Genomic DNA, 62927 nt, shown 5'->3' with positions numbered 1-62927 from the left:
GTGGCCTAACAAAGTTATTCAAGCTTTCTTTTTCTTGCTGCTTGCGGTGACTTGAGAGGAGATGCTATCTTGGTGGGGGTGCCTGAGGTGAGTAGTCAAAACTATCGCTTAGTTCCAGCACACTGTTTTCTTTGATATATCCAATGGGGTTGCCAAACAGAGTAGAAGGATTCTCGTGACTCATTATCGGACGTGTTACAGAGAAGGCTTCGTATGTGTTGAGCGTGTTCAAGGAACTGATTGAGCTGTTGCTCAGTCACTAGTGCTCACTGATAACTTCACTCTTTCCTTCTCGTGCCTCCGTAATGGTTCTTTCGGCTTCCCGTACTCATTCCTGCACATGCAAAAACAAACACTAGAATTTTCGTTAGATGAGAAATTTATTCTCATAGTGTACTTCATTTATAAAGATCCTTGCGTGTGAGGATGAATCAAATCTTTTGATTTTCGGAGAGCAAGAATCTTTGCAGATCTGATTCTCTTAGCTTTATGTCATTTCAATCATTCCGAGTTCATGCCTTAAAGAAGAGAATCTTGCTTCACTTAAGGGTTTCGTGAGTATATCTGCAAGTTGATCATCAGTATTAACATACTCAAGAGATATGTCCTTTTTCTCGACATGATCACAGATGAAGTGATACTTGATGTCAATATGCTTGGTCCGAGAGTGCAGCACAAGATTATTCGTAATGCGATAGCACTCGTGTTATCGCATTTTATGCTCACTTCTCGTGCATTTATGCCATAATCTCTCAATTGGTGTCTCATCCATAAGATTTGAGCACAGCAGCTTCCAGCTGCTATGTATTCGGCTTCAGCCGTACTTGTGGCAATAGAGTTTTGCTTTTTACTAAACCAAGACACAATTCGTCCTCCTAAGAACTGACAGGTTCCTGAGGTACTTTTTCGATCAATCCGACATCCAGCGAAATCAGCGTCTGAGTATCCAACTAGATCAAATGATCCATCTTTTGGATACCAGAGACCGACACTTTGCGTTCCCTTAAGATATCTTAATATCTTTTTAGTTGCGCTTAGGTGACTTTCTTTCGGCTTAGCTTGAAATCGTGCACATACACCAACAGCAAACGAAATGTCAGGTCTGCTTGCTGTCAGGTATAGGAGAGAACCAATAATACCTCGAAAGTTTGTTTGATCAACATCCTTTCCTTCATTATCAATGTCCATTCTGAGGGATGTGCTCATTGGAATTTTAACCGAACTTTTTCCATCAATGCCAAATTTTCGGATTAAATCCTTGGTATATTTGGCTTGATTTATGAATATTCCATCTGGGCATTGTTTGACTTGCAAACCCAGAAAATAGTTCAGTTCACCCATCATACTCATCTCAAATTTGCCTTTCATAAGATTGGAGAACTTTCACACAAGATTGGATTCGTGCTTCCGAAGATAATGTCATCAACGTAGATTTGTACCAAAAGAATATGGTCATTATCTTTTATACGAAAGAGTGTTTTATCAACCACTCCTTTCGTGAAGCCGCAATTGATAAGAAAGTATGAGAGAGTATCATACCAGGCTCGTGGAGCTTGCTTTAAGCCATAAAGAGCCTTTTTGAGATGATATACTTTTTCAAGCTCATTATTGATTGCAAAGCCAGGTGGTTGTTCAACATACACCTCTTCTTCAAGAAGTCCATTTAGGAAAGCGCTCTTAACATCCATTTGATAGACTTTGAAGTTCTTATAGGCTGCAAAAGCTAGAAATATGCGAATGGCTTCCAATCTAGCTACTGGGGCGAAGGTTTCATCAAAATCAATACCTTCTTCCTGGCAATACCCCTTAGCAACAAGACGAGCTTTGTTCCTAACAATGAGCCCATCTTCACTCATTTTGTTTCTAAACACCCATTTAGTTCCAATGACATTCTGATGAGATGGTCTCGGGACAAGTTCCCACACCTTATTTCGTTCAAATTGATGGAGCTCTTCTTGCATGGCTATTACCCAGTCTGGGTCTTTTAGAGCTTCTTCTATGGTTTTTGGTTCCATTTGTGACATAAAACATGCCATCATACTTTCGTGCAAAGAGGCTCTTGTTCTTACACCTTCTTGAATATTTCCAATAACCTGATCTGATGGATGATCTTTTAACCATCGAAGGTCTGGTTCAAAAACATCTTGTTGATTTTGAGCGTCTATTTCAGGAATATAAAGTAGATCAATGTAAATCATTGGTTCAGATGTTGTGATAGATGAAGGATCATTCTGTTGAATTCCAACCTTTTCTTGAGACACAGGTTCGGGTTCATGAACCTTTAGTTGATATTTCGTGTAGGACGAGAGTATGTCTTCTTCGTCTGAGGTATTTTCGTCAACAGGTTGCTGAGGATTTTGATTTGATCCTGATGGGTTCATCTCAGATTGTTCATCAAACTTGACATGAATGGATTCCTCAATTACCATTGTTCGTTTGTTTAGAACTCTGAATGCTTTGCTTACAGAGGAGTATCCCATGAATAACCCTTCATCAGCTCTTTCGTCAAACGCTCTTAGATGATTCTTTCCGTTGTTATGTATGAAGCATCTGCAACCAAAGACATGAAAATAACCGATACTAGGTGTTTTACCTTTCCATAACTCATATGGTGTCTTGTTGTGAGATTTGTTGATCAAGGATCTATTTTGTGTATAGCATGCCGTGTTTATGGCTTCAGCCCAAAATCTCTTAGGTAGTCCTGAGTGAGAGATCATCGTTCGTGCAGCTTCTTTCAAGGTTCTGTTTCTTCTTTCGGCTACTCCGTTTTGCTGAGGAGTTCGTGCTGCCGAAAGTTGGTGGAAAATTCCGTTTTGCGCACAAAATTCCTTTATGACTTTGTTGACAAATTCCGTTCCCTGATCTGATCTTATTCGTATTATTTTGAGCTCCTTTTCTGTTTGAAGTTGTCTCAAAAGATTTGGAAGAGCTGTTTCTGTTTCATTCTTCTTTTTCAAGAAAAGCACCCATGAATATCTTGTGTAGTCATCTACTATAACAAGAGTATACTTTCTTCCACTCAAACTTGCTGGATCAACTGGTCCAAAGAGGTCCATATGTAGAAGGCTTAGAGATCGAGACTTTGCATCTACATCTTTTGACTTGAAGGATGACTTGAATTGTTTTCCTTTTTGACATGCCTCACATATTTTATCTTTCGTGTAAGATGCTTCGGGTAGCCCTCTTACGAGATTTCTCTTGGCAAGCTTGTTTATCGTCTTCAAGTTCAGATGACTTAGTTTGTTGTGCCATTCTTGATTGAGATCTGCATTACTTTTGGCTACAAGGCAAACGTTAGCATTAGAAGAATTTAAAGATAATACATACATATTCTTCTTTCGTTGTCCCGTTAAAGCTGTCTTGTTATCTTTCGTGTTCACGATTTTGCATTCGTCTTTGAGAAATTCTACTTTGTATCCTTTGTCACAAAATTGACTTGTGCTTAGAAGATTGAACTTCAGTCCTTCAACATAAGAGACATCTTGAATTGTTATTCCCTTGTTGATGATGTCCCCTTTTCCACGAGTTTTGCCGCTATTTTCACCTCCAAAGATAACTTTGGGTCCATCAAATTCCTTAAAGTTGCTCAACATTGTTTTGTCACCAGTCATATGTCTTGAGCATCCACTATCAATATACCATATGACCTGTTTTTCCTGCATCAAAGATTATGTGTTTTTAGGTACCCATTTAGTTTCGGGTCCTTGGGGGTTAGCAGTCAACTTTGGAACCCATATTAACCTAGAGTATCCACGACTCATCCTCGGTCCTCTATATCCATTGGAAGTGCGATAATCATAATGGATGCTGGCAAAGACTTTAGCATTATATTTCTTACGTTGATCTTCCTGAGGAAGATTTTCATAATGCTTGAGATGATTGGTTTGTTTACGCAGATGAATCATTTCAAATACTGCTCTTGGGAGAGGTTCTGGGTAATCAAACCAATCTTCTTCTGATGGCCCAGTCCATCCATTGCCATACCCAGATCTTTTGAAGGATCTTTCGGGTTGTCTGATTTGTCCGCTTCTTGAGATTCCTTGTGCAGGATTCTTTCGTGTGAATTTTGGACGATATTGCCTCTGGTTACCATTCGTCTTTTTGTTGGATTGAGTGTTCCAGTTAGGCTGACCCTTTTTATGGCGTGGATTCTGTTTATTGTTATTTGGTCCATTCCTTTTGACATAGATTTGTCTAGGATTGCCATTACTAGATTTCTTCTTTCCAGATTCCACAATTCGTTGTACAGCCATACCTTTCGGTTGGCTTGTTGATTGTGGTGTTTCGACATTGTTAACTACCATCATAGGCTAAGACACCTGGGTGGGTCCTTGAACAAATGCGGCCTCGAAGCTTTCGTGTGAATATGCATTCGTGGATTTGTTCAATTCGACTTGTGAAGAGGAGCTGGGGTTAAAACCAATTCCAGTTCTTTCCCCGGGCAGTCTGGATTCATTCATCATTCTATCCATTAGGTTGGATGAATTATTGAATTTATCCAAAACTTCAAGCAATTTTTGCTCTCTCTTCTCTTTTGCTGTGCACAGCTCCTTTAGAGCGAGAACATCTTTCTCAAGCTGCTCCTTAGCAATGACTAGCACATTGTTCTCAATACGAACTTGCTTTAGTTCATTATAGCTAAGCATGAGCCGAGAGTTCTCCTCCTTGAGTTTGGAGTAAGTGTTATTTATCACATTGAACCTCCTTATCATTTCGGTGACAGATTCATTGGAGGTAAGACTTCTCACAGAACTCGACTCAGCTGAATAACAAGAGGATGAATGACTATTTACCTCGTCTTCATCTGCCATGAGACATAGTTCGTCTGACTCTTGACTGAATAGGCACAGCAGTCCTTTCTCCTCATCAGTGCTTTCGTCTTCTGAACTAGAGCTTGAGGAGCTACTTTCGGTTGCGACTGTGTCAGAAGTTTCGTTTACTACCATTGCCTTCCTTCTTCCTTCCTTTCTGGAGTTTGATGATTCAGGTTTGTCGCTTCTTTTATATCTTTCTCCAGTCTCTTTTGAGGGACTTGTGGTAGCATTGTTATCTTGATGTTTGCTTACTATGGGATGCGGACAGTTCGCCTTGAAGTGTCCTGGCTTTCGGCAATTATAGCACAATAGCTGAGAGTCCATGGTTTCAGATTTTGAGGTTTGAGGGAAGTTCTCATGCTTCTTTCGGTGGCTCGAACGTTGTGGATCTTGAAAGTTGTTCTTTCTCATGAATCTTTTCATTTTCCTGACAAATAGTGCATATTGTTCATCAGATAAAAAATCACAAGAGTTAGGTTTCGACCTGTTGGATGTTGATGCTGATTGATTTGCCACGAGAGCAATGTTTCTTGTTTCTGAATCTTCGGCATCCTTTGGTTCATGTTCGAACTCATAAGCTTTGAGATCACTGAAAATTTTGGCAGTGCTTGTTGTTTTCATATCTCGACTGTCCCCCATTGCAATAACCTTCATTTCCCATGATTTAGGTAGACCACGAATGATCTTCAGATTCATTTCCTTCTCAGTGGGTTCTTTTCCAAGATCTGATAAATCGCCCATCAGTCTGGTGAATCTAAGTTCCATATCCATGATTGATTCATTTGTCAGCATTTTAAAATCTTCGAATTTTTTCATAGCCATTGTCAGCTTGTTGTCCTTTTCTTGCTCGTCTCCTTCTCCCAAATTCATTAGGACATTCCACACATCCATAGCATTCTTGCATTTTCGGACTCTGGGAAACAGGGAATCATCCAGAGAGTTGTAGAGAATATTTCTTGCTACATTGTCCAGATTCGCTCTTGTTCTTTCTTCTGAGGAGTACTGGTCTTTTGGTTTTAGTATCATTTGTGGAGCTCCTGCTCCCTGTGCGGCTGCTTGAGCATTCGCCATCATGATTGTGATTGGTCCGGTTGTTACGACGTCCCACATTTCATCATGAATGGAGCATAGGAGAGCCTGCATTCTTAACTTCCAGTCATCAAATTTAGCAAGACTAAATGCAAGTTGTTTGGAGCGATGAGCATGTTCCTTTTCCATTTAAAAAAAAAACGTGCAAAGAAAATATGCAAGATTTTCAAGAGATTTTTGAATAGGGATCTGCCAGGCAGTAAATGCAAAGCCTTTACCGATCAAGGTATTGGCTCTGATACCACTTGTTGGTCCCGATAGAATGAGATGAGAGTCTAGAGGGGGGGTGAATAAACTCTTTTCGTTAGAAGCCCTAAACGTCACCTTTCGGTGTCTTGGCGCAGCGGATAAGATAGATTTGTTTTAGATACTTTGCACGAGTTTGCGTAATTAGACAAACTTTCGGTAACGATAATAAAGGAATGATATGAGAGCAAAAAGGAAAAGCGTAAGTAAAGAGATAGAGAGGACACGAGATTTTATAGTGGTTCAGCCAATGTTGCCTACTCCACTCTTCTTCCACAACTGTTGGAAGGATTGCACTATCACTCTTAGTACAAATACACAAAGACTTCCTTGATCACTAAGCCGGACAGCCTTCGTAGGTTTTTCAACTCCTCGAGTTTACTCCGCCTCTATCAACTTCTTCTCCTGAGTTGAGGTTGGTAGAAAATGATTTATTGAATTCTCCAACGATGAGGTCTTGACTCTGAGATATGATTGCTTCAAACAAATGTCAAGACTTCCTTGAGGTGTAAGACAAATGATTCTTCAAGTAACTTAGCACCTCAAAACTGGTTCACAAAAGCTTTTAGTAAATTGTAGACTTTTCAAGAGCTTTTGTAAGTGAGTAAGTCGAGTGATAATCAACCAGCACCTTCTTAGTTGATGAAGGTGAGTTTATATAGGTGATGAAAATCCATCCGTTGGAGGGAGATGAAATTTTCGAACCTTTTAACCATTGGACAAGGACCGGGGAGCTTCATGCATTAAATGCTCCATTAATGAGGTTGTACCATGTAGCCGTTGAAGGTATGGAAAGCATTGGGGTTTTGTCCTTTAGCTCCAAGAGACGGTACATCTTCATTTAATGCTTCTTGAAAAGTGTGTCCCATAAGATGAAGTCCTTATTGTCCTAGGATGTTGTCAAATCAGACAGGTGAAACATTCTTCTCGTTGTTGAAGAGAAGTAATGCTTGATAAAGATCGTCTTTCACAAACACTGTCCTTTCGTGCTTGTTGACAACTCCTGCTTGACTTTCGTTGTTGTTCTTCATGTCTCGTGTCTTCTTTCGCCTTGGAGACCCTAACATCTAGTCATAACTCATTTTCGTGTGTTTGTCTAGCTTAACACGAATTACAGAGGAGTTATGGCAACTCTCGTCTAGGACGAAAGCAGCGATTAAAAAAGCTAATGGTTAGGGGTTTACTTTTCTACATTACATTGGTATCATCAAAATCCTAATACAATGTTCCTAACAATTATTATTATTATTATTATTATTATTATTATTATTATTATTATTATTATTATTATTGTTACAGGGTTCAAAATGAACATCGGGAAATAACCACCTTTATGGCTACTTTCTCTGCAGAACTAGGTTAGTTGATTTTATATATAAAGCTCCGTTGCCAAATATTTACGCATTTGAATTATTTATTGAAAATATTATACACACACATATTAAGACATTGTTTTTTCATATGAATATATGCAGCAAAAAAAAAGGAGGAGGAATCTTATGAAGCATTGTGAAATGCATTATATCACGGCTCTTCTGATAACTTACAAGTTTTCAAATTAATGTTTAATGTCAAAGATGATGAGGATATAATATTTAGATCTACTAGGTCGAGCGCGGTAATGTTTTGAATCTAAACAGCCATATATTTCGATCAATATAATTCCATACCAATACTACGGCAGTACTTCTGTTTTTTTTTTTTTTTTTAGAAAAAATTTATTGAACTAGATTTGTTTAATTAATTATATTATATTTGGATTTACTGAACTATTTCATCTAGCTATTATATGTATTATGCAATGTAAAATTTAAAACGTAGTACAATCATATAAAATATATGGCTGCGATTAGTTCTTAGGTCCTACCTAAATGAAGGTTCTTATATACTGTATGTTTTATTCCCAATGTGTATATATACTAGATATATTCTTCCTAATTTAAGCATTCAATTCATAAACTTTATTTTGCATGCCCTAATTATTGCTATTATGGTACGGTGTGTATACACAATTGGGTGGAGTTTTTGGCTAAGGGAAAATAATTGATTGGGTTAAGAATTATTAGGCTTAATTGCATTCCATTCTTATATTTCTGTTTATATGTTAGGCGGCATTATACAATTGGAGAACGAGATTAGTGATGCTGCTAATAACATCAGGTGTTGGCGTCCCAATAGAATGGATTCATTTTTTAAATTGGGTTTACTACAGATCAGGTGTTGGCTTCCCTGCTGTTATTTGGATCCCAATCACACAGGATGATGCATCATGGAGCACTGAGTATGAGCAACAATGTCATAAATTAAGCTTCTTTTGGTTGAATGATCCACAAAAAATGATGAGGCCACAATTCACAAGATTTGTTAAAGAAGAGTTGTTTCAAATGGGATTGGGAGAGGAACCCATAATTGTTTCACTTGACAGCGAAAAGGAGAAACTTTTGTGGCAACAACAAACTGCTTGGACTCTTCATCTCCTGGCACCACAATCTGGCTACTATTACAGAATTGTCAAACCAATAAATGATTGGGTAACCCCACATTCAAGTAACTTTGTGTTTTCATGTATATATATATATTTATTTATCAATTAGCTAATATGTTTTTCTTTAATTTTCAGATTCGTGAGGAAAAATATATTTTCTTATATGGAGGAAACAACATTAAATGGATTCGAGAATTCCTTAGTAAGTCACGTGAAGTTGCCTCCAAAACCCAAATGAACTTTGAGTTGGCCTACTTTGGGAAAAACAAAATGATAAGAGGATTCATATATAAAGAAAGTTTGAGTTATTGCCCATTGTATGATTCTAGTGCAGTATGGTGGTTTTGGGCCCGTCTTCGAAGTATGTTTTTGTCAAGAATTCAATATTTAGAGATGACTAATCACCTTGTCAAAGAAAACAACAATGATGAAATTTTGCAAGGATTCAAAAAATTATTATCCTATGAAAGCAAGAATGCAACAACTGAAGGATGGGTGTTATTAAGCAAAGGATCAGAAGTGGTTGTATGTAGACATGGAAGTAAAATGTTGCAAGCCATGAATGACTATGAGATTTGGAAGGAAAACATAGATGCCACCAAAAGTTTTGGCCAGGCACTCAAAGACCACCATGAGATGCTTTCCAAGGATAAGCATTCTTGTTGTACTCTTGAATATCTAATTACCTTGAGCAAAATTCCCAAAAATAAAAGATGCCCTGAATGCTCTCGTTGTATGCAGAAGTTTTTAACTTTCACTTGTTGCCATGGTGATGATTGATGTTGATTATGAGGGAGATGAGTAGCGCTAGATTCATGGTGCATTTGATTTGTGAAATTTTATTGACCTTAATGTTAATTTTCTTACTTTCAAAAAAAATGTTAATTTTCATTACCTTACATTTTTATTTCAACTTAACTTTTAGCCATTTTGGACTTTTAATTCTGACGTTATTTTAATAAAAAATCATTGAACTTTTTTTTACCTCCCAAAATGAAATTTTCAATTGATTGTTTTTTTAAAACAAATTTATATATTGTGTATTGTGTGTAAGAGATATGGGGTTAGTTTGAACAATAATGAAATAACAACGATAAAATAAAATACAAGGTTTCAAGTTTTTAACTCCTAGTGATCACAATGAGTAGTTATGTTGTGCATCCGTATGCACCATGCATGGTGCATACGGATGCAAAAACGACGTCGTTTTATTAAAAACGCGCGTCTCCCCTTAAAAAAAAAAATCAGGTTCGATTCCTAGCAACAGCATTATGTTGTTCATTCATTCTGGAATTTTAGTTCATAGATTATGGAATTTTAGTTCATTGATTCTGGAATTATAGTTCATCGATTCTGGAATTGTAGTTCATCGATTCTTAAATTTTAGTTCATAGATTCTGGAATTTTAGTTCATTCATTCTGAAATTTTTAGTTCATATATTAGATTCTGGAATTATAGTTCATCAATTATGGAATTATAGTTCATCGATTCTGAAATTTTAGTTCATATGTTGTTGCTGGGAATCGAACCTGAATTTTTTTTAAGGGGAGACGCGCGTTTTTAATAAAACGACGTCATTTTTGCATCCGTATGCACCATGCATGGTGCATACGGATGCACAACATAATTTGCCGATCAGAATGGTTTATTGGCTTTCTTGGCTTGAATTAGATAGTTATGGACAATCTAGGCTGATTTATTCTTTTATGGGCTTTTGCCAGCTAGGATCACGTACAAGGCAAGGTTTACACGGCAAACACCAGCAAGTAGTGGCTATGGCACTACAAGAAAAATCGCGATTCGCGACGGAATATTTCCGTCGCGAAATGGACAATATTCCGTCGCGAATCGCGATTCGCGACGGAATGGTGACGGAATTTATTCCGTCGTCTATCACGTTGTCGTATTTCGATAGACAACGGAATAATTCCGTCGCAACTTTTGGCGACGGACTTCGTGACGAAATACTTCCGTCGCCAAATGGCAACGGAAGTATTCTGTCGCTCATTTCGCAACGGAACTTTTCGCGTCGCAAATCCGTCGTTATTTCTGAACTGAATATTCCGTTGCCATATTATCTTTTCCGTCGCCCCTTTCGCAACGGAAATGTTTTCCGTCGTAATTCCGTCGCATCGTTTGCAACAAATATTTCGTCGCAAATCTTATATTCCGTCGCGGTTTTGAATTATTTTAAAATAAAATTATGATTTTAAATAGTAATGAATGTTTTTAAAATATTAATATAAAAAATACTATTAATTTTAAAATAAAAGATAACATAATTCTAAATTAAGTTCAAATAATAATACATTACTAATCCACATTTCGTACATAATATAATCGTCAATTCAACTCTAAACATCATAATAATACATTATCAATCCACACTTAATACATAATAATAGTCAATTCAAGTCTAAACAAAATTAACAAACAACCATTAAAATCAATTGATTTGAGATGAAGGTGATGATGAAGTACCCGCTCTCCCGCCATCAATAGCATCAAGTCGTTGTTGCATAAGGAGAATAGTGTCCTTCAAACTCTGAATTTCCTGTTGTACATTTGCAGAAGTAGAAGTAGCATTGTCGGGTGGTCGCGATGTTGGTGTCATATTGCCTGAAGTGTTATCATTAGTTGGACCATGAACAACAGAACAACCATATGAACCAAGTCCATAAACTCTTCTTTTCTTGTCGTGTCCACCAACCGCGTCATAGTATAATTGATTGTCATCCACCTGCTCCCCATTTTCTGCCAACATCTCCCGTTGTGATTCAACTTGTTCCTAAAATATGTAAGAAATTTAGTACAAAATTGATGGGGATATTGGAGGTGGGCCATGAACATAGTGGGCTTACATTATTGGGCCGAGAAAGGAGGACTGGGTGGCCAGGACTGGCCGCCGGCGCTGGTCAGCGCTGGCGGCCGGAAAGGGATGCCGGCCGGGGATGGTGGCCCCAGCGCGGCCGGAGCACGGCCCAGCGTGGGCCTAGCGCCCCGGCGCACTGGGGTGGTCATGGCCGGCCCCGGGCGTGGGGCCGGCACCGGTGGCACACTTAGCGCGGCCTAGGCGCTCCGGCGCGCCATGGTGTCGGACGGCACCCGCACGCATGGGGCGGGCGGGTGCGCCGAGCATGATGGACCGGGGGCGGCGTGTGCAGAGTGTTGGAGGCGCGGGAATCCCACGAGTATGGCGAACGTGTGGATTGGTGTACGGGAAAGGAGGGAGTGGGTCTGAGCGCATGGGACACGTGGATGTTTGGGAAGGGAGGAGGCAGGCTATAAATAGGGCCCCTAGATCTTTGGCTAAGGGCAACTCAGACACGACAGGCACTACGGTCTAGTGGTCTTGATCTCATACTCTCAATCCAGTCACCTAGGTTCGATTCCTATCAGTAGCATAGTCAGCTATAGCCCATCCTGTGGGCCTTGTTCTTTGTACTTGGGTTGCTGTTCTTGGGCCTGTACCTCGGGCTTCTATACGCATCGTGTTGGGCCTAGCGCCCTACCCCCGTTCTGTACTCTTGTACCCGGTTTATGGTGGATCCGGTCCCAATAAAACCATCAAAAATATATGTAAAGGCATATATATTTTAAAAACTTAAAATAAATTAAACTTACATGAATTTGTTTGGCTTTTTCAACTATGAATGTTAGTCCTTATTATCGATATGGCATTATAATTTTATTATCTTTTTCACATTATTAATAATTTATTTAATCGCAATAGTCGACTTATATACTTATAATAGATAGAAGTAAGAGAAACAAATCTTAAACCTAGATAACAGTAAACAATATTTGGCATATAAGGGTGGTGCATGTAAATGTTGTTCATGAATTTATTAGCTTTAAACAAAGAATTAAGGATGAAATATAATTCAGTGTTGATTCAGTTTATTGTTTTTTGGAAATCTTAGTGATGAATGATGCCATAGCACATGTACACTGTGTGAATGTTTTGTGAACATTATAATTAATGTTTTGTCTTTCTTCCTTTCAACTACCCAAGGTTTAATTATTTTAAGGAATCATTGCCTCCATGAATTAGTTTTCTTTTGTTGTTTTGTAATGGTTTTGAAAATGTGCCGTGAATCTTGAATTAAATTATATTTTTAATGTTCTACTTGTTTTAGAAGAGATATTACATTATTAATTAATTAGGTTATTTAATGAACATAAATAACGAAATATAAATACATAAAAATAAAACAAGTACTCAGAGATTGATCACGCAGTTCGGAGCGTTTTTCCTACGTCTGCGGGGCAACTCACGTCTGCCCAATCCACTATAGATGTTCACCAAGGAGTATTACAAGAGGTAAGTACAAATGGCCCTCTGCCTTTACCACTACAACACCTTCCTAACATCCACTCAGGATTGTACGTGCATGCCGTGACGATCTTCAACCGAAGCTTTAGCTGTACCAGGTATTGTCTGTGCAGACCAGAATTGAACTACAATAATAATAATATAATTTAGCTGATTAATTTAAATAGCACTTGTGTAGATTTCACTCAATATAGCAGTTCACAAAAAATGGCAATTTCCTCTTTGGAGAGGCTTCCTTTTATAGCTGTTCAATCCAACACTGTGATCCTTAGAATCAGCATCACATTTCCTTCGATTAATCACAGCCACACCCTTCATTTGAAATCTTCACTGTAATGCCTTTTCTCTTTTTAAAATCCAATGCTTGTCATCCACTTAAAATAACTTTTGGTGATAGAAAGTGGTCCGATCCAAAAGATTTAAACTAATCTTAAAAACAATTTAAATCTAATAAAAGAAAACTAAATAAATTAGCCAATAAAGGTTTTAATGTGTACTAAAATTGTACACTTAAAATCTCCCCCTTTGGCAATTTATTTGGTAAAAACTACAGTATCTTATACCTTGGGCAAATAAGATAAACAATTTTATTCAAGGCCCTTAGTATATGTACTGAACAATATCATAAGGTGAGAATTAAATAGGCAATTACCAAAAACCCTTTTGGACCATGTTCCATCCATGAACCCGCTATATTAAATATCACGTAACATGTACCGTCGAAGGATCCATGAGGCTTCACACTTCATAAAATAAGCATTGACCAACCACAATACACAATAGATGAATTAGCCAAATAAAGGCTTTATACTTGGCGAGAAGAGTGATATATTAATCAGAGATTACCAAAAAAGAGTACCATAGAGTAGCCATAGAGTAGTAGTACCAAAAAGAATTACCATATGCAGCAGTCATAGTCAAGCTCTTACTTCCCCCTTAATCCAACAATTTTACCAAAATCCAACAAAACCAAACATTCAATAGTTTTACCAAAACTCCCCCTTATTCCAACCATACTCCCCCTTAGTATATACTCCCCCTTTTGCCAATAAATTGACAAAGGTGAACATCTATATTAGTGGATTGAGTCTGACGGAGTGCCCGATAGAATTGAACCTGCACAAGAAAATTAGTAACGAAAAACATGCAGAACTTGATAACATATAAGCACAAAAAGACCCACAAATCAACTTGATAACATATAAGCACATAAAGACACACAAATCAAGTTGGAGCAGATTAAGTAGATAAAATATACCAAGTAATACACACATTCAAGCACAAATTCGTAGCAAATAACACAAAAAGCACACAATTGGGCCACTCAAAAAGACAGATTGGTTAATAAGACAGTAAGCACATTCAGGTAAAATAGGAGAGTCAAACACAAACTAACCAAAACCCATCTCAATTTTTTTTTTAATTAGAACAAGAATCCAAAATATTACAGCTGATATAGAATCCATAACCTGAGCTGCATCAACAAGTCAAGACCAAAGGACAACAATATATAGTGGAAATGGATATCTCAATAATTCATATACAAACCAAAATTTTCAGAAGATCAAGATTTAAATAGACAAAATATACTATTCAAACCGATCTATATGTTGTTCAACCAGAACAAGCACCCAAGACCTTGCAGGTGACATCAAAGCCATTATCTGAATTACATCAAGCCAAGACAGAACAATAAGTAAATGGATGGGGAAAACATTAGGAACAGATCAATTAGAAAACCAAACTTCATGAATCAAGCATAAGATAACAAAACACAACTTAATCAAACCCATCTATGTCATTCAACAAGTAACCCAAAACTTTGTAGATGAAATTAAATCCCCGACCTGAACTACACCATCAAAGCCAAGACAGGCATACCAACACTAAACACTCAGAAACACAAGTGGCAAGGATAAGAAATTTCAAGAAAACCAAGCCTAGGATAACTGAGTGTGTATTGATCAAACCGCTCCGTTTCATTGCAGATGGAATCAAATCCACAAGCTTATCTACATCAACAAGAAAAGATTTACAAACATAATCCATGATTAACAAACAATAACTTCAAGTGATGACAGACTTATGGACAATAATAATGTACCAACGGAGTAAAATTAAACAGAAATTTTCCTGAAAATCAAGCATAGGATAACCAAACAATAATTGTCAAATGGATCCATGTCTTTCAACCAAAAGAAATTCAAAAGCTCGCCTCTGAAATCGAATGCACAAACCGAAGTCATGACAGACATACAAACAATAACTAATCAAACACAGACTATCTTAAGCAACCAATCAATATAAACGTTAAATTTCCAGAAAAACAAGTATGAGATAACTGAACGCGTATTGATCAAACCGATCTATTTCCTTCAACTACAACACAATCAAATCATTGTTACTTGACACCAAATCCACGGTCTGAGCTACATCAACATGAAAGGCACACAGACGAACATGAGTAATTGGAAAAAGACATGTTTGGCATTCGATCAACACAAAACCAAAATTTCCAGCAAAATCAAACATACATATTTTAACACAGGAAAAAATAACCTAAGCAAAAATAGGTTTATCAGTTCAAAAGCACTCAAAACAACGCAAGTAGAACATTTAGGAAACACATAGAAAACAGTCAAGAACAAAACACAAAGAATCAATCCGCAATTTAGAGTAGTAGGCAACGAAAATGACTAATTGCGAGAAAATTAAAAAAATGGGAATAGAGGGCAAATCAACCATAGAGGGACACACTCCAAATAAAAATTAAGAGACATATATGCAATATGAGAGCATGTAGGAACAGAACCAATAATTCAAAAGATAACTTTCCTGATCTTGAAACAGATCCTATCACAGATGCAGAATATTACACAGGCAAGGATGATGAATAGTCAAGATTTGATGAAAGCAAGTATATTGAAGTAGAGGGCACCAATTTAGGTAACAAAACACATAAAAAAATCCAGCTTTTGACATAGGAATATTTGCAAGTATTTCATAAGACACATTAGACAATGACACCAAAAAAAAAAAAAATTCAAGAAATTAACGAAAGGAATTGAAGATTAATGAACCTGTAATTCTTAATTACAACCCTCAATTGCAAATTTGTCAATTTTCATTTTGAGATGCCTTAGAAATTTCCTGAGCTATAGCTTAGATGTCCCAGCTTTTTGATGCCATAACTCAGCTTCATCAACACTAGACCTGCAGAAAAACAACCTTGTTGGTAAGAATGTAGCAATTGTCAGTTGACCTCTTACCTTCCATAACGCATTGATTTGCGTTGTCCAGGACACTGCAGGTATTTTTGGTGAAGGACACGTTCCAATTTTGTTCGCAAAGTTGGCTTATACTTATGAGATTTTCACGAAGACCATTCACAAGCAGTACTTTTTCTAACTTGGGTAGGCCAGTCACATTTAGAGTGCCTACGCCGGTGACTTGACCGTTAACACCGTCACCAAAAGTGACTTCACCTTTGCTAGCCTTCACGTTGCTTAGAAATTTGACATTTTCTGTCATGTGACTAGAACACCCACTGTCGAAATACCACTGCTCTTCTCGTACTGCACTTTTAGATTGAAAAGAGACAAACGAAATATAGTCAGTCTTTTTAACCCAAATCTGTTTTGTAAAGGGTTGGATGTTCTTGTGCCTGAACTTCTCGATTCTTTGATCCTTGTAAAAGTAGTAGCATTCGGGTCTGGTATGACCACGCAACCTGCAATAATGACATACGGGGTTATATAGTTTGTACTGTTGCTTGTTTGACCTTACTATACCACTATTATATTTCGTTGAGCTGGATTCAGGAATGTCTCCTGGATCAGGTCTAGACGCTTTGACAAATACCGTTTTATCCTTTGAGTTGCTTCCGATGAAACCCAAACCGAATTTTGCAGAAGTTTTTCTTCCGGAATCAAGGATTTTGTCATGTGTTGAAGTGGTGTCCATCATTTGGATTTGTCGTTTGTAGGTGCTTAGCTCCTGTTTCAGGGTCTGTACCTCCTGTTTCAGTCTCTCTTCTCGGGCAGATGCCTCTTTAAGAAGCAGATCCCTATCAGCTATTTGAGTTTGATACACTTTACTAGCATTTGTTACAATCCCTATCTCACTAGCCAATTTGCGATTTTCTTTTCTTATGGCTTCCCATTTGGGGTACAACTTATTAAACTCAACTTCAAAAGATAAAGCATTTAATTCTAAATCTTCCGCTGAGACATATTCACCTCCCTCTGAGTCAGCTCCTTCTTCAAGTTCTGAACATCCAGCAATACGTGCAGTAAAAGCAACAAAATTACCCGAGATTTCTTCGACATCAGATCCAGTTGTTTCAACGTCAAGCTCGTCGTCACTCCAAGTAATGGCTGACATAGAATTTTTGCGTCTAAGGTAGGTGGCACACTCTGCTTGTACATGTCCAAAGCCTTCACACTCATAGCATTTTTTTCCTTTATTGTTAGATTTTTCTTTGGACTGCCCTGGACGTGAGACTGACTGCTTGAAGTTTGACGAGCTTGTCCTAGGACCAGCATTGGATGACATTGTTCCTCTTTGTGGATTTTTGTTGCGTGAATTATTTGATACCTGTTTCAAAATTTTAGAAAATTGTTTAGTCAAATAAACAACTGTATCATCACCTGGTTCGTCTGAATCCGATACAACATTATTTCCTTCAGCGGCAAAAGCTACATTTTTTTGTTTTTTCGTTTTCGTGTGATCAGTTAAAATTTCCATTTCGTAGGTTCAAAGATTTCCCATTAATTGAGTAACCGTTTTGTTCTCCCAGCCATCGTGTTCCTGAATGGCCGTGACTTTCATTCTGAACCTTGGTGGTAAGGATCTTAGAATTTTTTTAACAAGTTTTGCTTGTGAGAAAGGTTTACCAATGACCATCACACGATTTGCCAGTTCCTATACGCGTCTGTGAAAGTTTGTGATGGTCTCATCCTCATTCATCCAAAGCTCTTCAAAGTCGGACTGGACCAGTTGCAACTTTGATTGTTTCACCGACGTAGTTCCTTCGTAAGTTGACTCAAGAGCCTCCCAAGCATATTTAGCTGAATCAATACCTGCAACTATAGAAAACTGACTTTCATGCATAAGGGAGTAAATCGTATCTAAGGCCTTATCGTTATATCCAGCATTAGTTATTTCAGTTTGGGACCATTCGGTTTCAGGTTTAGTTACTCGCATTCCATCATCACTGGTACTGGCTTTAGTCGGATGAGTCCAACCTATCACCACGGACCGCCAAACGGCGTCTCCTTGGGCCTTAAGATGTGTACGTGTGCGAGCTTTCCAATAGGCATAGTTGTCGCCTGTCAACTGGGGAAGAACCTTCACACGGTCCATTCTGAAACACTCAATAAACAGTGAGATTGAATAAAATAGTATAACAAACAATAATAATAAAACCCACTGAAAGCTTGAGTTCAAGAAGCACGGAATAGCCAGATCGATAGACTAATAAATTAAGTCTACAGGTTCTGATACCAATTGAAAATGTGCCGTGAATCTTGAATTCAATTATACCTTTAATGTTCTACTTGTTTTAGAAGAGATATTACATTATCAATTAATTAGGTTATTTAATGAACATAAATAACGAAATATAAATGCATAAAAATAAAACAAGTACTCAGAGATTGATCATGTAGTTCGGAGCGTTTTTCCTACGTCTGCGGGGCAACTCACGTCTGCCCAATCCACTATAGATGTTCACCAAGGAGTATTACAAGAGGTAAGTACAAATGGCCCTCAGCCTTTACCACTACAACACCTTCCTAAAATCTACTCAGGATTGTACGTGCATGCCGTGACGATTTTCAACCGAAGCTTCAGTTGTACCAGGTACTGTCTGTGCATACCAGAATTGAACTACAATAATAATAATATAATTTAGCTGATTAATTTAAATAGCACTTGTGTAGATTTCACTCAATATAGCAGTTCACAAAAAATGACAATTTCCTCTTTGGAGAGGCTTCCTTTTATAGCTGTTCAATCCAACACTGTGATCCTTAGAATCAGCATCACATTTCCTTCGATTAATCACAGCCACACCCTTCATTTGAAATCTTCACTGTAATGCATTTTCTCTTTCTAAAATCCAATGCTTGTCATCCACTTAAAATAACTTTTGGTGATAGAAAGTGGTCCAAAAGATTTAAACTAATCTTAAAAACAATTTAAATCTAATAAAAGAAAACTAAATAAATTAGCCAACAAATTAAAGGTTTTAATGTGTACTAAAATTGTACACTTACACGTTTCAACTATTACAAATATATCCATATTTGCCTTAGTGAAATCATCATCATCAACCAAATCAAACAAAAGCAACAGATAACTTAGTATAGAGTAACATGAACTTAAAAACTATAATCTCAAATACTAGACTAATGTATACTCAGCTTAACCAGGATATATAGAATTGTTTTTCTTTCCAAAAGCATAACCTTTGTGCATCTACTTTCTTCAAGAAAAGCTTAGGCTAAAGGGTTATTATCAGTGCACACCCCGAATGATAGAATTGAGAAAGGAGCTAGGAATGACAATTTTGAAATCCAGTTTGACAAGAACGAGGACACTCAATCAATTCTATATGAACTATTCAATTCAATTTGAACTAAAATAAGAGGAATTAGTATTCAAAATAAAAATAAAAATAATAATAATAATAATAATAATAATGAAAAATCAGTTCTGTTCTGCATTTTTTTTTTTTTAGTTCAAGTTTATGAATTCATAAAGGCTAATAGCACAATGCAAAAATTAGATTCGTAAAAGGTCGGCTTAAAACATAATAGTAACTGAGTTTGTGAAACATTAAAACCAAACTTTTCTGTTCCAATCTCTAAAAAAACAAACAAACAAGGCTAATAGTACAATGCGTTCTGTTCTGCATTCAATTTAAAAACAAAAAAAAAAAAAAAATTGTAACTAAGTTAAATCTACTATGGTAATGGGACATTGGGCTAACACCTAACATTTGTCTCTTAATAACTCCAACCTAAAGAGGTTATGAAGATTAGAAGGATAAATTCATTCAATTCAAACCGTAAGAGAAGATACAATAGTATATCAGAACTAACCTGTAACTACTCCTAACATATAGGAAGTACTAAGTCAATACTGTTACAATTAAATAATATAACATAAGACTAATAATAATAATACTAACACACCCCCTCAAGCACAAGGGTGAGGAACAACATTGAGCTTGTCCCGTAGAGTAGTGAATCGAGGTGACGGCAGCGGTTTGGTGAAGATATCGGCAAGCCGATCGGCAGTAGACACATAATTGACCAGAAAATCCCCACTGGCGACTTTATCCCGAACAAAGTGGTAGTCGATTTCCACATGCTTCGTGCGTGCATGGAAAACTGGATTCGCGCATAGATAAGTAGCCCCTAGGTTATCACACCATAGCGTGGCCGGCTCCCCAGAGTGCAACCCAAACTCCCGGAGTAGAGATACTACCCACGTTACTTCAGCGGATACGTCAGCTAATGCTTTGTACTCTGCTTCAGTGGATGAACGTGCAACGGTGCGCTGTTTCTTGGATAACCAAGAGATAAGATTAGTCCCGAGATAAACAGCGAAATCACTCGTGCTCTTGCGATCAACAGGACACCCAGCCCAATCTGAATCTGAATATGCATGAATCACAGTGGAGGATGATGGTGAAAGACGCAACCCATAGTCAAGTGTGCCCTTGATGTAACGCAGAACCCTTTTAACAAGACCCCAGTGTTCTGTAGTTGGCGAGTGCATGAACTGACATAGTCGATTGACCGCATATGCCAGATCAGGCCGAGTAATAGTTAAATACTGAAGTGCCCCAACTATACGGCTGTAAGTGTAAATATATTGCACATTTAAACCTCTGTTTTATTGGCTTAGATTAGTTGTCAAAGTAGTTCTGGATTAGTTGCTGGATTAGTCACACGTCTGGAGTAGTTGACTGGATCAGCGCAAGGAAGTTATCCAGGAGGTAAAAAGCTTGTTCAAAGTATTTATTCAAGACCCTATTAATGGGGAGATCTAGATCTAATGGAGCAGCCGAATTCAAGGAATGGAAGAGTGCATACTTTGAGGATCAAAACATCATTTACAACCTATATATAATGCTACCTTAATTAGCATTTGATTTGTGCACTCTTTCACAAAGTCTTACACTGAAATCTTGGTGCATCCATACCGAATATAATCTGTACTGTTGTGTGTGAAGAAGATCTTGCAATCAGATCATGAAGAAATGAAGAACGCCTGCACATCGAATCCACTGGAGTAGGCTCTGGAGTAGTTATAGGTTATACTGTAGAGTGTAATTAACTATCCTCTTGTACTCCGTTTTTCATCATAGTGGATTTGGGTTGATGTGAGTGGCCCCTCAGACGTAGGAGTGAGGCTCCGAACTGCGTGAACATATCCTGGTGCATGCTTTCTTTTACTGCTATTTATTTCATGTTATATATTATATCTGGAATATGATGTCTTCTAGTCCAGCTTTATAATTGAAATAAATTAAAGGTTTTAAAGGTTATATCTTGCATTCAAGATTCACGTGCTTTTTCAATTGGTATCAGAGCTCAGGGACTTAAATTACTAGTCTAAACCGATCTGGCTATCACATGTTTTTTGAATTCAAGATCTCAGTATCTGTGCCTTATTTTGTTTTTCTGGTTTACTTGTTGCTCACTGTGCATTGAGTCTTACAGAATGGAACGACATAGAGCACCTCCTGAGCTAACAGGTGACAACTATGCGTACTGGAAGGCCCGCACCAAAATGCATCTACGAGCTCAAGGGGAGAGGGTCTGGAGGGCTGTTCTCACTGGTTGGACTCATCCTACCAAAGCTGGAGCCAATACAGGAGATCCTCCAGTCCTCAAACCAGAAGCGGAATGGACAGAAACTGAGATGACTACTGCAGGCTTCAATCATAAAGCGTTAGATATTATTTTTTCTTTAATGCATGAGAGCCAATTTACTATTGTTGCAGGATGTGATTCGGCCAAAGACGCTTGGGATGCCCTAGAAACTACCTATGAAGGAACTGCATCAGTCAAACAATCCAAACTCCAAATGGTTCAAACTGACTTTGAAGATCTAAAGATGAAAGATGATGAAACCATAGTGGATTTTCATGCTCGGATACAAGAACTAGCCAATAGGGCAAGCATTCTAGGCGAACCAATCACTCAAGAACGACTCGTCAAAAAGATTCTTCGCTCACTCCCTCCAAGGTTTCGAATGAAAGTTACAGCCATTCAGGAGCACGATGGATGGGAAAAGAAAACGGTACAACAATTGATGGGAAGCCTACAAACTTATGAGATGGAAATCTTAGGCGGACCTGAAACAAAAGGAAAAACCGTAGCATTCACTGTAGAAGACGCTGGAGCTGTTTCTGATCCAGAAGAGGTATGTGATGATCCCGTAGTCTTTTTAACTAAAGGTTTTTCTAAATTGTTGCAACAGGTAAAACAAAGACAAACTGGAAAGCTAGGCAAGTTTCAAGGCCAAAAAGGATTAGGATCAAGTGCAAATCGAAACAATCAAAGATCAAACTCATCCAGCCAACGACCAGGTGCTTATCGGAACTCTCAATCTAAAGACAAAACCGGAGGCAAAGGGATCAAGTGTTATGAGTGTGAAGGGTATGGCCATGTGCAGGCTGAATGTCCAACCTATTTGAGAAGGAAGAAGTCAATGAAAGTTGCCCTTACCTAGAGTGATGACGATGAACCAGAAACAGATCCAGGTTCTGATCCAGATGAGATCTCCGGAAACTTTGTTGCCTTTACAGCTCTTACAACTACCGTAGCTGCTTCTACCACTGGCGAAGAATCAGAAATTGAAGAGTATGTGTCATCAGAAGACCAAGACTTACCAGCACCTACATTTGAAGTAAAGTATAAAAAATTGTATGCAAAATGGGAAATTCTTGTAAAAGTCAATAGGTCTCTGTCTAGTCAGGTTAACATACTAGAAAATGCCAAAAAAGTGTATCTATCTAAAATTTCTGACAGAGACAGCATCATTGAAGACAGTCACAAGAAAGAAGAAAGTCTCAAACATGAGCTAGAAGATCTCAAAAAGGAACTGGAGCAACTCAAACGCAAGATAAAAATGATGGACAACACATCCACCTTAGACCAAATTTTAGACTCTGGTCGAAAGACGTCTACAAAATATGGGTTAGGATACTCTGGAGGAAAGGACAAAGCCACTACAATTTTCGTCAAAGCCTCAGGTTCTGACTCAGTCTCTGGAGCAGTTCAAGATCGTCCAGAAACCAGTACAGCTCGGCGTCAAATTAACTTTGCTCCAAGAAAAACATCACTCAAGGTCAGAATGTATAATCCTATATGTCATTACTGCAGGGTACGCGGACATACAAAACCAGAGTGCTTCTACTTCTACAAAGACCAACGGTGTGAGAAGTTCACAAACAAATCTATCACCCCGTTTGTCAAGCAAATTTGGGTGAAGAAAAGTGACTTTGTATGTCATGTCTCTTTTCACTCTACGAGTACTAACAGAAAAGAGAGATGGTACTTTGATAGTGGATGCTCGCGGCATATGACGGGTGATGCTAAATACCTAAACAACGTAAAGGGAAGTACAGGAGAAGTAACTTTTGGCGACGGTGTTAAGGGAAAAATTATTGGAATTGGAACTCTAAATGTCACAGGTCTACCCAATCTCCAACAAGTTCAATTGGTGGAAGGTCTGCATGCAAATCTGATTAGTATCAGCCAATTGTGTGATCAAGAATGGAAAGTCTGCTTTACAAAAGACAGCTGCAACGTTACAGACTACAAAAAGAACTGTGTCATGGAAGGTAAACGCTCTTCTGATAATTGTTATATACTTACTAACGATTCTTACTGTTATAGGTCCAGCATAAAAGAATCAAACCTGTGGCATCAAAAGTTAGGCCACTTGAATTATTGCTCTCTTGAAAAATTGATAAAAATTGAGGGTGTTCGAGGTCTACCGAGTATCAAGGTAGAAAAAGCTGGAGTATGCAGCGCCTGTCAAGCTGGAAAACAAACTAGAGCAGTGCATACCTCTCAAAACATGATCAATACCACACACTGCCTGGAACTCATTCACATGGACCTCATTGGACCTACCAGAACAGAAAGCATTGGAGGTAAAAGGTACATTTTAGTTTGTGTTGACGATTTTTCTAGGTTTTCGTGGGTCAGTTTTCTCAGGGAAAAGTCAGAAACCTTCGAAGCCTTCAAAGCCCTGGCCCTAAAACTCCAGAAAGAGAAAAATGAGCCAATCATACGCATTAGAAGTGATCATGGACGTGAATTCGACAATCAAGTATTTGATGATTGGTGCGCATCAATCGGTATTTTCCATGAGTATTCAGCACCTAAAACACCATAACAAAATGGTGTGGTTGAAAGAAAGAATCGGACGATTCAAGAGATGGCTCGGGTTCTACTCAATGCAAAAGACTTGCCTCAGAGACTTTGGGCTGAAGCAGTAAGTACTGCTTGTCACACGATAAACCGAGTATATCTACGACCCGGAACGCATCATACTCCATATGAAATATGGAAAGGTAAGAAGCCTAATATCAACTACTTTCATATTTTCGGCTCACGGTGTTTTATCTTGAAGGATCGAAACCCAAACGGAAAATTCGAGCCTAAAAGTGATGAAGGGTACTTTCTTGGGTATTCAACGAATAGTCGTGCCTACCGTGTTTATAACAAAGTTACAAAATCTATCATGGAATCGGCAAACGTGGTGGTTGATGATCAACCTGAGGAAATAACTGAGGTTATAAGTGTCTCTAACCCAGAAGTTACTCCAGAATCTGTCACAGATAATCCAGAAACCCCTGAAACTACAGCATCAGATTCTACTCAATCTTCTCCGGAAACTGCTCCAGAATCTAGTCCAGACCCAGATGCTGGAGCGCTCGAAGGGGCTATTCGTCTTCGCAAAGATCACCCTACTCAGAACATCATAGGAGATCCATCCTCTGGGGTAAGGACTAGAGGGATTAAACGGAATTACCTCGAGCTTGCAGGGTATACGTGTTACACATCAAAGATCGAACCCAAGACGGTAAAAGAAGCCCTATCTGATGAACACTGGATTAAAGCCATGCAGGAAGAACTCGGACAATTTGAACGTAACAAGGTATGGAATCTAGTTTCTAAACCTGACGGTGTAAACGTTGTAGGAACAAAGTGGATATTTCGCAACAAGACCGATTCAGCTGGAAACATTGCTCGCAACAAAGCAAGACTAGTTGCACAAGGCTACTCTCAAATTGAAGGTATCGATTATGAAGAGACATTGGCACCAGTAGCACGACTAGAGGCCATTCGCCTTCTTCTATGTATAGCGTGTGCTCTGGGAATAAAATTGTTCCAAATGGATGTCAAAACGGCTTTTCTAAACGGATATCTGTCCGAAGATATATATGTTGCTCAACCTAAAGGGTTTGAAGATCCTCATCATCCTGACTATGTCTACAAACTGGACAAGGCTCTATATGGTCTAAAACAAGCTCCGAGGGCCTGGTATGAAAGATTATCCCAGTATCTTCTCCAGCACGGCTACAACCGAGGGGGAGTCGACAAAACCTTATTTATCAAAAGGTCAGGTAAGCATATTACAATTGCTCAGGTTTATGTTGACGATATTATCTTTGGTTCCACTGAAACAGGTGCTACAGATCAACTGGTTCAAGTCATGCAACAGGAATTCGAAATGAGTATGATTGGCGAACTAACCTATTTTCTAGGACTACAAGTCCAACAAACTAACGAAGGTATTTTTATATCTCAAGAAAAATATGCAAAAGGCCTGCTAACAAAATTTGGACTTGAGTCAGCCAAAGAAGCAAGAACGCCAATATCTACGACTACAAAATTAAGCAAAGATGAATCAGGGAAACCAATTGATCCTACTCTATATAGAAGCATGATCGGGAGTCTTCTGTATCTGACAGCCAGTCGTCCAGAAATTATGCTCAGTGTTGGAATTTGTGCCAGGTTTCAAGCAGCTCCTAAAGAATCACATCTTAAAGCCGTAAAAAGGATAATAAAATATGTCAAAGGTACTCTCAATTATGGCATTTGGGTTTCAAATGATACTAATCTGAATCTTGTAGGATACAGTGATGCCGACTGGGCTGGAAACGCAGATGATCGCAAAAGTACATCTGGTGGTTGCTTCTTTTTGGGAAAGAACTTAGTTGCCTGGCTAAGTAAGAAGCAAAACTCAATATCTCTCAGCACAGCTGAAGCTGAATACATCGCAGCGGGTAGTTGTTGTACTCAACTCCTATGGATGAAGCAGATGCTCCAAGATTATGGTCTACATCAAGAGTACATGACACTATATTGTGACAACACTAGTGCGATCAACATCTCCAAAAATCCAGTTCAACATTCCCGAACTAAACATATTGAAATAAGGCATCATTTCATAAGAGAATTAGTAGAAGACAAGGAAATCAACCTGGAGTACATTTCAACAGAGAAAAATCTAGCGAATCTGTTTACAAAGCCTCTTGATAACACAAGATTTGAGTTACTGCGTGCTGCTCTCGGGGTGTGCAGGTTTTCAATCTAAGTTTGTTTTGTGACTCAAATAATGTTTGTTTTTGTTCTTTTGTTTTTGTGTTATTTCCTTCTTTTTCAGATTTACTCCAGAAAATCCTCCAGATATGATTTCTGCTCCAGTACGCTCACCAGACCGGGAAATAAGCCTCTTTGACCGCACTAAATAATAATTTTTTCTATTTCTTTCTCTCTCTTAGCTGTTATACACTACCGTATTCTACCCCAATTAATCGAATCAAATCCCTAAAATCACTCTCCCCTTCCTGTAAAAACTCTCTCACCTTCCATAGCTTTTCGAATCCTAGCAAATTTCTTCCTCCGAATCGATTTTGCCTATCACAAATATGGAAAGCCATTCTGACCTTAATCCATTCCTTTTTTACCTCACGGAAGATGAGCGCCTTGATCTTTATCGTCAGATTCTTCGAGGAACAGCTCCGATTTCGGACATCTCTGCTCGCCGGGTTCTTGCAACACTTCTTCGACACCCAGCTTTGATGGAGGAGCTATCTGTGAAGGACTCAAAGGAGATATTCTCTAGAGCGTCAGGGATCACGGATGACCCATGGCCACTTGATGAAATTTTGGATGAGGAACTTCTTCATGGAGATCTTCAGGCTCGGCAATTGTGGGCTCGATCTACGGTTTGATTTCTCTAATCTCTTAGGGAGCAATGTCTTATTGCTTGTTAATTTAGGCATGCATTGCATTTTTTTTGTTTTATTTTGGTTATTATGCCCTTATTATCTATGATTGTTGTTTTTATGCCTAAAATCTGTTTTTTTTGCCTCAATTTATGGTATGCTTGTTTTGAGATTGTGTTATTGCCTTGTGAAATTAGGATCCCTCTGCTGGTTTGTCTATTGTGCCTCTGTCTGCAATTCCCTTCACAGGTTCCCAACTTCAAAACACGGACAAGGCCACTTCCAAAAAGGCTGAGCATTCGCATGATCCAGTCACAACTCCAGCCTCAGATCCAGTTATAGATAATCCCGTCTCTGTTCCAGTATCTGTTCCAGAGGATGTTGAGGTTTCGATTCGGGACATAGTCTCTGAGCCTGAGGATCCATCCATTCAAGCAGCCATCATCTCAGACACCATTGCAAATATGCCAAACACTGCCCGTGCTGAAACGGCCGTTCCAGTTATCAGGGTGCCGTTTACAAAGGCCAAAGGGAAAGCCAAAATCACTGATCCAGATGAAGCACCTGCAGCAGCTCCAGTGGCTAAGAGAAAGCTACACATGTCCGAGGATGTTGAATTTGTCTCTGAATCTCGTCCTAGCAAACGGTCTGAACATCGGCCTACGGGTCTTGCTCAGCGTACACGATCGAAAACTGGCGTGTCTACTCCGGCTCCTCCTCCAGCTTCTTCTCCAGCCTCTGCTCCTATTTCAAAGACAGCTGCATCATCCAAGTCCAAGACTGCTAAGGTGTCCAAGGAGACCTTGTTCAGACCTATCTTACTCTCCCCTGCATTGGAAACAGTATGGCAGCAGCACTCAAATCGCGATATCTTGGTTGAGAAAAATTTTAGTATTGAATACCTCATTCGCGTGTGCAATATCATTCCTTTGCTTAGAGCTCAGAATCTTCTTCAAACCATCCAGAATGTGGGAGCTTACTCTGCCTGGCTTATCCCAGAGTTCTACGCCAATCTCACGTCTAATTCTCTTCGACCGGCCTCTCCACACTATCATCAAGTTTTTCTCCGGGATACTTGGTATGATTTTAGCCCCTCTATTATTAACTCTTATTTTCAGCGTGATGCGTGTGATGATCTGTTTGATCCTGCTGGGGACTTTCTTGCATCCCATCTCACACACAATGAGATCAACGTTTGGCCAAAGGATGGCCTGCCTTCGAATGTACTTACTGCAGTCTATTCGGTTCTCTTTCGCCTAGCTTCTAGCAATTGGATCCCTAATGTTTCTGTGCACACTGTGAATAAGAAGATGGCCTCTCTGTTATACAAGGTTCGACATCAGCTACCTATTGATCTTGGTCATCTCATCTATCATCACATCATGGGTTTTTCCAAGAAGAAAGAAGCCAAGATTCATCTACCATTTCCTTGCCTTATCACGGGTATCTTGCAACAACAAGGGCTTCAACTCTATTCCAATGAAGAGCTCTGTCATGTTACTCACAAAACCTCTATGGACTCTCGCATCTTCCAAAAATCCCACTTTGATGATCGGGCCACTCTCTCCTCAGTTCCACCTGCCCCTGCTCCAGAGAATACTCCAGCAACTGGCATGGCCTCTGCATCGACTACTTCTGCTGCTGACTCTGCTTCGACACTGTCTGTTCTAAGACAGCAAGTTACCTTTCTCACTTCACACATTGCTACAATGAAAGATGCATCTCTTGCCATTCAATCTTCGATCTCTACTGCCGAGGCTCAGCTACTTCGCGCAAATCGCCAGATTGCCGCTATTGAGGCTGCTCCTACTGATGCTCCTGCTGGTGATGACGAAGACTTGGAGACCTCCTCCTCCTCCACCCAGTCCTAATGCTGCTCTTTGTCCATTAGATTGACAAAAAGGGGGAGTGCACGTAGTAAGGGGGAGTACGTTTGTTTTTTAACTTAGCCATAAGTGCCAGTGATTGTTTTTGCTTTTATATGTGTTAATGTGCTACGTGTTTTATCTTGACTATGTGATAAAATGATATGCAGCTATATTATGTGATATATATGTGTTCTGTGTTTTCTTGTGATCATGTGTTTGTATGCCTTAATTGTGTTTGATCTTCTCTGGCACAACATTGGTTAAGTTTAAAGAGGGTGTGTGTCTAGCTACTCTTGACTAGTGACTAATCCGATCTCTTTTGTATAGATTATTCATTTGGCAATTCATTTTAAAGCCGATGATATCTTTTAGTAGTTTTGTCAACTAATAGCCAAAGGGGGAGATTGTAAGTGTAAATATATTGCACATTTAAACCTCTGTTTTATTGGCTTAGATTAGTTGTCAAAGTAGTTCTGGATTAGTTGCTGGATTAGTCACACGTCTGGAGTAGTTGACTGGATCAGCGCAAGGAAGTTATCCAGGAGGTAAAAAGCTTGTTCAAAGTATTTATTCAAGACCCTATTAATGGGGAGATCTAGATCTAATGGAGCAGCCGAATTCAAGGAATGGAAGAGTGCATACTTTGAGGATCAAAACATCATTTACAACCTATATATAATGCTACCTTAATTAGCATTTGATTTGTGCACTCTTTCACAAAGTCTTACACTGAAATCTTGGTGCATCCATACCGAATATAATCTGTACTGTTGTGTGTGAAGAAGATCTTGCAATCAGATCATGAAGAAATGAAGAACGCCTGCACATCGAATCCACTGGAGTAGGCTCTGGAGTAGTTATAGGTTATACTGTAGAGTGTAATTAACTATCCTCTTGTACTCCGTTTTTCATCATAGTGGATTTGGGTTGATGTGAGTGGCCCCGCAGACGTAGGAGTGAGGCTCCGAACTGCGTGAACATATCCTGGTGCATGCTTTCTTTTACTGCTATTTATTTCATGTTATATATTATATCTGGAATATGATGTCTTCTAGTCCAGCTTTATAATTGAAATAAATTAAAGGTTTTAAAGGTTATATCTTGCATTCAAGATTCACGTGCTTTTTCAACGGCGATATTGAGTAGGATTGTCGTGTAACTCATCTGCGGATATAACTGACTTTGTGATAGCAGCCGGTGTAGTTAGTGGCTTACAGTCAGCCATCCCAGACCGCTCAAGTAGATCAGTCATATACCGGCGTTGTGATAATAGAATACCCTTCTGAGTAGGAACTGTTTCTATACCCAAGAAAAACCGTGGACTGCCGAGATCACGAATTTTAAAAGCAGAAACCAGACGCTGTAATAAAGTGGTGACTAGAGCCGAGTCGTTTCCCATCATTATAATATCGTCAACATACACAAGTAAGAACACCCGTGCATCCCCCGACGTGTAGTAGAATAAAGACACATCTGTTTTTGACGAATTAAACCCTGCAGACAATAGAAAATCGTGTAAACGCTTGAACCAGGCCCGCGGTGCTTGTTTCAAGCCGTAGAGAGAACGCTGTAGGTGACACACATGACCAGGATTAGTCGGATCTTCATAGCCTGGTGGTTGTTTCATATAAACAGTCTCAGTTAGATGTCCATTAAGGAAGGCATTATGGACATCCAATTGATGTAAGGTCCAGTTATGTGATACAGCTAGAGCAAACAACATCCGTACCCTCAGATAATCAAAATTGAAGACTGAAATGCTCTTGTATTTGACGAAATTTAAACTGTTTTGTTGATGAATGACTAAAATGGTAATGCCATAATAATACTAGGATTAAAACTGGATGCTTTTAAAAAAAATGACATAAAGCGGATTGCCACCTATAAATCTAGAATCAAAAATGTAATTAACACTATTTTTTTAATTATGAGATCAGAAAGAAATGAAAATATATAAAACTTAATTTGGTGGGAAATCTTTTCTACAGATTAGGCATTTGTCAATATATACGAAATTGCACATGCACTTCAGACAGGCGTAAAGATGATATGAGAATCTGTAGAGTCTAAATTGAAGTTGCGTGTCTCATTAGGTGTACTGGACAGAAGCAACAAAGACGGAACAAATGTGGGGCAGCCACACTTGATGAAACTATTGACTTGCAGGTAACTAAAGGTTATAAGTTTAATTTTATCAGGAGCTGTCTATTCCCTTTTTTAATTGATTTGAGTCACTCAGTTATAAAAAATTTAGACTCATTTAACTTTTTGTGGTTGTTTGTCGTCTAGGATTACAAAGCATTATTCAATATACACGCATTGTACCCTCAGATAATATATCTACAAGTTTCTCTAGTTACTAAAAAAAAGGACAGACAAATGTAAAGGAAAAAGATGCATGGAATAACAAGCTAAGCTTAGCTTTACTAGCAGTGAGCATCGATCTGGGCATGCATTCTTGGAGGATTGGAGTGCACTGAAGGATAAGAATAATTTTGCTTTCTTTAGCTTTTTGATTATCTGATGGGCATTTCGATTCTTCTCCTCCATTTCTACTCCAAATGCTATTATATATAAGTGATGTTTTGGTGACTGATGATATGTATCAATCTTAGTCATAAACCGTCACAAACCACCCTCAGCTCATTTTCCCCACAAGTAGCTAATTATATATATATGGCAGCCCAAACAAGTGTACTTGTATCCCAGAGAAGAATTTCACAACCGACAATAATGCTCACATCACTAAGCAGCCAACCTGTTGATGAGAGTATAATTAGGGAACAGGTTTTGTCGACGCACAACTATGATGGTAGAGAATTTAACACCAATGCCATTTTGAACATGGCAGAAAAGGCTCTCAGCCTTGAGATGGTTTATCATTCTACTTATCACTTCATGATATCTTAAAACTATTTTATGTTTGACTTTACGGCCTACAAACAAAAGTAGTTATTAGATTGTGGTACTATACAACTAATCCATATATGCATGTCGTATAATAATATAATTGTTTGAAGAAGGCTTTGGTTTTTATTTTTAAATGAAAAATTTATGTACTATGGGGATGGATCTGCAGGGTACTGCTCAAAAAGCCATGGTGGAGGAGTTGACTCAACTAGAAGAGCTCGATAATTACAAGCAACTTCCACTTCATATCAAACAACTTTCATTCGAGGTGTGATTAGATTCTTGGGATCGATTGGGACTATATATATATGATAGATGATCAAAATGTATAGTAAAATGTTTGCAATGACTGATAGGATGGCTCTATTATATTTTTGGTTATTTAATTTTCAGATAGCTTCCGGTGCAATTGCAAATGGACACTCCACCACAATTCATGTACTGAGCATTTTGTCTCCATATTCATGGGAGGATAAGTTAGTCCTTATGATTGCAGCTTTCTCCATAATCCATGGAGAATTCATCCTTATTTCACGACTACTGCAAAAAGGCAAAGGATTAGCCTGGAAGTTGGCACATCTGAAACAAAGTAGTCATTGTCCAATTCCAACACCATTATCCTCCCACAATAACAACCAAAGAGAAATTGAGGATTGCATAAGTTCAGCCATACAACTCACCAAATGTGTGGTTGAGCTCAAAGAATGCCTATCTTACTCCCCTCCACAATCTGTCATTTCGGCCTTGCCAATGGTTGCCTATTGGATAGGCAGAAATATTGTTAATTGTTCCGCCTATCCCTGTGACCCTCGCTTCAAGTAAGATTTAATGTTTTGATATATTCATTATTAGTTAATGTCAATATAATGTACTATTAGTACGTGTTCTTGGTTTTAGTCGGTTAGTTACAGAAAATCTGTACTAGTTTATCTCTCTATATAGTCCTTTACCGATGCGACTAGGATCACAAGATAAGATTTATTAGGGTCACAAGGTAAGGTTTACCTACAACATACCTTCTGATAGTATAGTACCTCATGAACAAAATATGTGATTCCGTAAGACGAGTCTAATTTTTCATAAGTATTACATTTTCTTTCATTAGTTACAATCATTTAATTTATTTATGATTAATATTATAATTAATTTTTTATGAGTAATTGTTCAATCCATAAATATTACTGATTTATACATTTTTTTAATTTCTAATTAGTATTACATTTTCGATCACAACATAAGTATTATATTTTTTTTATCTCGACCCATCTCACAAAAGAAATCGCCCACAATTACATAATTTACTAGCTTATTATTATTGTTGTTGTTGTTACAGGGTTCAAAATGAACATAGGGAAATAACCACCTTAATGGCTACTTTCTCTGCAGAACTAGGTTAGTTGATTTTATAGGTAAAGCTACGTTGCCAAATATTTACGCATTTGATTTATTTATTGAAGATTATATACACACACATATTAATACATTGTTTTTTCATATGAATATATGCAGCAAAGAAAAAGGAGGAGGAATCTTATGAAGCATTGCGAAATGCATTATATCACGGCTCTTCTAATAACTTCGAAGTTTACAAATTAATGTTTAATGTCAAAGATGATCATGAGATAATATGTTTTCATTATTGGGGAATGCATCATATGGTAAGGTTTTGAATCTAAACAGCCATATATTTCGATCAATATAATTCCATACTATTACTACGGCAGTACTACTGTTTTTTTTAAAAAAAAAAAATTATTGAACTAGATTTGTTTTATTAATTATATTATATTTGGATTTACTAGAATTAAAAAAAAATATTTGGATTTACTAGAACTATTTCATCTAACTAATATATGTAATGTAAATTTTAAAATTGTAGTACAATTATATAGGAGTCTTTCTACCAGGACTATGTGGTCTAATGGTGTCCGGGTTGGACTTCCATTTGGAAGATTATGAGTTCAAGTCTCAGTGGAGGCATTATTGGTTCTTTGTGTCAGTAATTTTCAAAAAAATATAGGAGTCTCTCTCACTTTAAGAGGTTAATTCCACATTATTGTTATTAGTCAGACTCGATCCTTAGTCATTATTCTCAAACTTCACTCCTGTGATTAACTGAACTGCCATGCAGGCAATCATGTCCTAATTATTGCTATTATGGTACGGTGTGTATACTCAATTGGGTGGAGTTTTTGGCTAAGGGAAGATAATTGATTGGGTTAAGAATTATTAGGCTTAATTGCATTCCATTCTTATATTTCTGTTTATATGTTAGGCGGAATTAAGGGGTTGGAAAGAGACATTAGTGATGCTGCTAATAACATCAGGTGTTGCCGTCCCTAAAGAATGGATTCATTTTTTAAATTGGTTTCACCGCAACTCAATAGCAGATATTATTTGGATCCCAATCACACAGGATGATGCATCATGGAGCACTGAGTATGATCAATTAAGAAACAAGATGAGGTTCTTTTGGTTGAATGATCCACAAAAAATGATAAGCCCACAATTCACAAGATTTGTTAAGGAAGAGTTGTTTAAAATGAGATGGGGAGAGGAACCCATAATTGTTTCACTTGACCCACGAGGAAGAATTGTTCACTCAAATGTCTTCCACATGATGCTCACCTGGACCTTCGATTATATTAAAAAAGATACAATAGGGGTAAATGTCGTACCACATAACATAAGTCTTATCATACAAAACGAGTTGAAGCAAGGAATTTACGGCATTGAAGCAAGTTCGGAATCCCGGCATGTGGGACCTAAAATTGACTCAATGACAAGGGATTTGGTACGTAACATCGATTCACAGATAAATGCTTGGATAATGGATGTTGAAGACATAATTGAAGAAGTGGTACACTACTACCTTCTACTTTTTGATTCATTTATACCGTATTATCATATATTCTTCTTTTTCTTTCAAGATTGCAGCTAGCAATATAAGCATTTTATAACATTAATTAATTACCTTATTTCCATTTATCATCAGACAGCACAATTTACACCGTATGACAGCGAAAAGGAGAAATTTTTGTGGCAACAACAAACTGCTTGGACACTTCATCTTCTGGCACCACAATCTGGCCGCCTCTATTATACAATTGGCACACCAATAAATGATTGGGTAACCCCACATTCAAGTTACTTTGTATTTTATATATATATATATATATATATATATATATATATATATATATATATATATATGGTCAGGTTCTTGTAAGGTCAGGTCTTCCCGTGCGGTCAGTGCGACATACACCATTAGGTATGCAAAAATGCACCACACAGTGTTTGTAAATACACCATTATGTGTGGTGTATTTTTTTGGTGTGTGGTGTATTTTTTGACATTTCATTCTGGTGTATTTTCGAACACTGTATGGTGCATTTATACATACCTAATGGTGTATGCCGCACTGACCGCACGGGAAGACATGACCTCACAGGAACCAATATATATATATATATATATATATATATATATATATATATATATATATATATATTTGATTATTTATATATCAATTAGCTAATATATATGTTTTTCTTTTCAGATTCGTGAGGGAAAATATATTTTCTTATATGGAGGAAACAACATTAAATGGATTCGAGAATTCATTTTCAAGGTACGTGAAGTTGCCTCCAAAACCCAAATGAACTTTGAGTTGGCCTACATTGGAAAAAACAAAATGATAAGAGGAATCATTAATAAAGAAAGAATGAGTCATTGCGCATTGGATAATTCTTTTGGAGTATGGTGGTTTTGGGCCCGTCTTCGAAGTATGTTTTTGTCAAGAATTCAATATTTAGAAATGACTAATCACCTTGTCAAAGAATACAACAATGATGAAATTTTGCAAGGACTCAAAAAACTATTGTCTTATGAAACCAATAATGCAACAACTGAAGGATGGACCTTGTTAAGCAAAGGATCAGAAGTGGTTGTCTGTGGACATGGAAGTAAAATGTTGCAAGCCATGAATGACTGTGAGATTTGGAAGGAAAACATAGCCGCTACCAAAAGTTTTGGCCAGGCATTCAAAGACCACCATGAGATGCTTTCCAAGAATAAACATTCTTGTTGTACCCTTGAATATCCAATTACATTGAGCAAAATTCCTGAAAATGAAAGATGTCCTGAATGCTCCCGCCGTATGCAAAAGTTTTTAACTTTCACTTGTTGCCATGATCACGATGTTGATTATGATAGCGATTAGTACTTCATGATGTATTTGATTTTTATAATTTTATTGAACTTGATTTTAATTTTCATTAACTTAAATTTTTATTTTAATTTAACTTTTAGCCATTTTTGGATTTTATAAGGTTACGTTATTTTAATTAAAATAATTAAACTTTTTTTACCCAAAAATGAAATTTTTAATTGATTGGATTGTTAGCCAAACAGTTATTCAATCGGCACACCGGTCTTCTAACCTAGAGGCGTGAGCCCTAACATAATTAATTAATATATATTAAATTTAATGAAAAATATATTTGAATATAATTTTTTTTAAAGATTATTTATATTAATCTATATTTAAAGATTCAAATAATTCTATATTTTCAAATTATATCAAAATAACAAAGTTATATTATACAATTTTTTTAATTCCCAACTAACATAGCCATACTATCAAGATTTGGACCCAAAGAGGTCTAAATCTTGCAAATGAATGTGGGGCTAAGCGGCCTTGGTCACTAAGAGGGGAATTGGACAGCCACTTGGTTGTCCATTAATGGAAATAGTTCCTCTGCATGGGTAGCTCAACTGGTCCATTAATAGAATGACCAGGGGTCGAGTCTCACCAGCGGCAGTGTGGGAGCAACCTCTCAAAGTGAGGGGGACTCCTTGTGCGCAGTGAACACCGGTCTAGCCTCTGTGGTTCATGTTCAATTGAGTCGCCATGATTTACATCCTCCCAAATGCTCTGTCGGGTTCGGGTTGTGGTTCAACCTTTTAGAAGAATTAATAGAAATAGTTCCTCAAAGCCGAATGACTATATGATTATTGTAGCTTTTTTTAATCAAAACATTAAAATTTAAAAACAAATAAAAATAAAATAAAATAAAATTACATACAATCTGGGTCCACATGAGCACTAAAACGTTATGTATTAGCTTATTGAGTACTATATTAAGGCTCTGTTTGGCAAACCTAGCTGAAAAGCTATAAGCTCGAAGCTGAAAACTGAAAAGGAGTTGAAAGCTGAAAAGCTATAAGCTCGGAGCTGAAAACTGAAGAGCTGTTATGATTGAAAGTGTTTGGTAAAATTAGCTTTTTGATAAGTTGATAAATGTAAAAAGACTAAAAAGGACATCTTCATAAAATTTCAATGTTGCAAAACACGTTAGGCGCCCCCTAGGCGGCAAGGGGGCGCCTAGGCGCCGATTTTTTTTTAATTAAAAATTAAAATTTTTTAAAATTTAGAAATAAAACATAAGGTTTTCATAGTTATTTCTCAGAAATTATTTACGAAAGTGGTTGTTAAATTGTTCAAAAGATTGTTTAAACCATCAAAATACATAAAAAAAATTAAGAGCTAAAGAAGCATTTTTTTGAAAAATTAGTGGACCCTTGCGGTGGATGGATCTCGAAAAAATACACGATTTCAAAAAAAAATTGTCCAAAACGGACAACCGAGTCAAAAGTTATGCCTTCCCGAACTTTTCGCAATTTAAAACGCAACAAAAAAAAAAAAAAATTAAATCGCCGGTTTAGCCGGCTAGGCAGCCGCCTAGACCGCCTAGCCGGTCGGCCGCGGAGGAGGCCGATTCCGGCCTTCTTCGAGGCGGCGGCCGGGCGCCTAGCGCCTAGGCGCGATTTTTGCAACCTTGTAAAATTTAAATTAGTTTGTTTACATATTAAAATTTAACATTTTGTCTTTAAAAAAAAATTAACATTTTGAAATAAAACTATTAGCATAATCATGATCTTGCATATCATAATGAAGTACCAATATTGTTGCAAATCTAATAATAATAATAATAATAATAATAATAATAATAATAATAATAATAATAATAATAATAATAAATAATAATAATAATAATAATAATAATAATAATAATAATAATAATAATAATAATAATAATAATAATAATAATAATAATATAATAATATATAATAATAATAATATAATAATAATAATATAATAATAATATAATAATAATTAATAATAATAAATAATAATAATAATAATAATAATAATAATAATAATAATAATAATAATAATAATAATAATAATAATAATAAATAATAATAATAAATAATAATAATAATAATAATAATAATAATAATAATAATAATAATAATAATAAATAATAATAATAATAATAATAATAATAATAATTAATAATAATATAATAATAATAATAATATAATAATAATAATAATAATAATAATAATAATAATAATAATAATAATAATAATAATAATAATAATAATAATAATAATAATAATAATAATAAAATAATAATAATAATAATAATAATAATAATAATAATAATAATAATAATAATAATAATAATAATAATAATAATAATAATAATAATAATAAATAATAATAATAATAATAATAATAATAATAATAATAATAATAATAATAATAATAATAATAATAATAATAATAATAATAATAATAATAATAATAATAATAATAATAATAATAATAATAATAATAATAATAATAATAATAATAAATAATAATAATAATAATAATAATAATAATAATAATAATAATAATAATAATAATAATAATAATAATAATAATAATAATAATAATAATAATAATAATAATAATAATAATAATAATAATAATAATAATAATAATAATAATAATAATAATATAATAATAATAATATAATAATAATATAATAATAATAATAATAATAATAATAATAATAATAATAATAATAATAATAATAATAATAATAATAATAATAATAATAATAATAATAATAATAATAATAATAATAATAATAATAATAATAATAATAATAATATAATAATAATAATAATAATAATAATAATAATAATAATAATAATAATAATAATAATAATAATAATAATAATAATAATAATAATAATAATAATAATAATAATAATAAATAATAATAATAATAATAATAATAATAATAATAATAATAATAAAATAATAATAATAATAATAATAATAATAATAATAATAATAATAATAATAATAATAATAATAATAATAATAATAAATAATAATAATAATAATAATAATAATAATAATAATAATAATAATAATAATAATAATAATAATAATAATAATAATAATAATATAATAATAATAATAATAATAATAATAATAATAATAATAATAATAATAATATAATAATATATAATAAATAATAATAATAAAATAATAATAATATAATAATAATAATAATAATAATAATAATAATAATAATAATAATAATAATAATAATAATAATAATAATAATAATAATAATAATAATAATAATAATAATAATATAATAATAATAATAATAATAATAATAATAATAATAATAATAATAATAATAATAATAATAATAATATAATAATAATAATAATAATAATAATAATAATAATAATAATAATAATAATAATAATAATAATAATAATAATAATAATAATAATAATAATAATAATAATAATAATAATAATAATAATAATAATAATAATAATAATAATAATAATAATAATAATAATAATAATAATAATAATAATAATAATAATAATAATAATAATAATAATAATAATAATAATAATAATAATAATAATAATAATAATAATAATAATAATAATAATAATAATAATAATAATAATAATAATAATAATAATAATAATAATAATAATAATAATAATAATAATAATAATAATAAATAATAATAATAATAATAATAATAATAATAATAATAATAATAATAATAATAATAATAATAATAATAATAATAATAATAATAATAATAATAATAATAAAATAATAATAAAAAAAAAATAATAATAATAATAATAATAATAATAATAATAATAATAAATAATAATAATAATAATAATAATAATAATAATAATAATAATAATAATAATAATAATAATAATAATAATAATAATAATAATAATAATAATAATAATAATAATAATAATAATAATAATAATAATAATAATAATAATAATAATAATTGCGGTGAAAGGTGAAAGTTGCGGATAAAAGAGAAGAGAAAAGAGTACTAATTGGGAAGGGTAAATTATGTCATTTCTTTAAAATAATAAGGATCAAGATGGAAAAAAAAGTTAGAAAGCTAGGAACTTATTTTGAAACGCTACCTAAGATATTCCAAAATAAGCTCTTATTTTAAGCTACGAGTTTATTTTGGAAACATTATCAAACAGAGCTGTTAGCTTATTAATAGCTTAAAATAAGCTATAATAAGCTCTGCCAAACATAGCCTAAAGCTCTGTTTGGCAAACCTAGCTGAAAAGCTATAAGCTAGGAGCTGAAAACTGAAGAGCTGTTAAGCTAACTGTTATGATTGAAAGTGTTTGGTAAAATTAGCTTTTTGATAAGCTGATAAATGTAAAAAGACTAAAAAGGACATCTTCATAAAATTTAAATTAGTTTGTTTACATATTAAAATTTAACATTTTGTCTTTAAAAAAAATTAACATTTTAAAATAAAACTATTAACATAATCATGATCTAGTATCTCATAATGAAGTATCAATATTGTTGCAAATTTCATAATAATAATAATAATAATAATAATAATAATAATAATAATAATAATAATAATAATAATAATAATATTTGCGGTGAAAGTTGCGGATAAAGGAAAAGAGAAAAGGGTTTTAATTGGGAAGGGTAAATTATATAATTTCTTTAAAATAATAAGGATAAAGATGGAAAAAAAGTTAGGAAGCTATGAGCTTATTTTGAGCGTTTCAAAATAAGCTCTTATTTTAAGCTAGAAGCTTATTTTGGGACATTACCAAACAGAGCTTATAGCTTATTAGTAGCTTAAAATTAGCTATAAGCTCCTAAATAAGCTCTGCCAAACAGAGCCTAAGAGTAACTTGTTGAATAATTAAAATTAAGACCTAATTACAATATTTTGCCATTTAAGATATCTCGTTTTCTATTCAGTTAAGAGACCAAATTACACTATTTGGGGAATTTATTGACCAATTTGACACTTTTTTTCTTATTAAAAATAAAGAGTTAATTTCATTTTTTGTTATAATTATACGATAGTTTCATTTAACAATATACGCTTTTCACACGCACTAATTTTATTATAACAACACTAATTAATTTTACTACTACGTATATTTTTATTTGACGATCATGGTCCACATAGCACTGTGTCGACCATAGCCCGTACTGTATACCAACTGTTTACTTCTGTGTATGGCCCAAATATACAGCAATGCTCTTGGTGAAAATCAGCCCTCTAGAATAGCAATCATTATATATATATATATATATATATATATATATATATATATATATATATATATATATATATATATATATATATATTTTGTTGGTTTTTTTCGAAACCAGATGATTCCTGGAAATAGCAAAGTCGATTCTGCAAACAGGGATTGTGTGGGCGAATATATATAGTAGGTAGAATCTGTGTCGTGTTTGGTTAACACTGCCTTAAAAACATTTACACCCAGGGTAGTGCATATTTTCGACAGACTCACAGATAAGCGCAGTATTTCTGCGTAAATGATCTCAGGCCAAGCTTTTAGCGTGTGTATTTCAACTGGAAGATGAAGGCTTATTATATAGCTATAAACGTAACAACCTGTGCATTGCCATCCAGAACTTGAAGAGAGAAATGTGGAGAGAGACCAGGAAGTTGTGTCCACGTTCACAAATGTTATACATTGTGCGGACAAGGTGGTCAAACATTCCTTAAAAATAGGGATAAAAATAATAGTGGGTTGCAAAACGTGACCACACCGCGACGCGTGTGCGAACCGAACGGACGGCGGCGGCGCGCGCGGGATTTCCCCCTTACTCCCTCTCCATAACACTTCAAGTCTTCTAAAAACACTTGGTATATAAAAAGTGGGAAAGAGTAGGCTAGCCAAGCAATGTGGGACATGGAGAAAAAGACAAAACCAATGAATGCCTCATTAAATGTTCCAACAATCCCCCACACATTTAAGGTGGTAAGGCTAGACCCACTCACGCCTGAGTCTGCGCAGGAGCTAACTTCCATATCAGTGTATTAAACTTGAACTGACATGTAGTGGTATTAAGTAACTTGTTACCGATGAGTGAATTGAATCTTGAACTCTCCGGTTAGTAGAATTTTGAACTTAACAGCACTCGTTAGCCCTGATAAATCCCTGTTTAGTCTATCTCAACATAGACATTTTACTCTGTCAGGTCTATCTCAATATAGACCACCCTTAGCAGGCTACAGAGTAGGCACTGTTTTTACAGTCCCTTTGTAAGTCTTTCCGTGATTTTGCATGGTCACCCACGTGGTACCAATCACGAATTCCTCACCTCATTGGGTTTTAAACCCATCTCCCTTGAAGTATCAAGGACGATCTTTCGATTGAGACCTTTTGTGAATGGATCTGCAATGTTCTTTTCAGATCTCACAAATTCCATTGTGATTACACCGTTTAGTATCAACTGCCGTACAGACTCATGTCTGACTCTTATGTGTCTTCTCTTGCCATTATAGACACTGTTTTGCGCAACACAGATGGCATTTTGTGAATCACAATGAATAGGAACAGCTGGTGCTGGACACCCCCACAATGGCACGTCTGCCAGTAGGTTTCTCAGCCACTCAGCTTCTTCGCTCGCCAGATCCAGAGCTATGAACTCAGCTTCCATAGTTGATCTAGCAATGCACGACTGTTTAGTCGACTTCCATGACACGGCGGCTCCACACATAGTGAACACGTATCCACTAGTTGAGCTTGCATCATCGCTGCCATTTACCCAGTTCGCATCACAATACCCTTCTAGTACAGCTGGGGACCCTTTATAGTCAAGACCCCAGTCCATTGTACCTCTCAGGTATCGAAGTTCTCTTTTCAGTGCATCCCAATGTGGAGCACTAGGGTTATGTGTGTATCGACTGAGTTTGTTTACTGCGTATGCAATATCGGGTCTAGTATAGTTCATAAGGAACATGAGACTACCGATTATCTTCGCATACTCCTCTTGTGACACACTAGCCTCTATGTTTTTTGTCAGTTTGACACTAGGATCGTAAGGGGTCTTTGCTGGAGTTACATCATAACTCCCAAACTTCTTTAGAAGTTTCTCCGTGTAGTGACCTTGAGATAAAAGATAACATGTCTCTGTTTTTGTGACTTTTATCCCAAGTATTACATCAGCTTCCCCTAGATCTTTCATGTCAAATCTCTCACAAAGAGTTCTTTTTGTTGCATTTATAGCCTTAATATTGGAGCTAAAAATTAACATGTCATCAACATAGAGGCATATAATCACAAGGGTAGACTCAATTTCTTTAGTATAGAGGCAAGCATCTGACCGGTTAGTGGAATAGCCCAGGTCTAAAAGAGTTTTATGAAATTTTTCATACCACTGTTTGAGAGCTTGTTTCAAGACATACAGAGACCTCTTGAGTCTACAAACTTTCCCTTCTTGACCTGGATCAACACACCCGGGAGGTTGTTGCATGTAGATTTCTTCTTCCAGTTCACCATTTAGGAATGCTGTTTTTACATCCATTTGGTGAACTATTAACCTGTGTAAAGAAGCCAACGCAAATAGCACACGAATAGTTGCTATCTTTGTAACAGGTGAGTACGTAAAGAAATAGTCTTCACCAAATTTTTGAGTGTAGCCTTTGGCTACTAGCCTGGCCTTGAACCTTTCAATTGAGCCATATGGTCTCAATTTTCTTTTAAAAATCCACTTGCACCCAATTGGTTTGCAGCCATTTGGCAGATTCACCAATTCCCAAGTGTGGTTAGACTGTATAGAGTCTAACTCGCTTTTAACAACTTCTTTCCATAGCGTGGCGTCTACTGAGCGCATAACTTCTTGGAACGTTTTCGGTTCTTCTTCAGACCAATTGACATATGAACTGATCACACAATTCATCTAGATCTTTCAGCTCAGTCAGATAGGTTATAAAATCAGAGCCAAAATTTTTCTCAATTCTAGGCCTTTTACTTCTTCTAGGCTCCTCAGAGATAGGAAAAATCGTAGGAGAATTCTGTTGTAAGCTAACATCAGGTGAAGTATAAGACTTTTTCATAGGAAATATAGATTCAAAGAAAATGGCATCTCTAGCTTCACACATTGCACGATTTTCTAAGTACATGAACTTGTATGCAGCACTGTTCTCAGCGTACCCAACAAAAATGGCATCTATTGTTTTAGGACCCAGGTTAGGCCTTTTGAAGGACGGTAGCCCTACTTTGGCCAGGCAGCCCCATACCTTAAAGTAATTAAGATTTGGGGCATGTCCCTTCCACAACTCATAAGGAGTTTTTTCAAACCCTTTGTGCGGTACTCTGTTTAAGATGTGGTTAGCTGTCAGTGCAGCTTCCCCCCACAAAGAGTCCGGAGCACCTGAACTAATTAACATAACATTAATCATATCTTTGAGAGTTCTGTTTTTCCTCTCAACGATGCCATTTTGTTGGGGAGTATAAGGTGCCGTTACTTCATGAATAATCCCTGAGTTTTCACACAGAGTTTTAAGTGTGTTTGACTCATATTCTCCTCCTCTATCGGATCGGGGCCTTTTAATCTTTTTATCTAGCTGGTTTTCTACTTCATTTTTAAAAACCACAAACTTTTGTTCGGCTTCGTCTTTTGATCTTAAAAGATAAAGTTTTGTGAAACGCGAGAAGTCATCAATAAACGTAATATAATAACGTTTTCCACCTCTAGTTTCAATAGATTTAAAATAAGCTAAGTCGGTGTGAATAAGTTCTAAAACAGTTGTAACTCGACTATTCACGGTAGGAAATGAATTTCTAGCATACTTAGCTTCAGCGCAAGTTTCACATTGTGTGCATGCATCACTAGACATGTTTGGCAAAATGTTCATGCTTTTTAGTCTATTTAAGAACTTTGTACCAACATGCCCTAATCTATCATGCCAGAGATGTATTGAAACAACGATGTAAGCAGAAGAGGAAGCTTTATTATTAGCATTGTTTGGAGTGAAAACACAAGCAGTAGAAGTGGAACCATCTACAACATTTTGTTTTCTAGCTACAGAAGCATCTAACACAAAAAGGCCTCCCCGCAGATATCCCTTTCCCAAATATTTCCCACAGTGAGTCAGAACCAGTCGGTCAGACTCAAAAACCATTTTTATTCCAACCTTATTAAGAAGGCCTCCGGAAATCAGGTTTCTACGAAGGGAGGGAACAAAAAGCACATTTTGCAGCAATATTAACTCTATTTTTCCTCTACCACTTACCTTAGAGATGCTGGAGTTTCCCATAAACACTTGTTCTTCTCCAGTGTTCAGCTCAAGCACTTTAAACAGGTCCTTGTTGTTGCAGAAGTGGCGAGAGGCTCCGGTGTCCACGACCCATTCATCTGGATCACCAACCATGTTCACCTCGGTTATCACAGCTGCTACCATGTCTGTGTTCTCCGTGTTTTCCAGCAAGTGAGCCTGGTTGTTTGACCCTTCACCGTTTGGCTTCTGACCAGCTTAACTGGCGGACCATTTCCTGTGATAGCATTGTGCAGCCCGGTGACCTCGTTTTCCACACACGTAGCACTCGTTACTATTTTTTCCTTTCTTTTGATTTTTTCCCCCTTTGCCACGATTGTTGCCATTTGGTTTTGAGTTCCGTTTTTGATTTCTAGAACTTTCACCAGATTTTGGCCTTTCAGAACCAGCAACAGTTTCAACCACATTAGCCTTAGCATTATCAGAAAGAACACCTGACCTTTGTACCATGCGGTTTTCTTCTTCAATGTTGAGGCTGTTGATCAGTTGCTGCAGGGTATAGTTGGTTCGATCATGCTTCATTTTGTTCTTGAAGTCCACCCAAGAGTCAGGTAGTTTATCAATAAGCGAATCGCACAGAACGAAATCGTTCACTTCGCCCCCTTCTGCTTTCATGTCAGCAACAAGGTTTTCAAATTCGTGTACCTGTTCAGTGATTGATTTGGAGTCATTCATAGTAAAATGCAGCCAGCGTCCCATTGCATACTTTCTCCTTCCAACGTTGTATGATGCATACTTTTCTTGCATTAAGTCCCAAATCTTTTTTGCGGACTTATGCGGCGAGTACATGTCGAACAGCGGATCAGTCACCCGCTGGAGCATAATGGACCTGGCTAGTTTGTTGTCCTTCTCGTATTGTTTACGAGCTTGTTTTGAAACTGAAGCAGCACCTGCTGTAGTTGTCTTTGACGCAATGGAGGAGTCAGCTGTTGCCTCTTTCTCTTTCGTTGCAGATTGCGTCGTCACCTCGGGTGCAGTTGCAGAATAGAGCGCAGGATCCACATCGATAACGTAGTCCACGTCTTTGGAATCCAACTCCATCAAGATCTTGCCAGCCCACCTTCTGTAATTTAAACCACCAGTGAGTGGTTCTATGGAAGTAACAGAAGACGAGAGGATTGCAGACATAGACATAGCTGTATATATGTAAATGTTTTTAACTGTTGGTTTTTTTCGAAACCAGATGATTCCTGGAAACAGCAAAGTCGATTCTGCAAACAGGGATTATGTGGGCGAATATATATAGTAGGTAGAATCTGTGTCGTGTTTGGTTAACACTGCCTTAAAAACATTTACACCCAGGGTAGTGCATGTTTTCGACATACTCACAGATAAGCGCAGTATTTCTGCGTAAATGATCTCAGGCCAAGCTTTTAGCGCGTGTATTTCAACTGGAAGAGGAAGGCTTATTATATAGCTATAAACATAACAACCTGTGCATTGCCATCCAGAACGTAAAGAGAGAAATGTGGAGAGAGACCAGGAAGTTGTGTCCACGTTCACAAATGTTATACATTGTGCGGACAAGGTGGTCAAACATTCCTTAAAAATAGGGATAAAAATAATAGTGGGTTGCAACGTTGCAAAACGTGACCACACCGCGAACCGAACCGAGCGGGTGGCAGCGGCGTGCCCGGGATTTCCCCCTTACTCCCTCTCCATAACACTTCAAGTCTTCTAAAAACACTTGGTATATAAAAAGTGGGAAAGAGTAGGCTAGCCAAGCAATGTGGGACATGGAGAAAAAGACAAAACCAATGAATGCCTCATTAAATGTTCTAACAATCCCCCACACATTTAAGGTGGTAAGGCTAGACCCACTCACGCCTGAGTCTGCGCAGGAGCTAACTTTCATATCAGTGTATTAAACTTGAACTGACATGTAGTGGTATTAAGTAACTTGTTACCGATGAGTGAATTGAATCTTGAACTCTCCGGTTAGTAGAATATCTTGTTGAACCTTCCAAAACAATATACATAATAATAATAATAAAATAAGAGCCAATAAAACTGTGGAATAGAACTTAACAAGAAACTCTAGGGAAAATGGGGCTACAAAATTCAAGCACGCGAAAAGATAAGAAATTTGTTCAAAATGGAATTCTAAATTTAAAGAATGAAATTCAACAATGACGAGTAAGACTGCAGATGAATATCTTTGAATAATGGCTGCGAGTTTCGCTCCTCACACAAAAAAATATTATGTGAAATTTTTATTTATTTAGGTCGAGTGCGTGCATTTTAATATATTATTGTCAACGGTAGTTAATAATTTGTGAATATATATAATTTAATGATTAAGTGCATAAAATATTTAATGGTACCCGGGTTGGACTTCCATTTAGAAGATTATGAGTTCGAGCCTCAGTGGAGGCGTTATTTGTTCTTTGTGTTCAAATACGAATAAATTTGTTAAACAACAATATGCTAACTAACATTAAATAATTATTATTCCAAATAAACAACTATACCAACTAACATTAACGATTTTTTTAGCAAATGTATTCGTCCTTAGTAATTAACATAACTATTAAACAACTACATCATTACAAATGGAAGGTAACTAAACACAAAAAAAAGCAATTCTAGGATTTGAACTGCTGACCTTTCACTTAAATTATAAGGTCAAATAATGGCCTAAACATCTCAGCCAAGCCTAACTTAGCTTAATTGTTGGTATGTTTAATATATATTCAGTTTATATGGAGTATGGCTCCGCCACTGTTTGTGTTTCAGTAGGTTGAGAAAGTATATGAACAGATACTACAATGTAATAGGGTCAGTAACATTCAAAAAAAAAAATTGCATAAAATATTTAACTTTTATTCAGTGCATATTGCTAGAACAGGCTGATTCAACATTTTATATATCAACCAAAATGATCATTTTTAAATTTTATTGCTGCTTATACTTGATGCAGAGATTAGTGAGAACTTCCACAGCGTCATCAATTGTTTAACTTTTGCCCTCAATTCTTTAGGTTTTTAATTAACTTTCCGCTACTGTTCTAAGAGGAACGACCGCGGAAAGTATATTATTATTTTAATATTCAGTTTCAAGAACGGTGGCGAAAACTACTCGCCTTTTTATAGATTGCGATCGATTAGTTAGCAATAGTCGGCGGTTCTTATTCAAATATTTATAGTTTTGTCACTGCGAGTTTTTTTAAGAATACACCACCCTTCTTTTTAGAATGGTTGCGAAAAGTTAATCTCCTTTGTTCATTTTTATACTATTGTACCTACAAAATTAAAGATAGTAAATATCTGGCTTGGCACCACCTAAAAAAACTCTTGTTTTTTACCTTTCTATTTCCACGTTCAAATTAGTGTCTTTTTTTTTTTTTTTCTCTTCATTATTTATCAATCATGGGATCAATCGGTTATGTTAGTTGGCCCACCAAGTGACTACCATACACCTACGAGTCACTAAAACCAACAACCTGCATTTTCCAACAATATACTATGCCATTATTATTTTTAATGAGTTAATTCCATTTTTATCCTAAATTTATAGGTGATAGTCTATTTTTAGTTTTTTTTTTTTATCAGAACATCCTCATTTGGTCCTAGTATTGTTGTGGCATGAAGATTTTTGGTCCTCCATAAAAAAAAAAAATTATTGAAATGTCATTAAATACAAGAACATTTCAATTGGTTTTAATTTATACAAAGTAGGTTGACCCGTTATATTTTTTATGTTTATTTTTTGAAAAAAAAAATCAAAATTGAAGACTAAAATGCTCTTGTACTTGACGAAATTTAAAGTGTTTTGTTGATGAAGGACTAAAAATGATGTCATAATAATTTTTTGGAAATGGTGATGCCATAATAATACTAGGATTATAAGTGGATGTTTAAAAAAATGACTAAAAATGGACTGTCACTTATAAATTTAGGACCAAAAATGTAATTAACACTATTTTTTTTAATTATGAGATCAGAAAGAAATAAAAATATATAAAACTTAATTTGGTGGGAAATCTTTTCTACAGATTATTAGGCATTTGTCAATATATACGAAATTGCACGTGCACTTCAGAGAGGCGTAAAGATGATATTAGAATGTGTAGAGTCTAAAAGAAGAAAGAATGGTCCGAATTGAAGTTGCGTGTCTCACTAGGTGTACTGGACAGAAGCAACATAGACGGAACAAATGTGGGGCAGCCACACTTGATGAAACTATTCTTCCAAAGACTGAACCCCAACTCTAAGGGTCCCCACACTCCGATCCGGCAGAGCATTTGAGACAGTTGATGAAACTATTGACTTGGTAACTAAAGGTTGATGAAACTAATTGATTTGAATTGAGTCACTCAGTTATGAAAAACTTAGACTGATTTACCTCCTTGTGGTTGTTTGTCGTCTAAGATTACAAAGCATTATTCAATATACACACATTGTACCCTCAGATAATATATCTACAAGTTTCTCTAGTTACTAAAAAAAAAGGACAGACAAATGTAAAGGAGCTGAGGAAAAAGATGCATGGAATAACAAGCTAAGCTTAGCTTTACTAGCAGTGAGCATCGATCTGGGCATGCATTATATTCTTGGAGGATTGGAGTGCATTGAAGGATAAGAATAATTTTGCTTTCTTTAGCTTTTTGATTATCTGATAGGCATTTTGATTCTTCTCCTCCATCTCTACTCCAAATGCTATTATATATAAGTGATGTTTTGGTGACTGATGATATATATATATGTATCAATCTTAGTCATAAACCGTCACAAACCACCCTCAGCTCATTTTCCCCTCAAGTAGCTAATTAATCATATATATTCTCCACTCAATATGGCAGCCCAAACAAGTGTACTTGTATCCCAGAGAAGAATTTCACAACCGACAATGATGCTCACATCACTAAGCAGCCAACCTGTTGATGAGAGTATAATCAGGGAACAGGTTTTGTCGATTCACAACTATGATGGTAGAGAATTTAACACCAACTCCATTTTGAGCATGGCAGAAAAGGCTCTCAGCCTTGAAATGGTTTGTCATTCTACTTATTACTTCATGATATCTTAAAACTACTTTATGTTTGACTTTACCTACGACCAAAAATAGTTAGATTGTGGTCCTATACAACTAATGCTTGCATAACAATATAATGGTTTGAAGAAGGCATTGGTTTTTATTTTTTAAATGAAAAATTTATGTACTATGGGGATCTGCAGGGTACTGCTCAAAAAGCTATGGTGGAGGAGTTGAAAGAACTAGAAGAGCTCGATAGTTACAAGCAACTTCCACTTCATATCAAACAACTTTCATTCGAGGTGTGATTAGATTCTTGGGATCATATTGGGGCTATATATAATAGATGACCAAAATGTGTATAGTAATGTTTGCAATGACTGATAGGATGGCTCTATTATATTTTTGGTCATTTAATTTTCAGATAGCTTCCGGTGCAATTGCAAATCGACACTCCACCACAATTCGTGTACTCAGCATTTTGTCTCCATATTCATGGGAGGATAAGTTAGTCCTTATGATTGCAGCTTTCTCCATAATTCATGGAGAATTCATCCTTATTTCACGACTACTGCAAAAAGGCAAAGGATTAGCCTGGAAGTTGGCACATCTGAAACAAACTAGTCATTGTCCAATTCCAACACCATTATCCTCCGACAATAACAACCAAAGAGAAATTGAGGATTGCTGCATAATTAGTTCAGCCATAGAACTGACAAAATGTGTGGTTGAGCTGAAACAATGGCTATCTTACTCCCCTCCGCAATCTGTAATTTCGGCCTTGCCAATGGTTGCCTATTGGATAGGCAGAAATGTTGTTAACTGTGCCGCCTATCCCTGTGACCCTCACTTCAAGTAAGAATTAAAGTTTTGATATATTCATTATTAGTTAATATCAATATAGTGTACTATTAGTATGTATTCTTGGTTTTAGTCGGTTAGTTATGGAAAATCTGTATTATATAATCTCTCTATATAGTCCTTTACAGATGCGACTAGGGTCACAAGATAATATTTACTAGGGTCACAAGTAAGGTTTACCTAGTACATACCTTCTGATAGTACAATGCCTCATGACATTGCATAGAAAAAATTACATGGCAAATCTCTAAGAGACTAGACAGCCTCATGAACTCTCATATGTGATTCCGTAAGACGAGTCTAATTTTTCATAAGCATTATATTTTCTTTCATTAGTTACAATCAATTAATTTATTTATGATTAATATTATAATTAATTTTTTTTATAAGTAACTGTTCAATCCATAAATATTACTGATCTATACATTTTTTTTAATTTCTAATTAGTATTACATTTTCACAGCATAAGTATTATATTTTCTATCTCGACCCATCTCACAAAAAATCACCCAAAATTACATAATGTACTAGCTTATTATTATTATTATTATTATTATTATTATTGTTGTTGTTGTTGTTGTTGTTGTTACAGGGTTCAAAATGAACATAGGGAAATAACCACCTTAATGGCTATTTTCTCTACAGAACTAGGTTAGTTGATTTTATATATAACCCGGTTGCCAAATACTTACGCATTTGATTTATTTATTGAAGATTATATACACACACATATTAATACATTGTTTTTTCATATGAATATATGCAGCAAAGAAAAAGGAGGAAGAATCTTATGAAGCATTGCGAAATGCATTATATCACGACACTTCTAATAATTTAGAAGTTTTCAAATTAATGTTTAATGTTAAAGATGATGATGAGATGATATCTCGTGGGTCGGTAAGGTTTTGAATCTAAACAGCCATATATTTCTATCAATATAATTCCATACTATTACTACAGCAGTACTACATACTGTTTTTTTTTTTTTTTTTTTTTTTTTTTTTTTTTTTTTTTTAAAGTAAATCATTGAACTAGATTTGTTTAATTGATTATAATATATTTGGATTTACTAGAACTATTATATTTCATCTAACTAATGTATGTAATGTAAAATTTAAAATTGTACTACAATCTATAGGAGTCCCTCTCACTTTCAGAGGTTAATTTCATATTGTCAATGGTAAAACTCGATCCTTAAGTCATTATTCTCATAATTCACTCTTGTGATCAACTGAACTGTCGTGCGAGCAATCATATCCTAATTATTATTTCTATTATGGTACGGTGTGTATACACAATTGGGTGGAGTTTTTGGCTAAGGGAAGATAATTGATTGGGTTAAGAATTATTAGCTTAGGCTTGCATTCCATTCTTATATACATGTTAATATTTCTGTTTATATGTTAGGCATTAAGGGATTGGGAAAAGAGATTAGTGATGCTGCTAATAACATCAGGTGTTGGCGTCCTTGAAGAATGGATTCATTTTTTAAATTGGTTTGACTTCAACTCAAGAGCATATATTATTTGGATCCCAATCACACAGGATGATGCATCATGGAGCACTGAGTATGAGCAACAATGTCATAAAGTAAGAAACAAGATGTGGTTCTATTGGTTGAATGATCCACAAAAAAGGATGAGGCCACAATTCACAAGATTTGTTAAGGAAGAGTTGTTTAAAATGAGATGGAGAGAGGAACCCATAATTGTTTCACTTGACCGACGAGGAAGAATTGCTCACTCAAATGTCATCCACATGATGCTCACCTGAGCCCCTGATTATATTCAACAAGATACAATAGGGGTAAAGATTGTTCCACATAAGATAAGTCTTATCATACAAAACGAGTTGAAGCAAGGGATTTACGGCATTGAAACAAGTTCGGAATCCCGGCATGTGGGACCTAAAATTGACTCAATCACAAAGGATTTGGTACGTAACATTGATTCACAGATAAATGCTTGGAAAAGGGATGTTGAAGGCATAATTGAAGAAGTGGTACACTACTACCTTCTACTTTTTGATTCATTTATACCGTATTATCATATATTGTTCTTTTTCTTTCAAGATTGCAGCTAGCAATATAAGCATTTTATAACATTAATTAATTACCATATTTTCATTTATCATCAGACAGCACAATCTACTCCGTATGACAGCGAAAGGGAGAAACTTTTGTGGCAACAACAAACTGCTTGGACTCTTCATCTACTGGCACCACAATCTGGCTACTATTATAGAATTGTCAACCCAATAAATGATTGGGTAACCCCACATTCAAGTAACTTTGTATTTTCATATATATATATATATATATATATATATATATACTTATTTATTTATTTATCAATTAGCTAATATGTTTTTCTTTAATTTTTCAGATTCGTGAGGAAAAATGTATTTTCTTATATGGAGGAAACAACATTAAATGGATTCGAGAATTCATTTTCAAGGTACGTGAAGTTGCCTCCAAAATCCAAATGAACTTTAAGTTGGCCTACATTGGGAAAAACAAAATGATAAGAGAAATCATTAATAAAGAAAGAATGAGTCATTGCCCATTGTATGATTCTAATGCACTATGGTGGTTTTGGGCCCGTCTTCAAAGTATGTTTTTGTCAAGAATTCAATTTTTAGAGATGACTAATCACCTTGTCAAAGAAAACAGCAATGATGAAATTTTGCAAGGACTCAAAAAATTATTGTCCTATGAAAACAATAATGCAACAACTGAAGGATGGGCCTTGTTAAGCAAAGGATCAGAAGTGGTTGTATGTGGACATGGAAGTAAAATGTTGCAAGCCATGAATAACTACGAGATTTGGAAGGAAAACATAGATGCCACCAAAAGTTTTGGCCAGGCATTCAAAGACCACCATGAGATGCTTTCCAAGGATAAGCATTCTTGTTGTACCCTTGAATATCCAATTAGCTTGAGCAAAATTCCTGAAAATGAAAGATGTCTTGAATGCTCTCGCCGTATGCAAAAATTTTTAACTTTCACTTGTTGCCATGATCCCGATGTTGATTATGATAGCGATGAGTAGTACTTCATGGTGTATTCGATTTTTATAATTTTATTGAACTCAATGTTTATTTTCATTAACTTACATTTTTATTTTAATTTAACTTTTAGCTATTTTTGGATTCTATATATATAAGGTTACGTTATGTATTAGCTTAGTGAGTACTACGTACATCAACAGTAACTTGTTGAATAATTAAAAATTAAGACCTAATTACAATATTTTGCCATTTAATTAAGATATTTCAGTCCACGGTTCTCTATTTAGTTAGCAAACCAAATTACACTATTAAAGGGAATTATTGATCTTTGACACTTTTTTTCTTATTAAAAAAAGTGTTAATTTCATTTTTTATTTCAATTATACTACAGGTCCATTTAACAATATACATTATTAAATGAGTTTTATTTTTAAATTTTGTTTTTTCGCATACACTAGTTTTATTAGAACAACACTAATTAATTTTACTATATTTTTATTTGACGATCATGGTTCACATAGCACTGTGTCGATCATAGCCCGTACTGTATACCCAAGTACTGTATACCCAAGTTACCAACTGTTTACTTCTGTGTATTGTGGACTCTGGTTCAATACACATAATTTGACTTTATAATGTACAGAATTCATGTTCATAATGTACATAATTTATGTTCATAATATACATATAAATAAACACAATATAATGAAGATACATAATATACAGAATTCATATTCATAATGTACAAAATTCATGTTTATATGTATGTGTTTTATGAACATAACTTCTATTCTACCAAAAAAAAAAATAAACATAACTTCTGTGCATTATGAATCTGAATTATGTAAATTATGAAATCAAATTAGTAACGATTGTACACTAATGCTCTTGGTGAAAATCAGCCCTCTAGAATAGCAATCATTATAAGAGTTCACTCTTCTTTTCTTTTTTTTTGTGTTTAACATATGTATATTTATTTATTTATTTTTTGAAAGTTACTGGCTCTATTACATTGTAGTATCTGTTCATATACTTTCTCAACCTACTGAAACACAAAGAACCAATAACGCCTCCACTGAGGCTCGAACTCATAATCTTCCAAATGGAAGTCCAACCCGGGTACCATTGGACCACATAGTCCTGGTATATGTATATTTATTTAGTGTAACTGGAGTCCAATTTTAATATATTATCTAAAAATAAATTTATAATATATTAAAAACTTGTATCAGTGACTTACCTGCAACGCGAACCAAGGTCCACAATATAATTTACCTTAAATAAGGTGCAATAAGTTCAAGTCAAATTCAAACACTTACAAGTTTCAAACTTGACTCAAGGCTCATTAATTGTGAAAATAATTTTTAAGGCTTTTTTTTTATAGGGGTATTTTAAAGGATATCTAAATATATTTTGATAAAATTGTACATAATATTATAAATATATGGGTGAAGTGTCAAATCGCACCATGAACCAATTGCGATATGTCATGCCACATCCTAATTTTTCATAACTGCTGATTTGATATACAAACTAAAAAAAATTGTCCGCCTAGTCATTTTTACAGGTTTCCCTGTTGCCTTGATGACATGGCGCCAGTAAACTGCTTGGAGTTATTTTTCTGTGAGAATAAGCTTACTCGATCAAGAAGTTACTTTTTCATATCTTCCTCCGCCGCCGCCTTTGCTACTGCGATTCGCCTCTGTACGTCTGCTATTGGCATTCGCCTCTGTACGTCGACGAGTCTCCGGTGGAACACGAAACCCATGGTCCCATTATTTGGCGAGAACCTGACGTGTAATTGTTGGGAAACATTTAGTAGGACACGACACAGAAACCTCTCTACAATTACTATACACTGCCTAACAGCCTACATCCCACTCGACATTGTTGTTCTTCTGCGAATTCTCCAACAGTAATTTCAGCAGCCAAATCTTGAGGTTTATGGTTCAAATCGGCCATAGCTATGTTTGCCATAGACGTTCAAACAGGGAGAAAACGAGTTAGATCAAATTATAACTCAATGAAATGCTAAACTCGAAAATATGTTAGGTAGAGAAAGAAGTAATACAAAGTTGATTGCCATAGACGTTCAAACAAACAAGCTATAAACATTCACTGATCTCAATGGGTTCAGAGAGAAGCAAAATAATAACTTGCAATGGCGTGACTCTTTTCTATTTTCTTGTTCAGCTGCAGAATGGAGATGCAATCAACGATGTTATCGGCAGTGAAAATTAGGTAGCTCGATTGATGTGGGAGATTACAAAATAGGTGGACAATGGCGGTGTTAATGGCGATTTTACGGCAACGATGGAGTAACTCTGCCACCACCGCGGCCACCAGCATCTGCACCTCGGAAGGGAAAGCTAAATCAAGAAAATCAATTTTGGAGGCAACCGTACCTTTCATTCAGCAGTCCTGAGCATGGGCGTTTATTCGGCGAGAACCTGACGTTTAATTTCAGCAGCCAAATCTGATGCGATTTGGGTTTGAGATTAGGCTTGGGTTTCAGTTGTGGAATGAATGGCTGGAATAGGATTGGATTAAAGTCAAATTTTGGCCGGGTTATTCAATTTAAGTGCTCAAATAGCTGTCACATTTGCAAAACAAAACACATCTGTAAACAAAGAAAATTGAATTATATTTAGAAATTCAAAATTCTGGGTTACATGTCAAATATCAAATGCGATGTGGATAGAAGTCTCTGGATGGTTCTCTGATTTTTTAGTTTGATGCATTGAACACTCCACCATTGAAGGGCCTCCGGGTTTCAAGTGGCTTGATCTTCAAAGAAGGGCTTGTATATATAGTTTGTTCTTCTGGAAGGGCCTCCGGGTTCAAATGACTTGATCTTCAATGAAGGTTTGGATCAACAGGCATGATTGGATTGGATGAGGGACCTTTTACTTTCAGGAACACATTTTCATTGTGATCTCTGAATAATATATATTTCTAGATGTTTACATGATTTTTCCTAAGATTTGTGATTACATGAGATGAGAGCTCCTATTTATAGTTGTGGGATAAAAGAGTTTTGATAAGGTCAAACTCTTTTTATATTATCTAATTAAACAAATTAGATAATATTAATATTATCCAAAATATTTTAAATATATTCAAATATACTAATATTGATAAATAATCAATATTTATCAAAATTTAAGTGTGTACAACATCAATGCCAAATCACCTCCACATCACCAAGTTATTACCTATAACTTGAAGGCAACCTGTAAAAAAGGTTAGACGAACAAAATTTTTTAGTTTGTGCATCAAACCATCACTTATAAAAGATTATGGTGCGGCATGATATATAGCAATTGGTTCATGGTGCGATTTGGCACTTCACCCTAAATATATTATATATTAAACTTTTTTTTAAAAAAAAAAAAAAAAAAAAAAAAAAAACTGTGCATTTATTCTATTTCAAAACTAAGAGTCTACAAGCATACGCCATAGCCCCAAAAGTGGACTATGGCTCAAATCAAGTCCTTGGCCATTTCGGCCATAACAAAACAAAACAACTATCTCAATATATACAAGAGGTGGCCCAAAAGTGACCCCCCAATCAAAGTGTAGAGCTCCCAACCATCTAAGTCTACTATATCAAAATCAAAGGCCAAAATGGCTCACAAAAGAGATCAAAAGGTAAGTTCAAGCCTTGAAAGCCCAACCCTCACTAACACATCCACACACCTCGTCTGTAATAGGCTCCCCGTCCCACACAAGTGATGGGAACGATGCCTAAGCTCATGGAGATCCAACTATCCTATCCTATCCCTACTACCCTCAAGTCAAAGACCCATCCCCACCGGCACGGCGTACCGTGTTTTAATCCCGGGGGAATTTCACGGGTCCCAGCTTAAGCGGTAGCACTCACCTCCTTCCACCCTCGTGCCCAAGACCAACCTCCATCGGCATAGCGCACTATGTTTTACCCGGGGAGGCTTTTGAGGTCCCGACAGGAGCAATGGATCCCTCCCCCACCACCCTTAGGCCAAAGGCCGACTCCCACGGCACGGCGTACCGTGTTTTAGGCCCGGGGAGCCTTTGCGGCCCCGACCTAAGCAATGGGTATCCACTATCTCACCCCTCCCTTCTCTTTTCTTATCAAAATTCCTTTTCTTTTGCTTTTTCAAATCCACTTCTTTTCTTGCCTTTTCCTCATTTTCCCCTTGTTTCGCCCTCCTCCAAATTTCCTTACATTTCTCTCATTTTCTTTTAAACCTATGGATCCCCTCAAGCTAAAAGCACTCCCAACTCCGAGTGTATGCCATACTTGGAGCCTATCAAGACCCCCCATTCATAGCACAAGCCAGAATGGGCTTCCAAGGCTAAAACCACCTAAGAATCTCTTCTAAAGTCAGTTTTTGCCCTAAGATACAAGATATCCACACAAAAGGGGGTCGGGAGCTCTTATAGCAAAGTACACAAGGGGGTCTTCTTCTTCAAGCTTCCACCTACCTGCAAAAAAGTTAATGGCTTCATCTCTACATTAATGTAGATCCACCAAACAACATCTGCACAGTGTTCAACTGCCAGTTCCCACCACAAGCTGATGCCCTCAGAAGCTGCCCAGCTAGCAACCCATCATCGGGCCAAAGGGAGGATGAATCTCCGCTAGCTAGCCTCATAGATTCATACTCCCTAACCTTCCAGTATGGGGAACTGACCTCAACAACTCTCAGTTGCATCATAAGCCATTCATGGTTCACCTGCATGGCCGATTATAGGCCCACATAAATGCCAGTGCAGCAGCAGTCTGCTCTTAGAACTAAGGCAGAATGAGCCTCAGCTATAACTTCATCAGCCCATTCCCCTTAGCTTATCATATGTCCAACCACCATCCTCTGCCTTGGATGGTGGAGGACCATTTGCTCATCAGACTTTCAGGTAGAGAAGGCCTCAGCTTTTCAGCTTCACTGACCCTTTCCCCTCTCTTGTTATCTCTGGGCCAACCTGATTTGGATTGGTCCAGCCTCACACCTGCTATGCCTAGCAAGGATCATCAGCTAATCCCTTTCCCAGAGCCAGTCTCAGTCAAAGAGAGCTCACATAACTCCTTCCTTATACCACCCCCACTCCTTGAACAGCAACACTTTCCTTCCTTGTTTCCCCCTTCCACCCTCAGTTTCTTTCAAGGGCCAAGAGCTATGTCTCAGATGAGCCATCCTCCTTGGTATTCTCTTAACAAAAGTGGAATCCAGCCTCACATCTGCACATTATGCAGAGATCACCAGCTGGCCCCCTCACAACTCTGGTCCCTTGATCAGGGTCCCCACAATACCAGGATCCCAGGTTCTGGACCCCAACCACTGCATATTTATCATCTGATCTGATCAATCCCAGGCACAAAAACAAAATGGGGAACCCCCTCAAGGCTAAGGATCAATCTCAAGCCCCTTGGTAGTCCCTCCACTTTCCTAAAAACAATGTTGAGGCCCCTGCAGCTGTTTGCTAAGCTAGTAGCCACACAGTTCACCCTCTCTATGCAGGTCCCCAGCTTTATTTTCTGTCCTTGGGAAACATTAAGGCAATCCAAATTGTGCCCTCTCCAATCATTTGACTCAAATATGACCCTAACCAGTTTTTGTGTCTTACACCATTCCCAACAGAATCTCAACATTCCTTCTATCAAATCCTCAATGTCTTGGCCTTCCCTCACAGAGTAAACCCCAGCTAGGCAGAAGTGCCCTTTGGAGTTTCTCATAAAGAAAGAACAAGATTTCCCTTCCCCATCCACAGCCCAGTTCATTTTTACAGCACCTGGCTCAGGCCTGCACCAGCAAGATCTCTGAACCACCCTTTCACACCTAAAAGATTTAGCTTTTTCCATGACAGTTCTCCAATTGGGTGGCAATGGGTCCCAGTGTGGCCATTTCCTTTGTATACATTCCACCATATCTCTTGTCACCTTGTGGATCACCCTTGCCACAGATGGCTTTCCTCCCCCATACTTACAAGCTGCATAATTAACCCAAAGTTCCCACAAAATGAGGGTGGGCATTCTCTGGGCTATAAACTGCATCATTCTATTCCTGAACTTAAATTTCCACCATTCATAGCATAAATGTCTTTCTGTTCTCACCTTTAATTGAATGCCCATTGAGCTGGAGAAGTACTCCCACACTCTACTTGCTGTTTCTCCTGCCCCAAAGATGTGTTGCAAATCATCACAGCCGTGTTGAACACAGCAATGACATCTTGAAGCTGTTTGGAATCCCATTTTCCTCAAGACATCATCCACTGGTAACCTCTTTTTGAAAACTCTCCAAGCCAGGAAGGAAGATTTCCATGGAATACCTTTTGCCCACACCCTTCTTTTCCACAAGCCACTCTCCTGCTGTCCTCCACTTCCCCTTACAAGCTGCTTGGCTGATTTGAAGCTGAAGTCCCCTCCTGTTGGCTTCCATCTAATCTCATCCACTCTGTTCTGTATCAAGTTCACAGGTACATTCCAGCTTTGATCCTGAACCCCTAGCCTTTGCAGATCCACAGCATTCCCTCTTACCACATCTCTCAAGTTGTCCCTTGCTTTCGTCTTTCCCCTTATGCCCAGACTCCCTGCCATTGCTCCTTTGCCTGACCAGTTATCCCACCACACATTCACTTTCCCTTCCCCTATCCTCCATGCAATTTGGGGCTCTGCTATATCTCTGATTTGCACCATTCTTTTCCATACATGTGAATCATTATATTGCCAGCCTCTCACCACTGGGTGTGTTTCCTTGCAATACTTAGCAATTAAAAACTGACTCCATAGAGAATTCCCCTTCCTAAAGTTCCACCATAACTTCACACTTGCAGCATCTACCAGCTCTTGCATTCTTTGGAATCCAACTCCTCCCTCTTCTGTTGGCCTTGCCAATGTCTTCCAGGACCCCCAGTGGTATTTTTTCTTCCCCTCAGCTTTTCCCCAAAAGAAATCAGCCAACAAACTCTCAATTTGTTTTATCACTGCCTTGGGTGGGCTTATGGCATAGAACATATGAGTGGGCATAGCTTGAAGAATTGTCTTGATCAGCACTGCTTTTCCTCCTTGAGATAAAATTCTAGCCTGCCACCCTTTACATCTGTTAGCCACTCTATCAGTTAGACCATCAAACAGTGTAGTCTTTTTCCTTCCTTGATATATGGGGCACCCCAAGTAAGTAAAAGGGAAACTCTTAAACTGGCAACCAGTGATTTCCCTCACTCTCTCAATGGATTCCAGTGTGGCCTTTGCTTGCATATAAAATGCACTCTTTTGTCTATTGATAAGTTGTCCAGACTGAGCTTCATATGTTTCCACCACCTCTATAACTTCCTCCACTCCCCCCTCCTTTCCTGAGGTAAATATCACCATATCATCTGCAAAGGCTAGGTGGTTGATAAATGGACCTCCAATAGGCTGGGAGAACAGAGCCCTCTTCTGACTGAGTAACCTGGAAAAAAGCTCAGCAGCCAAAATAAACAAGCTGGGAGATAAGGGGTCTCCTTGCCTCAATCCTCTAGAGGAATGAAAGAAGCCCCTTGCCTCCCCATTAACAATCACAGAGTACCATATGTTATTTATGGAGTTCAGGACCAGATCAATCCACTTTTTACAAAAGCCGAGTCTGGTTAAGACCAAGGCAATGCATCCCCAGTCCATTCTATCATAGGCTTTCGCCATGTCAAGTTTTAAAACTATATCTTCATTTGAAGCTTTCATTCCATGGCAAATTTCTTGTGCCAACAAAATATTATCAGTTATGCTTCTGCCTTTAACAAATCCTGCTTGGACTGGGGAGATGACTCTATTCAACACCCCTGCCAACCTTAAGACCATGATCTTTGTAATAATCTTGCTACAGAAATTACTTAAACTGATTGGTCTATATTCACCAAAGTTGGCAGGGTTGGACACTTTGGGTATCAACACTATTGAAGTGCTGGTAATTGCCTTGGTTAGGCTCTTACCAGCAAAAAAGCTTCTTACCATTTTCAGCAGGTCTTCCTTTATGATCTCCCAACAGAGTTGGTAAAAGCCCCCTCCAAATCCATCAGGTCCAGCTGCACTGTTTGCATTCATGCTAAACACACTAGACCTGACTTCTTCCATGGAGGGTTCAGCTACCAAGGCTTGATTCTCCTGTTCTGTTACCACCACCTGCAAACAGTCAAAAATTGAAGGATCAAGGTTAGTTGCTTCTGCTGTGAATAGCTGCTCAAAGAATTCAACAGCCATTCCAGCTATTTTGCCCTGGTCTTCCACCCAAACACCTTCATCACTCATTATTTTATGAATTATTTGTCTCGACCTCCTCTCCCTCACCATCCCTTGGAAGTATTTTGAATTTCTCTCCCCTTCTACTACCCATTGAGAGTGTGCTTTCTGTTGCCAGTAACTCTCCTCCATCCTCACTTGCCTTTGTAATAGTGCTTGCACCCTCTTATATTCCAATAAAGTCTCATCTGTTGGCCTTTCCTGCAATTTTTCCTCCAGCTCCCTCATCTTACCCTCCAACTCCTCCACCTTCTTAAATATATTACCAAAAGTCTCCCAATTCCACTTCTTTAAAACCTCTTTCACTCTCTTAAGCTT

General features: G+C 36.4%; 3 protein-coding genes and 1 long non-coding RNA gene across 6 annotated transcripts; 3 read left to right on the top strand and 1 right to left on the bottom strand.

The window, feature by feature from the left end:
- The first annotated feature begins 7482 nt into the window (after positions 1–7482).
- On the top strand, positions 7483–9414 carry LOC109153395 (protein SIEVE ELEMENT OCCLUSION B-like). The gene is made up of 4 exons (XM_019301288.1): positions 7483–7507; positions 8258–8309; positions 8362–8680; positions 8770–9414. The coding sequence occupies exons 1-4, from the start codon at positions 7483–7485 to the stop codon at positions 9412–9414; spliced, it is 1041 nt and encodes a 346-aa protein (XP_019156833.1).
- A 1510-nt stretch (positions 9415–10924) lies between these two features.
- On the bottom strand, positions 10925–12297 carry LOC109153407. 2 transcript variants are annotated; one of them, XR_002049504.1, is made up of 2 exons: positions 12260–12297; positions 10925–11423 (listed from the first exon to the last, which is right to left on the bottom strand). It is a non-coding gene; the product is annotated as an uncharacterized LOC109153407 (long non-coding RNA). The 2 variants fall into 2 exon arrangements; XR_002049505.1 differs by having other exon boundaries at positions 10925–11416; positions 12260–12281.
- Positions 12298–31684: 19387 nt separating this feature from the next.
- On the top strand, positions 31685–54462 carry LOC109153404. 2 transcript variants are annotated; one of them, XM_019301294.1, is made up of 8 exons: positions 31685–31979; positions 32185–32283; positions 32409–32833; positions 33349–33407; positions 33525–33673; positions 34291–34875; positions 35011–35145; positions 53734–54462. In XM_019301294.1, exons 1-8 carry the CDS (start codon positions 31701–31703, stop codon positions 54397–54399), a joined length of 2397 nt encoding a protein of 798 aa, XP_019156839.1. In that variant the 5' UTR covers positions 31685–31700; the 3' UTR covers positions 54400–54462. The 2 variants fall into 2 exon arrangements, with proteins under 2 accessions (XP_019156839.1, XP_019156840.1); XM_019301295.1 differs by lacking the exon at positions 53734–54462 and adding an exon at positions 35575–36302.
- Positions 50291–53177, top strand: LOC109153406. The gene is made up of 6 exons (XM_019301296.1): positions 50291–50506; positions 50692–50790; positions 50913–51343; positions 51942–52000; positions 52116–52246; positions 52757–53177. Exons 1-6 carry the CDS (start codon positions 50309–50311, stop codon positions 53120–53122), a joined length of 1284 nt encoding a protein of 427 aa, XP_019156841.1. The 5' UTR covers positions 50291–50308; the 3' UTR covers positions 53123–53177.
- Positions 54463–62927: the final 8465 nt, after the last annotated feature.

Source organism: Ipomoea nil, unplaced genomic scaffold (genome assembly GCF_001879475.1).
Source record: "Ipomoea nil cultivar Tokyo-kokei standard unplaced genomic scaffold, Asagao_1.1 scaffold2482, whole genome shotgun sequence".
Lineage (NCBI taxonomy): Eukaryota > Viridiplantae > Streptophyta > Magnoliopsida > Solanales > Convolvulaceae > Ipomoea > Ipomoea nil.
The sequence above is the reverse complement of the archived record's forward strand: the minus strand, read 5'-3'. Positions and strand labels throughout refer to the sequence as shown.

Excerpts from the sequence above, each read along its gene's own strand:
- LOC109153395 (XM_019301288.1), top strand. The coding sequence starts at position 7,483 with ATGGCTACTTTCTCTGCAGAACTAG. Across the intron at positions 7,508-8,257 it reads TACTTTCTCTGCAGAACTAG|GCGGCATTATACAATTGGAG; the intron begins GTTAGTTGATTT and ends TTTATATGTTAG. Across the intron at positions 8,681-8,769 it reads TCAAACCAATAAATGATTGG|ATTCGTGAGGAAAAATATAT; the intron begins GTAACCCCACAT and ends TTTAATTTTCAG.
- LOC109153404 (XM_019301294.1), top strand. The coding sequence starts at position 31,701 with ATGATATGTATCAATCTTAGTCATAAACCGTCACAAACCACCCTCAGC. Across the intron at positions 33,674-34,290 it reads ATTGGGGAATGCATCATATG|GCGGAATTAAGGGGTTGGAA; the intron begins GTAAGGTTTTGA and ends TTTATATGTTAG. Across the intron at positions 34,876-35,010 it reads AAGACATAATTGAAGAAGTG|ACAGCACAATTTACACCGTA; the intron begins GTACACTACTAC and ends ATTTATCATCAG.
- LOC109153406 (XM_019301296.1), top strand. The coding sequence starts at position 50,309 with ATGGCAGCCCAAACAAGTGTACTTGTATCCCAGAGAAGAATTTCACAA. Across the intron at positions 50,507-50,691 it reads AGGCTCTCAGCCTTGAAATG|GGTACTGCTCAAAAAGCTAT; the intron begins GTTTGTCATTCT and ends GGGGATCTGCAG. Across the intron at positions 52,247-52,756 it reads AGATGATATCTCGTGGGTCG|GCATTAAGGGATTGGGAAAA; the intron begins GTAAGGTTTTGA and ends TTTATATGTTAG.